Genomic DNA, 72089 nt, shown 5'->3' on the forward strand with positions numbered 1-72089 from the left:
AACTCTCCCACATTTCATCATAAAGTTCTGCCTTGTTTTGTTCTATGCATCCTTTTTCTAAGCGGTGGCCAGCCCTAAATGAGCTCTGCCACTCATATATCTTAATTTCCAATACTGATGTATGTCATGACGTGGAATATGTGTTTAGTGCTTATGCATGCACAGACTGCCTCAAACCACGTGAATGAATGACAAGTTAAAAGGTCTGATTGTCATGTTGGATTGGTGACTTTTAAGTACACCACTAAACACTCTTCACATAGAAATCGCTTTGGGCATCATTATGGGTATTGTGGTAACGGTAAAATACATGGTATTTTAAATACCACTTGTTTTTAAAATACCACTTAATCAAAGACTACTTACCATATTGATGCATCGAAAGGACTGATTGGAGTGGGCCTCATCATAAGTTTGCTCGTCCGGAAAAAAGGTGCCGTTTACCATCACTTTTCCGGACGGCAAACTACAAGTTTGCCGGTGACGTTACATGACTTACCTTCAGCCAAGAGCTGGAGGTACTCAGGCCCCCGCTGGCATTAAACAGCTGTTATTTCTGGCACCGGTAAGACCGGTGCGGAAAATACTGGCCAATCCCCATGGGGACTTAGTGGTATTTCCATATCAGGCGGCAGAAACAGATATACCGTTTAGTGGTATCCTGCTGGGATACCACCAAACTTGAAATGACCCCCCAATATCTGATATTTACCCAATAAAGTACTTCATGCAAGAAATATCCTTTTCAGCTCCAACTCATTAATTCGTCTTTTATAACGTGCTTAATAGTGGAGACCAGTCTCTAAGCGCGCAACTGGGATTCAAATCGGTTTTGCTCTGCACTGTCTTGCTAACAAGACAAACACATTGCCCCTGAGCTATCCTCCAAGTTCTAATGTGGTGGTATTTTAAAATTAGGAGGCATTTAAAATATAATGTTTTTAAAATCACAACTGCTATCATAATGAGACCCAAAGAGTATGAAAGAAGAGTTGTTGTGGACAAAGCTCTAGAGAGTAAGACTGGCCCAGAGGTTAGTATGGAATGAAACACTTTGGAAGGAAGGGGAGAACGAATCCATTGCAGAATATTGTGTTGTGAATCCATCAGTTGCAGGTGCTTTGTTCACAGGCAGAGAACTGACAGCCTGTTTGACTTCATGGGCTGAAATGAGCGATTCCAGATTGGCTCTTTCCCCCAAAGGGAGCGTGGAGTTGGGCAACTGTAGCCAAATATTCCTGTTCTGCTGCCAGGTGCAAGGACCACTTGTAAGTAAACTACAGTATGTTTCAGGGATTTTGTGTAAATGCCCCTGGACATGTTTCCTACCCTGGGATATAATTGTGTGATCTGATAGTCTGTAATTTGGCGGGCAATATTCCGTTTACGTCATTACCTTCAGCGTAGTCATTCTGCCTCGTGCACAGCAGTTGTTGAGTGGAACGAAACATCTGATGTGTTTCCAGTTTGCAGAGCTTGCCAGACTTGCTGTGAACCTGTGCGTTTATGCTCTTTCTCACATGTACTAAGCCTCTACTTCCAAAGCTGGATGGGGTCTTCGGTTCTCATATAAGAGGCAGGCTTGCTGATTATTTTTCCACTTATCACCACTTTGCGAGCATCCCACCGTAGCTTAAATCTCTTGTTTCTTTTAGTATCGGATGAATGATATTATATAGTGGTATGCCTCTGGATCAGATGAATAAATCTGAGAAGAGGGGTTGAAAACTGCAGTTGAAGTTTGACCGGTCCATGGTCTGAGAGCTACTGCAGGCCAGTTTCTATGCACATAACTCTTGGAACCAGAGACATAGGGCCTCATTACGCCCCGTGCGGAATGGGTTAACGGGTTCCGCTAATGGATGCGGACCCGTTAACACCATTCCGCACGATTACGAGGTCCCCTCGTGGGACCCGGTAAGGACGCCTGGCAAAACCAGGTGTCGTTACCGGGTCCCGCGAGGGGACCACGGAGCTAACAATGGGCCGGTCGTAATCGGCCTATTGTTAGCTCCCTCTCCCATTCCCATTGAGCCCCATGGGGGCTCAAATGGGAATGGGGAAGGTCCGGGCCCAGGTTCCCTGAGGGAGGAATTACCGGGCCCTCCGAACTCAGAATGGCCGGTAATTCCCCATTCCGGGAACCCGGTGAAGGAGCCCGGTTTGGTGGCAGCCATGGAGCTAATAGCTCCATGGCTACCGCCAAACTCGAAATGAGGCCCATAGAGATCAGAATTATGTACACCCTGGAAAAATCCTTGCAAACGTGGGACAAATGGATAGAATCCCTTTCATCTCGACGAAAGAAACTGCATGTTTCTATCATTGAGGGCTCCCTTAATATTCTTGTAACTGGATGCACTTTCCTGGATTCAGATTGGGAAGTAGGCAAAGCTGAGTTCACTTGCACTTCTGACATATGGTTAAAGTCTGCTCCCAATACCTGTTTCGCCCTCTGTGAAGACCGAAGGCAGGAAGGAGGTCTTCTCAAAATAGCCGCCACCAGCTCCCCATTTGGAGCATAAATCCCAAAGAACATAAATAATTGACCAAAATACTAATGCTTGAGCATGAAATATCTGCCATCAAAATCCTTCACCACACCTTTTCCAACAGAGTGACACCCCTTGTGAAACAGAATGCATATTCCTCACTTTTTAAGGCAATTTGAGGCAAAGAGCTGAGACACGGAACGTTTGCTAATCTACATTCATTTTAGGGCAGCAAATGTGCCCCTTGGAGCAATATCATTTTGAAGTCCATTTCACATAGGTCATGCATAGTAAATGTCCTTTTGACTGGGGAATCAAGAACCCAAACTTTCAGGGTTGAAAAATGAAAATCCACCCCCTAGGGACCTCCAATAGAGACCCCAGAGAGTCACCAAGACCATACGTGTTGCCCTGAGGCAGTCCACACCATTTTCCTGTCCATCGAAAAAAAAGGCCTTATATCCCAAAGGATTCATATAAGTTTGCATGTTCAGAAATAAACACATAATACGTTTTTGTTTTGGCAACGCACTCTCAGACCTCAGTGCAACCTGATTCATGCTCGCTGGAAAACCAACAAACCGCGTGACCACCATCACAATAACCCAAAAAGTAAATTAAGCTTAGAAGGCTACTTCTCTGCCTTAACCAAACGAATCCTCAGTAAGGACTCCAAAAATGTAACACAGGACAACACATTCTAAATGTGAAGGACCCTACAATCAGCAATAATCCTGGTGAGCTGTGAGACAGCTCTATGCTGATGGAAATTAGTCCGTCCCCCCGCTCATGTGGTATCAGAAAGTGTCAAACGGCTCTTTTTTCAACTACAATCAATGGCTCGGCTCCCCCTTCGCCCCTACCCTGCTCTCACTGTTTCCTTCATCTACCATGTTCTTCAGACAGTTGAATAATAGAAGAATTCTCCCCCTCAGGATTGAGCTACAGACATGCACTCATCACGTCTGATGCTTCTTCCTCCTTGTAATGGACAGCCATACTCCATCTCCAAAAAAGCAAAAGCTATACTTGATGTTATGGTCTTGCAGCCAGAAGGTCACCACCCTCACGCCTTTCCTTTAAGCAAGGGTTGCTTGGGGGACACACTGATACAAGATGGGAATCGCTCAAGAAGTCTTCTTTTGATTTTCTTCTAGAAAGCATCACTGGGTCCTTTTGCTGATAAACCTTTACTGGGGTTCTGGGTTAACTGTTTTCTTTGCTGGGATGTTGTGTAGACCCTGTGTTGTCAGGATCATCTCTGACTCATCCGATAAATGCTGCAGACTGAAGAAAAAAATCCTGGAACACATTTTTTACATGTTCTGGGATGCCAATCATTCTTATATTGTTGTGGTTGGAGTGGTCTTCTGCATCCTCTTGCTTTGAGAGGATTGCCTCCATCTGAGCTTGCCCTCTCTCTGCATGTTCGACTTGTTTATGAGCTTGCTTACATAGCATAATTTCAAATTCGCCTAGACGTTTCTCGGCAGCCAGAAAATGTTTCTCCATCTATGTGAAAGATTTAAAAAGCTTCTGTTCTTTTTTTTAACTTTAATTCCATATGCATTAGTTGCAATTCATTCGTGGTGGCTTGGCTGTCCAAACACATTCTGTGGTTCAGGGGTTGAGTGCACCTACACACCAATTTGATAGGGCTATTTCTATGACTGCTCCTGAAATTACATGAGAGTTTTCATTTCTGCCGTAGATGGGCCTTCAGACTTTCACATTGCCATTTGAAGTGGTAAGAGTGGCTCTATTGCCTTGGAAAGAAGAGCAGAGTCTTTGGATGTATGCAGAGGAATGGGATGGCCCTAGCAAGCCTTTAACCACTGTGCCTAACCAAAAGCCACACTAAGACTTTTATTCCTTCAACTGTTGTTCCAAAGAGACTTTGCCAGGGCTCACAAGTTGCCCAATTGAAGGGTGTACTCAACTAGCACCACTTATTGTGTATGGTGTTTTCTGGGGATCACTATAAGTTGCAATGATGGATCCAAAGATGTGAAGTAATGAGGATTGACAGTGAGGTCGCTCCATGGTGGGGAGAGTATCTCGATTGGCCAACATCACCCCCATTCTTGCGCTATGCCGCTACCAACAAAAGCCAAGTAAGATTTAGGGCAAGGGACAGAGGAGCCAGCTATCTGGTGTAATATTTTAGCTGGATGTATGTGATCCATACTGAAAACGTGGTACAGATGAAGAGCTGGAATCTAGCACTTTCGGGTTAGAGTGCCATTTATGAGTGCTTGGCACAAATGTCCAGAAAGTGCTTGTGTTGAATGCTGAGTGTGACTCACTTGCAGCCAGGTTGTTGGTGGGTGCGTGATCATAGGGTAACTCATCGGCTCACAGGACTATGGGGTGTGAGATCCAACACCCTGGGGAGGCAAGGCTGCACCCTGTAGGAAGGATGAGGGTGATGTGGACCTAGCTACGGAACTCCACCCACAACACAGCCCACCAACCAGCTCCTTGGCACTAATTTCCAACTGCTGCAGTAAGAGACAAAGAGCCAACAGAGGGAGCACAGGCTCTGCTCCTATGCATCCGCAGGATCGATCCATGGAGTCCACACAGTATTACTCAAGTTGACCGGGCTGAATTTCCCACGACCGAATTGGCCGAATTATTTTGCAGCCGTTTTGACCGAAAATATATGTGGGGGTGGGTTTGGGGTGATAAATAATATAGGGGGATTGGGCGGAGGACTGCAGGGGGATTCCACCCCGCATATACTTTCGCTCAAAACGGCCATAATAAATTCGGCCAAACTGGCCACGGGCAATTTGATACGAGCAATTCGTATACATCCGTCCACACAGTCACACTCATCGAGATGGAAGATCGCTGCAGTCTTTGCTTTCCCCAGAGAGGTTGAGAGTCCCTGTGCACCACTCAGTCCACCACAGTATTATTAGGAGCTATAGCGTGGCCGGAGGATGGGGCGGGCAACACCTGCCCTCTGTGCCATCACATTGGCAGTCAGAGCAGCATTGGCAAGAGCTTTCAAGGAGCCACAAGTAGAATATCGGAAAATCTGTGACTCCACATGGCGGCAGGTGAGGAAGCACCTTAGCGGTGGCTCTGGTGTGATTATCTGGGATAAAGGCCACCCATGTGCAGCGAGGGGAGCCTCAACGACCTTGCACTCCAGGGGTTTACAGAGACGGTGTCTCTACACAGCCACGCCCCCCAAGTGCATGTTTGTTGTCATTGAACATTTCAAACACCTCCCTTTTGAATGGGTGCTCAATCCATAATTCTTTATAAAGTATAGGAGTAATCACCAGCAGTGCCTGGGAGAAAATCAATAAACATCTAACAGTATCTTAACGAGCACCCAAAATGAGCCTACCATGGAGCTACTCTGGAGAGCCATTTTACAGTTAATCATTCCCACTCCCTATTTCATTTAAAAAGCAAAGTTACAGGCACTGCGAATCCTGTCAGCAAGCAGCAGTAGCAAACTAGGCTGCAGGAACACCTTCCTTTCCCTCCTTCCCTCCCTCCCTCCTTCCTTCCTTCCTTCCTTCCTTCCTTCCTTCCTTCCTTCCTTCCTTCCTTCCTTCCTTCCTTCCTTCCTTCCTTCCTTCCTTCCTTCCTTCCTTCCTTCCTTCCTCTACCTTTTCCTTCCTTCCTTCCTTCCTTCCTTCCTTCCTTCCTTCCTTCCTTCCCTCCTCTTTTCCCTACCTTTTCCCTCCCTCCCTCCCTTCCTCCCTACCTCCCTCCCTTCCTCCCTTTCTCCCTCCCTCCCTCCCTTCCTTCCTCCCTTCCTTCCTTCCTTCCTTCCTTCCTTCCTTCCTTCCTTCCTTCCTTCCTTCCTTCCTTCCTTCCTTCCTTCCTTCCTTCCTTCCTTCCTTCCTTCCTTCCCTCCTCTTTTCCCTACCTTTTTCCTTCCTTCCTTCCTTCCTTCCTTCCTTCCTTCCTTCCTTCCTTCCTTCCTTCCTTCCTTCCTTCCTTCCTTCCTTCCTTCCTTCCTTCCTTCCTTCCTTCCTTCCTTCCTTCCTTCCTTCCTTCCTTCCTTCCTTCCTCTTTTCCCTACCTTTTCCCTTCCTTCCTTCCTTCCTTCCTTCCTTCCTTCCTTCCTTCCTTCCTTCCTTCCTTCCTTCCTTCCTTCCTTCCTTCCTTCCTTCCTTCCTTCCTTCCTTCCTTCCTTCCTTCCTTCCTTCCTTCCTTCCTTCCTTCCTTCCTTCCTTCCTTCCTTCCTTCCTTCCTTCCTTCCTTCTTCTTTTCCCTACCTTCCCCTCCCTCCCTTCCTCCCCCTCCCTTCATTCTTTCCTTCTTTCCTTCTTTCCTCCCTTCCTTCATTCCAGCGATAGTTTTCATTTATCTTTTGAGGCGCCTTCACTAGTGATGGGCACGCAAGTCTGAATGAAGTGCTCTGGTTTTAAATGACATCATTAATCACTTAGACATGGAGGTGTAGGGAAGCAGGTGAATTGTGAGGGTTTTTTAAACACTCCGCATCACCTACCGACCTCGGGTAGCACAGAGTGCGGCTGGTGCTGTATCCTGGTTTAGCAGGGAATCTACTCCATGACAAAGCGATAGAGTGATCACGACTTAGGCTGGAAGAAAGAGCCATAATGACTAGTAAAAAAGGAATGTTTTATGTAGACTTTTTCTCAGGGGCTTAGGTTACGAAAGCGTCGTACTTGACCAGTGCGTTATTTTTGCATTTAGTATCGTATATTCATATATCCATCAAGTTTCCTCTATTTATGCACTTAAGCATCGAGCTGCAACCAGTTCGTGGTGTCTACAGCAACTGTAAACATTGCAGTTCGGCAGTTAAAATGTGCTGCTGTCAGTATTTTGCAATTAAAGTGCACTAAAATGTGAGTGCATAATGGCAGTAAAGGCAGGCGGGTCCGGGGCTTTTAGCACCTTAAAATTATGCTTTATGTACACATACGTCTATGTTGCTACACAATTGTAACATTCCATATGTAGTTGTTTCTCTATAGTATATATAACCATTTATATTTATGTACAGCTGTCTAAACAGTAGCCAAAACATGTTATGGGTGGAAGGCCACAAATGATTCTGAGCCACTGGCATTGCTCGGGGCAACTTGCCACACCATTGTTTTGCCCGACCATGCCATCACAGGAAGGGACCAGCCATGCGGAAATCACTCCTGGTACTGCCACCAATGGGAGCAGTCCAGCCTGAAGTGCTAGGCCACGCCCCCTCTGCTCAGAAACACAAAGCAACCCCAGACATGTTTTGGCCAAGTTGGATAGTGTTTGGGGGCCTTTTTCGTGGACCTGTAGGAGGATAACTGTGGGTAGGCAGGAGGCGTTTTGTGTTGTGTTGAGTTAATAATGAATGCGTCCTGCGGTTGTGGCATGGAAGGCTAGGCCTGTATGGGATTGGTAATTGGTGCTGGGTGCACTTTGGTTCAGTGCAAGTAAACAAGAGGTGTTTTGTTTCCGGCCTGCTGGTGACCATTTTACAGAATGTTTCTTAGGATCTGCCAGAATTCCAACCAGTAAACGGCAGGATTCACACGAATGCCTCCAGCAAATGTAACAGCCCATTTTGCTACCATACCCCCGGAATACGCTCTTATTAGGCTGCAGTGCACACTTGGCGAGAGTGTCTCCTTGCTTTAGCAACTCTGGAAGGTGACGTGTGTAAAAGGAGTCCAGGCGGTGGTGAGAAAGAGGATCTCACAGCTTGCCGAGAAGGTGTCAATTTCATACATCCACCTGCCATGAGAGTTGATAACCCCCTCCAGCTGAGCACAGCTTCCCACTGCTGTCATTGCACCTCACAGAGACCTTGCTAGCATTAACCCTCACCGTTCCCCAGGAGACTCAAAAGGCAAATGCACATACGTAACCCCCTCGGCCCTCTCCCCGTGGTAGCACTGCAGTGATCAAGTCCACGAAATAGAGCAACTATGTAATTTTAAAGTCAAGCTCAAGCTCACTACTTCCTGTTCTTGTGGGTTCTCGATTCTGTGCAGAATGGATGCTTCCCCCAACTGCGGTACAGGCAGAGAATCCTTTTAACATCGCGCCGCTCTCAAATATTAGGCATGGAAAATGGAAGGAGTCTAAGGACTAAAGTCCCCAAATTTGCACCAGCTCAAACTCTGCATACTTATCTCACTCAAAAAACTCACACAACCATCTCTGGCACAACAAGCTGCACGCACTGCACCACACCGCAACAACACATAAGCCGCACCAACAGCACACGCGGACTGACACTGATCCAATGCTTGCACCAAAGCTCAGCACCCGGTGTATACCGAGTTGAATCTGCCAACAGTACACCACTCCTCTCACTATCCTCCTACCCCTTCACCTTACTAACCCATCCCACCTTCTCGTTTACAGATCCGCCAGAGCGCCTGCGCACCAATGCCATTGGTGACTGTGCGCGGTACAAATACCTTTAACATAACATAACAGTAGAAGAATAGAAGGATGGCTGGTTATGTTGCAGAGTCTTCCTTTAGCAAAGCCTTTACTATTTGCGTAGCCTTTTTCCACTCCAAGTCTTGCAAATAAACGAAGGTTGGGTTGTGTGTGGGTTAGTGTGAGTAGAAAGAACAAAGCAACGATTGTTCTTTGTTTAGCTGGGAGAGTTGGAGTTAGTGTTGCCTGTGCACGGTGTAGGTGGAGGATGGGTGTGGTGAGCTGGAGTTTTCTCTGGATGGTGCTGATCAGGCCAGAGCCTGTTGCCTGTATGTTAGTGCAGTGGTTATAGTAAGCTGGTAGGGGGAGGTGACTGAAGTTGCAAAATGGAGATCTGTGATCACTCTGGGCAATGCACGTTGCTTTAGGGCACAAATGCAGGTGGAGAGTTTTAGAAATGTTGATTAGGTTTGGAGGTTGGGCGTCAGATATTGGTCACAGAGTCAGTCAGCTGCATACTTTGCAACGCTGAGTACTTTTGTCAGGGGTCGCATCTACATCAGAAATCAATGCATATTTCAGCATTGCATAGCATAGGGGATAACAGCACTGCATAGAAAATTACAAAAAAGGTAGCAGGCGCCCCTCTCTCGAAAGAACAAGGCATGATAACCTGTTCAGTGGTTATTAACCACATTGAGAGTTCGCAGCCATTGCTTTTTGCTCACTGTACCTTCACAGATGGGAAATATCCATTTGCATATCAGTCTTTGTCCCGCCCACAAGGGCAGTCCAGTACCGAAATGCTATGGCAATTCCTCTCTGAACAAGAGTACCATCAGCAACCCCATACACGTGTTTCAGCCTTGTTGGGCATCATCAGTGAGGTGAAGCTTTGCCTCTCTGAGGCACAGTGAGCAGGGAGTCCATGTCTGGTTGCCCCCAGGTAACCTAGAGCGACCAACCCCAAGTTCCTTTCAAAAATACAAAAAAGGTAGCAGGCGCCCCTCTCTCGAAAGAACAAGGCATGATAACCTGTTCAGTGGTTATTAACCACATTGAGAGTTCGCAGCCATTGCTTTTTGCTCACTGTACCTTCACAGATGGGAAATATCCATTTGCATATCAGTCTTTGTCCCGCCCACAAGGGCAGTCCAGTACCGAAATGCTATGGCAATTCCTCTCTGAACAAGAGTACCATCAGCAACCCCATACACGTGTTTCAGCCTTGTTGGGCATCATCAGTGAGGTGAAGCTTTGCCTCTCTGAGGCACAGTGAGCAGGGAGTCCATGTCTGGTTGCCCCCAGGTAACCTAGAGCGACCAACCCCAAGTTCCTTTCAAAAATACAAAAAAGGTAGCAGGCGCCCCTCTCTCGAAAGAACAAGGCATGATAACCTGTTCAGTGGTTATTAACCACATTGAGAGTTCGCAGCCATTGCTTTTTGCTCACTGTACCTTCACAGATGGGAAATATCCATTTGCATATCAGTCTTTGTCCCGCCCACAAGGGCAGTCCAGCACTGAAATGCTATGGCAATTCCTCTCTGAACAAGAGTACTATCAGCAATCCCATCTGTGAAGGTACAGTGAGCAAAAAGCAATGGCTGCGAACTCTCAATGTGGTTAATAACCACTGAACAGGTTATCATGCCTTGTTCTTTCGAGAGAGGGGTGCCTGCTACCCTTTTCTGCATAGAAAATTGCATTAAGGCATGACACCAGTCAAAGTGTGGCCTAGGCAGCATTGGTTAACCTAATTTAAGGAAAGGCCATTTGCTTTGGATAACTAGTACCCAAGATCATTCATCCTGTTGTGTTGGGGTATATAACAAAGTTATGTAATCCTCCTGCAGGCACACGCCTTGTCTCTCTTCTTTAACAATCATGCTCTATTTGTCTTTTAATCTAAGAGTTTGCAACCCTGAACGATTCCCTAGACCTCTGGGCCATCATGAGCATGGCTGTCAAGTAGCCCTGTGTTTTGCGTGAAAACATCAGGTCTTTTTGGTAGGTAGCCCAAAGTCCCTTAGGTGGTTTAGTCTCTGGTATCACCGCCATAACCGGCAGACTTGGACGGGCCACCTCTGCCTTGCCCACCCTCCCCCACACATTGCCTTCCTTCCCTTATGCTATAGTAGTGGCCAGCCGGGCGAGCTGCCTTTTCTGCTCATTGGGAGATCCCTTGACTTCCTCCTCCGATGCCCTGGAGGTTATTACTGCTCGACAACCCACCTCCCCCGCCACTTAACAGTCAATACATTTCGGACCCCTTTTTCAGGGAGGAGAAAGAAGACAGGATTTGGGCAAACCCTCCTACCCTCCCGTTTCCTGTTCCTGTACTTTATGCTGTGAGAATTGAAAAATGTAAAGAGCTGCCGAGCAGCTATCAACTAAGGGTGATGTATTTCACTGAGGGGTTGCAAGTGATATCTCATACACAACGTGAGTGCAGCAGGAGTTGTTCAGCATGTCATTCAGAAGTCTAAGGGCCTGATTCATAGAACTGTTTTATAATGCGCAATTCCATGGAAAATTGTTCTGTGAATCAGGCCCTACGGTTGAATAGGGCTCCCGGTGACTGCAATGATCCCATTCAAGACCCTTTGCATAATCCACAAGGCTGCCTGGGACCTTGTTACATCCAGCTTTCCCTCCCTAAATACCTCCCGGCCAGAGTCCTTCAGTTCTCTAGCTCCAACTATATGCAGGTCAAACGGTTCTCCAAGCAGAGAGTGGGAGGTAGATCCCTTTCCTTGGCTGGCTCCTCCCTCTGGAACGGCCTCCCTCCCCCCTCAGACTTGAGCCAGATCTTCTAAAGTTCCGGAAACCTCTCAAGAAATAAATGTTCTCATCTTCCGTCCCTCTCGCCCTCCCGTGTTAACTCTCCCTCTGCTGCCGCGCCTGGCCCCTTCAGAGTCATACAGGGGCCAAATCAACATCTACCAGTCTACCCTGCATCGTTCGCCAGCACTTGCTCTCAGGATCAATTTTCCCAGACTAGCCCAACTTGTCCTCCCTGTCCCCATTTCCCCCTGGCACAAGCAACCTGGGCCATCCCAGCACTAATCCCACCCCCTTCCCTGGGGGCACCCCACTCCTGCACTTCTCCCTGTACCCCCTTACCACCTTCTCAATCACTTGCACAGTAGGATTGTCACATGGTCAATATAACACCATGTCCCACCACCCCCATCTTGTCTTGTGGCATCTGGGAACACTTGTGTATAGGCACCATTGAAATGTCCAATAAATTAAATAACGACATAAACTCTAACAATCTTTAATTTCATGTTGTGCTTCACCTGCGTCCCTCTTACACCCCTAGTGCTGTCGCTTAGTTGCGGTTATATAAGGGGTGTACAGTGGGCGGCAGGAGGGGGCTATACACAACATACAACGTACCGAGTTCCCTGTCACCTCACCACAAATGAAAAAACAATGAAATGGCAGAGGAAGTGCTGTATCCCTCTGCTGTGACGTAATAGCTGCCGATTATGAATTCCACAATCCTCTGACATGACGTCACAGTAGGCGGACACAGCATTCAGGAAGGTATTCCTCTTGGAGTCATACCCAGCACCGTGATAGCGCATGCAGGGACTCAGACCTTTACCTGGGCAAGGGCAGTCTGGGTCACAGATCTAGGAAAGACCACAATCGGCTGTCAGTCCTGTTTGCTCATTTCTGTGGGAGTTCCCGGATGAGGTTGTCCGTCCTACTCTCGCAGCAGTGCACTTTGCTTTTGTGCTGGACACTTTGAAGCTTTCAGCCTAACACTTCATCCTGGCCGAAATCTCAGGTGCACTTTTTTGTATGTAGGAAGAGTCCTAACGAAAGCGCAGACTCCGCACTCACCAAAGCAGAATAGCATGCGCGGAAAATCGGATATTGTTTGACATGTGACTGACTCTTCTTCAGCAAAACTCTTCACTAGACACCTCCGCATTTTTAAAATATGTTGGCCTCACAAATAGAAAGTACTCTTCAAAGCAATGAGACACCAAGGTTATGCTTCTGTTGCTATCAAATTTGTGTATTCACACCAGACATATTTTCTCATGCAATTGTATCAGCTTTCTGCTTCGGGTTCGGTCAAAATGACCGAATCCAAATGACCTACACCACCAAATGACCGAAAATGCAGGTGTCGACGAGGAAACCCAAAATGGAGGAGGCACCCCGATAACCCGAGCGGTGTCCTCCTCCAAAAGCGCCCTTCCCCTCTCCACAGAAGGGGGGGAGGCGAGCGCGGCAAAAAACAAAAGAAGCCCGCGAAAAAAGGAGCGCGGCAAAGGAACGGAAAAGCCCGCGAAGCGGGACAATGAAAAGGGGAGGAGTTAACCCCTTTTAAAGCAGGCGGGTCCCCACTGCAGAACTCATTCACCCCTGGCAGTGGGACCCGCTTGCCATCGTCGACGTCGCAGGACGACAGGCGGTGTGGCGGTGTTTGGGCAACCAAACACAAGAGACAGACTCCGGAAGAGCCAGGTGCAAGCGGGAAGGGTCTTCGCCCTTTCCAGTCCCAGCGCCCCTTGGGAGCCTAACACGGCGGGGGCGTCTGGGGGGGAACAACACGGGCTCAGCTTCCCCCAAAGAAACGGCGCTCTCCCCGCCCAAGATGACCTGCAGGGGCAGGCGAGGCTCAGGCAAAAGGGCTGGGAGAGTTGGGCCTATGAGGACTTTTGGAAAGCAAGGGGGAAGCAGGTTTTCGGACACGGAGCAGTCGCCGCATCTTACAAAGTATCTCCACTAATGTGTGCAGTGTGTTTTATGACCTGTGGAGAATAAAATCTATGCCAAAAAACCAAGCAAGGCTCATGCAACACCTTTTTGGGGGGAAAAGGGGGGGTGTGAGTATTGCCGAATAATGGGTCCAGAATGGACAGATGCACGGGTTATACATATTACTAAATGTCCTACTGACTAAATGTTCGTAGTATTATCTATTTGGTGGTGTAGGGCTTTTTTTTTTGTTGGGTCGGAACAGCTGACCCGACCCAAAAAAAAGAAAAAAACAACACCCAGCTCACCATATTATACAGTATAGCAAGCGGGGGTTGCGGGGGACAGCTCTGCAGCTGACCCGACCCAAACAAAAAAAGGCTGGGGGGGCTGTGGAGGTGTCCCCCGCAACACCCCGCTCACTATACTGTACAGAATAGTGAGCAGGGATTGCGGGGGACAACCCTGCAGCTGACCCAACAAAAAAAAAGGACCCTGCGGCGCCGGTTCCCAATCATGGCAGTGAAAGGGAACTGGCGTTGCTGGGAGCAGCAAGACTGAACGAAAGGTAAGTAGGGCTGTGGGGGTGTGGGCGAGGGTGCAGGGGTGGGAGGGGATTTAGGGTTTCTTTAGATTTGGGGTTGTAGTTTTACCTTGAATGACCGAATGGGAAATGTATGAACAATTTTGCATTAGGTACATTTCTCATTCGATCATTTCCATCGCGTTATTTCTGCCGCGGCCAAACAACCCCAATTATCTGCTTCTGCTGAGTTTATGAGGCTGTCCATGCACAGGAGGTCAAATGATTGTAACACAAGCACTATTGCGCCTTTACGGACTGACCGTATCCAGGTTAGGTCGAATTACCATTTTGCAAAGCTTCTTCGACTAGCAGCAGTTAAGCTTCCGGCTGAGCTTCTGCGAACTCCAGCATCTGCCGAGCGGCACAGTCTGAGGCCTTGGAGCTCTTGTTCTTCTTCCAGCCCCACTCAGATGGATGCTAACTCCTCAGCACACCTGTGTACACGCGCTCACTAGCGTCTCCCACAGGAAGTTCAGCAGTGGAGTTACTTCCCTTTAGGGTGTTTAGTCTAGAAGAAAGAACCATCAAGGTACTTTGTGAAAGTTTGTTTAACTGCTTTGCTTTAGTCAAAACCTTTTTTGTTGATGAATTCCTCCGTTTATTTGGCAAAAGATAAACACTGTGTCTGCGACGGAGAGACAGGGTGGAGTCATTTTGCTTTATGAGCAAAGGCACATAGGAGGTCGAAGTAGAGTGTAGTGTTACAGCGTTTAGAGAAATGGGTTTGTGCACGGGCACTCCTGCTACAGGACAAGAACCACAGGCAGTATCATAAGCCTTGAAGTTCATGAATTAAAACCAACTGGTATAATTAACAATACACACCTGTCTTGATCAAACTTAAATGTTCCATACATGTGGTGTATAGTTCTTGTCAATTAACCATAAAGCTTAAGGTGCAGGGGGGAACAAACGGTCCTGTCACATATATAAGTAAAATATCAAACAAAAGTTTCCAAGATGTGGAAACTCCCGTTCCACAGTGTGCAGGGGACAGGAGTTCCCGCGTCATGGGAACTTTTGTTTAATATCCTGAATTAAAACCAGCCATAAGAGTGGATGTAGCCAACAACAACTGCAAAGACATTAGCCATGTGTATTCCATTTACACACACAGACACGACATGAATAGTCTTTGCTTATGGTTAATACACTCAAGACAAGACAAGGAACATCACTAACTATTATATTGGTGTAAATGAACGGAATTCAAATAGAACAGCCATGCCCACCACATCCACGGAACACCCGCAAGAGAGGATTGTGAATTTTCTTTTTTTCTAGCAACTATGTCCATGAACACATGCCCAGTTCAGTATTGACTTAGACCACAGTGATAACTACAATAGCACATGCAAGGTTTAATAGCAAGCCCTGAAGAAGCTCAAAGAGTGAAACACGTGCAGGCTGTGCATGAATGTATATGCAATGTACAGGTCCCGGGAGGATAGCTCAGCGGCAACATGCACTCCTTGGAAGCAAGACGACACGAAGCAACACAGGTTCAATCCCCGGGTCCGTGCTTTGAAACCTCTACGTGTTTAAGCGCATTATAAAAACGCAACTAAGAAAATAAAAACTATTATGCAACTAAAAAAAAAACAATTCCTGTAACAGCGCTTTGATGCCCACGGGCTGTGTGAGCACTTTAAAAATGCTAATAAATACAAAATAAAAAAAATATGCCTGTCTAAATTGTTGAACAAGGGCAATGATTGACATGTGTTATATATTCAGGAGAATAAACCTTTTTGGAATCAAGAATTGTTTAATGAATGTATTCATAATGCAAGCGTATAGGGAAGCAAGGCATCTTGACAGTTTTAATTTCTTGGCAAATTAGTCTATACATGCCAGCTTTGTGACCCATGCAGCAGTATTAATCTCTACTTACTGAAAATGTTTGAATGTAACTCATGTTTGAATGTAACTCAGTTAAGATACTAGCATATAGGATGGCGCTAGAGTCCTTCCAGACAGGTACATCCATAGTTCTTCTCTCGTCACAAGGTAGGTGTGCACGCACTCATTGCATGGTGATATCACGCCTAGGTGAGTGACGCGTGGTGTGATGTCTCTGGGGCTGGAATAGGGGGAGGTCTGTTGGGAGCAGTAATGGGCAGAGGACGGATGAGGCTGTTTTCTGTAATCCTTTTCTTTTGTTAACATTGAGCTATACATATGCTGTGGCTGGCCTCATCGCTATTACAGGAAGACTCATCAGCTAGGTTGCACTTTGCTACCTTTATCTGCCTTTGCCATCAGTTTCTGTGTATTTGTGTACTTCTGAATAATTTAAGGCACAATCACATAAACCCGCAGGAAATTTTGCCTAGAAAATTGTGTATGTTCACTCTGTGTTGAGCACTCAGGCATGGCCTATAGCAGGGAACTGCAGTCTGCAGTCCTCGGTCTGCAACTCCCATGATCCCCCTCTATTGACTTTGCTGGGTAGGGCTGATGGTAGGTGTTGTCCAAAACCTCTGCAAAGCCAAAGGATGCAGGAGATGCTCATCAGTTTTAGTTTTTGCTTTGCAATCTGGGACTACAAGTTCCACAAGGCAAAGAAAAACAGGACTTGATGAGCATCTCTCGAATTACAGCGTGCATATTTATTTATTTATTTTATTTATTGGATATTTGTAAGGCGCCTATACAACATATGGTGCCTCGAGGTGCCACAAGACCAAAAAAGCAGGGGGGATGGGGTGGAGAGGGAGAAAGATACAATAACGGTCCTACTAGGTCTTGTGACATTCGGATCGTGCAAGTGCAGAACAAGAAGAGCGAGGGAGTGTGGGCGATGGGGGGATGGAGAGCCGGTCTGCAAAAACAAGTGCTATGGTGGGGAGGGAAAACGGCGAAGAGGGGAGGTGCAAGTGCTAAGTTGAGGCCAGAGGCCAAGTGCCAGGGAATGCAGGGAAGTGCAAGGAAGGGGGGACTGGGCAGGGGGCGCTGGATTACTGTAGTACTCAGAGGGAACCAGGCAGCTAGTCAATGAGGAAGAGGAAATTGTTAGCAGGGAAGGGGGAGAGTGAAGGAGGAGGAGAAAAGGAGATTCTTGCGGAGCTTCCGGAACTTAAGGAGAGACGGGCATGGAGACCATTCCCGAGGGAGGCTCCTGTGGAGGAGAGCCATGTACCCCCACTCTTTGCTTAGAGAAGCGTCTGACTCACAGAAAGTTGGAGCTTGCAGACCGAAAGGCTCTAGCGGGGAGGTATTTAGGGGGAGAGAGTTGGATGTAGCGGGGTAGTTGGATCCCAGACCCCAGAAAGCCTTGTGGATGATGCAGAGAGTCTTGAATTTGATCCTAGCAGCAACCGGGGACCAGTGGAAAGAAATAAGGGCTGGAGAGACACAGGCCCTGTGCTTGAGGCCAAGAATATGTCTGACATCTTATTCTGAATTAGTTGAAGGGTGGCGGAGGGAGAAAGAAAGACGAATGAGGAAGAGGCAGTTACAGTAGTCAAGCCTAGAGAGGACCAGAGCTCTAGAGACATTGGGCCTCATTACAGGGTAGGCAGTAAGGGTTTACCGGTACCGGTATTTTACCGGTACCGGTAAATCCTTACCGCCTTACTACGAGGTCCCTTTGCGGGCTGGGGAATTTAACGCCTGCTTTTTGCAGGCGTTGAAAACCAACCCGCAAAGGGACCCAGGGAGCTAATTACGGTACCGCAATTTGCGGTGCCGTAATTAGCGCCTTCCCCATTCCCATTATGCCCTATAGGGCAAAAATGGGAATGGGGAAGGGCAATGGTGGAAGGGGGAATTACCGCCCCGCCAACCTTGGAATGGGGCGGTAATTCCCCTTTCCACCAAGGCGGTGCCGGTATTTTACCGGCATGAACCATGGCTCTAATAGCGCCATGGTTCTCCGCCTACCGTGTAATGAGGCCCATTGAGTTTCTGGGGGAAGGTGAGGAAAGTGAAAATACCTCTGAGGAGGTGCAGCTGAGAGTGGGCCTTCTTGGCAAGGTCTGCGATGTGAGGAGAGAAGGAGAGAGAGGAGTCAAAGATGAAACTAAGATTTTTTGCCTCACAACAGGGGAGGGGAGCCATAGACGGCGGTCAGAGGGAGTGAAGGTGGGAGCAAGGATCCCAATGAAAAGGATCTCAGTCTTAGTGGCATTAAGGTAGAGATCATCGGCAGCAGACCATGACTGAATAGCAGGCAGACAGTCAGGGATGAGCGAGGAGGAGGAGGAAGACGAGGGAAGATTGAAGGAGCGCTGCGTGTCGTCTGCATAACACTGGAAGTTAGGAGAGAAGGAAGAGGTCAAATGGGCCAAAGGGACAAAGTAGATGTTGAAACTCCATGGCGAGAGGATAGAGCCTTGGGGGGCCAGAGGTGAAGAGTTTAATAGGGGAGAGAAAGGGCTAAGATGAACCTGGGAAGGTTGGTTGGAGAGGAAGGAGGTCAACCAGTCCAGTGCCAGGCCTGTGATGCCCAGGATGTCATGGAGCTGATTAGCCAGGATGGCATGATTGACTGTGTCTAAGGCAGAGGAAAGATCCAGGAGGATAAGAACAGATGGAGAGTTAGAGTCAAGATTAGAGAGCAAGTCATCACATGTGTTCAGTAGAGCAGTTTATGTGCCTCTGCCAGCTCTGAAGCCAGAATGGTAGTCGTGGAGACAGCCAACAGATTCCGTGTGTTGGGTCAGTTGGGAGATTGCCAGCTTCTCCAGGAGTTTGCCCAGGAAGGGGTGCTCGAGATAGGTTGATAGTGGGGTACGAGGGGCAGAAGAATTTTTCAGGAAGGGATGCACAAGGGAGTCCATGAGGGGAAGAGGGAAAGAGCCGGTGGCAAAGAAGTGGTTACAGAAATCAGCCAGGGAAGGCGTAAGGGAGGCAATGTTGTCCTTGCTAGTTCTGGACGAGCAGGGCAGCTCCTGTGTGGAGGAGACTTTCATAGAGAGGCCTATTCTAGAGACTTCATCCGGTGCTATGGAAGAGGAGGAGGAGAGAAGTAGGGAAGGGGGGTGGGGGGTCAAGGGAGGAATGACAGCTGGGGGGTCAGGAGAGGGGCAAGAGGAGAGTGAGGATAGAATGTGCTGCATTTTGGAAAGGAAGTGGGAGGGCAGAGAGGTACAGAGGGTCAGGGAACACAGGGGAGATGTGGAGATTGCAGAAGGATTGGCAAGTTTCTTGCAGATTTTAAACAGTTTTCCAGAGTTGCTAGTGGCCCCAGAGATGTGGGCTTTGATGTGAGCCCTCTTCTTTGAACAAATGGAAGTCTTTATTGCTTTTGGAGCAGGTGACAGGCCAGTGTGTTAGAGGATGTGCCTGATGACTGCCACTTACGCTCAGCCACTCTGCACTTGCTTTTCAGTGAGGCTAAGCGGGAGTCATACCAGGTGTTGTGCTTGGAGGCAGGCTTCATTGAGATCTTCATGACATGGGCAAGGATATCCAGGGTGTCAGTGATAGAATGGAGAAGATTAGCAAGGGCAGAGTCAGTGGCAGGAGTGGGGGGGGGGGATTGATAGTGGCGGCAACTACACTCGCTTCATCGGTCGAATGAAGGAGAAGGACACAGGCAGTGCCGGCCGAGGCTTCGCAGGGGGATCAAAGAGAACCAGATGAGAAGATAGGAGGAAATGGTCAAACCAGGAGAGAGGCATAGTGAGAGGGTTGGAGATAGGAATGTGTGAGGAGATGAGAGCATCCAAGGTATGTCCAGCACAGTGCGTTGGACCAGAGGGATGAATGGTGAGGGAGACAGTGTTGCAGAGGCTGCAGAAAGGTGCAGTCATCTCCTCAGGAGAGTCAAGGTGCATATTGGAGCTAGAGGCGAGAAGGGAAGTGGTGAGGTCAGACCACTCAGAGAGGAAGAGGGGGACCGGACCAGGGGTCCTGTAGGTGGTGGCGAGAGTCAGTGAAAAGTTTGGAGAGATGCCAAGCCAGCAGATGAGACATTCAAAGGAGGAGTGCGACTGAATGGGAATGATAGTTGCAGGGATCCAATCAGGGAAGATCAGGCCCACTGCGCCTTAGACCGGTTAGGCCTAGGCTTGGAGAGGATCTTGTAACCCTCACAGAGGAGAGGGTTAAAAGCAGTGACAGAGCTGGCAGTGAACCATGTCTCAGTGAGGGCGAGAACGTCGAGGTCAAAGTTTTCGAGAAGGAGAAAGATATCAGAAGCGTATTTGACAGCAGAGCGAGAGTTGAGGGTAGCTAGGTGGACCTGGTTACCACCTTTGAAGGTCTTCTGAGGAGGGCTATAATGACGTGACATGCCAATTACACGTGGCGAAGGGGCAGGTGTGGACACTGGAGGATTCGCAGGAGAAGGGAGGAAGTTAATGAGAGACAGAAGACGCCTATCAAAAAGGAGAAGGTTGGGCTGAGGGCCTGGTCCATGACAGTCCGATTATGATAGACATTAATGATGCACCTAGAGGATGAGAAGCCCACCAAGATTACTTCCCATCTTGTGCCTCCATTAATGGGAGACAAGGAGAAAAGAGAGAGGACAGAGACCATATGCCAAGTCCAGGGAGCAACAAAGAGGATGTCAGCGACAGTCTGCCTGGAAGCAGCGTTAAAGTAAGTGTTTGCAATAGGCATGCCTGACTTGGAGACCAGGAGACCCTTTTTTGAATGTTTTCTTTCCAGGCATCGAGAGGGAAGTATGATAGGTGATAGAGTAGCAATTAGAGTAAATAGGTGAGATGGAGAGTACTATGGAAGAAAGGAGAGAGCAAAGAGAGGAACGAAAGAGGGGGGAGAGACGGTGAGCTGCACAAAGCACGACAAACTCACCAAGCGGCCTAGCAGCAGGCAGATGTGGATGAGATCAGTGCAGGCAAAATCCTTCTGGACTCTTTGGCCGCCTCTGGGCAGGTTAAGGCCTTACAGTCAGAGATAGCGTGCTTCGATAGAGATTACCACAGCAATAGTACATGAAAGAGCAAGATTTTAACTGGTTGATCCACATAAATTCATTAGGGAACTCCCCAAACAGCATTAGCATCACGACAACAGTTGCACATCGCTTCTTTGTCTCAGGGTGTACATTATGAGGTGGCAATACCAACACGCTTGTAAGAGATGACCCATGGCATGTGGAGGGCCCGTTAGTCACACATGGACTCTGTGATGGTAGTGGTGGATCATAATTTCAGGAGTGCTGCAGCCACAACCTGCAATCTCTTATTGTCACGCACTCCACACACTCACCCCTCAGTGTTCCTAGTGTTCCACTTGCCCGTCCTCGCACCTCCACCCCATCCCATCCTCTTGCCCGGTTCTGGGACTCATTTGTGCTTTCCCAGAGTTCCCATGTGCCACCGCGCATGGTTCGACATGCTGCCTACTCGCGGAGACGCCCGTTCCATTGGCGTGTCCCTTGGCGATTGCGAGACCGGCTTCTTCCACGTTACATGACCAGCATCTCCCGCTCACGTGTTTCTAAGTTAAGCTCATGTGATGCGGTTGTGGCTCATGTGACCGGAAGGTAATAGGCAGCGCCGGTATTTAAACAGCCGCATCGCAACACTTCGGTGCTTCACAGCTATTTATTTGGACACCTGTTCAGCGCTACACTTATTCCTTCGGATTACTTGGACATTGACCTCGGATTATTACTATGGACTGCTATCGGATTTCCCCTGGCTTCTGGCTTTTGTTTCATTGTATTCCTTGTTACGATTCACGGACTGCCTTCTGGACATTCTACTTACTTAATCCTTTGGTACTACGTTTCGCTCAGCTTCCTTGTCCGGATTGTGGCATCAGGTGGGCCCGGCACACGCATCTCAGTGTCATCTACTGCCCTGCAAAGGGAAACAGCCTTGCTGGGTCCCGGAACCTCCTCTATAGGTGCAGCAGATACTCCACGGCCACTTATTGTTAAGACCGTTCCACTTCCTTGTTGTCTGGTTTGTTATTGCTGTCTTAGGCTTGTTACTTAACCGGTGCTTTCTTTACAGTGGTTCGGGGTTCCCAGAGGTACACGGTTCCGGAAGATCATCTCCCACCTGTGACCTCAAAGGTTGTATAGAGAGTGATTTAGATTCTCTCTGTGCGGCACTTGTGGACAGAGGACTCTTCTGACTACACGACAGTCAAGAAACAACACTTATCTCTCTCCACATGTGCATGACTTGACCCACACTTTAAGGCTGCTGTGACCAACAGCTCATAGTGTCTGCAGGCAGGGCAGCAGAGTCATAGCGTTTGCCGCATAGCAGATCTGCCACCACACCACCACAACTACTGGCTGCACTGATCTGAGAATAGTTTGGTTATAACTTGCCCTAAAACTCGAGATGAACTAATCCACTGGCCAATCGCACAGTCCTGGTGGCATAATCATCCTGTGGTCAAAAACTCCCCTTGATCCTGGCCACGGGGTATCCTGGTCCTTCAGAGTGGCCTCACAGTGACCTGCAGCTCTATACAAAACCTGTAAATGGATAAACATGACTTCCCCGAAGTACAATACTTTTAGCTATAAGTGCTGGTTGCTTCCCTATGGCTAATTGGTAAAACACCCTCAAGACAGTCTATATGGGGCTATGCAGAGCAAAAGAGAATGGGATCGGAGTATGGACTTATTATAGCTTCATCCTGACTCATTGCAGCTCATGACAAGACCCAAAGCATGATCGTTGTCTGCAAATCAAGCCCAAAGGCCCCTTTGAGAGAAGCACCCATGACATGTACCATAGCATGCTTTCTGTCTAGTGTGTTGCATTGTAGGGTAAACTGAATGCATTAGAATCTGGTCTGTAAACATACAGGCAGTACAGATCAAGGGTTTTTGGAAATGTTATTGTGTGGAAGGAAACAAAGCACCCAGAAAGGGGTCTATCAGACTGGCTATTCAAAAAGGTGCCTTAGAAGAGATAACATTGTTTTGTGACAAAACTGGGGAAGCACCGACTTTCATGGGCTGGCCAGTACTTAAGTGCCCTTTTCTGTTATGCTGAATGTGGTCATTGCTCAGAGTTGGTTTCCACTTATTTGGATCTGTTTATTAAAGCTGCTGGCATGTTTTGTCATTAGAAAGAACTGATATTTATAGTATTTGACAAATTACTTGGTTGACATAAAAAACATGGTTAGGCAGAGATCTGGGAAAAGGGGACACTCAGAAAAGTGGACAAGAGTATGCATTAGTCATGCAGGAATATATACGGTTCTGGACCTGTATTAAGGCCTTTGGTAAAGGGTCACCTTTTGAACATCCATGTGGCTTCTTTTTGCAAAGCAGCAGTGTTCTGCTTCCACCCCCTGGATTGGGTGGGTATATGCCCCAGGTGTCTTCCAACTTGCTGTTTCTGTGCTGTTATGCCATTGTGTTGATAAAGGGTATATTCCATGTTCTCGCTTTTAATTGCCCTATTGCGTTTCTTTAATCTTTCTTTGAATTGGCATATAGCACCCACATGATAGCATTGGAAACATATACATTTGATTGAAAATATAAGAAATGTATGTGAGCGATTGATGAAATAGATCATATTGTAAATGTTGCTATTTGGGTTTGAAAAGTTCCTTTTACCATTTTCCATGATTTGGCATATGGTGTAATTGACACATTTGGAATGCCCATCTGGAAGTGCCAGGAGCCAAGTTGATAAACAGGTTAGGATTTTGCAACTACGGCCCTCGAGGGCTAGAAACGATTCATATTTTCAGATACCTCAAATTAATATTTGTGAGTTAAATTTGCATACAATGATTATAAATGTATGAATATTTCTTCTCCTGAATATTAATGAGGGATATGCTGAAAGCCCGTCAGGATTCCAGCCCTAGAGGACTGGATTCTGACAACCCTGCTCTTGTTGGTATCCTGTTTACAAGGCTAATGATACATTTTAACACTTTGGCTTTTCTGTATGTAATTGTGGGGTGCATTTAAAGGCCCCAAACAGAAGTCCCCTTTGCATGAATGGCAGGCATTGAAACACTGAAACAAAAACGGCCTGGCTTTTGCTTTTGTTTTTCAAGTAAAATTAAAGACCCATTTGGAAAGTGGCCTACCTGTCATTACCAATGGACAAACAGCATTTTAATTTACAAAAGAAGGAGGAATCAAAGATCCATGTGACAGGAAAAACAGGATTTTTAAACATTGAAAGCAAAAATGGCCTGCACATGTGTGTGCAAAGAAAAACGGCTTTAAAAAGCCAAAGTGGAAAAAAAGATTACTGCTCTCAGAAAAATGTCAGGAAAACAAACATGATGTATGGGTTGACAAAAGCAATGTATACTATGTTTCACATACAAAACTCCAGTGATATTTGAAAAGCCAATTTGTCTTCGTAGAAAACCTGTTTCTGGCTGAGGGCATGCCATCACAATGAAATTCCCACTTCCAGCCTTGATGTCACATCTTCCATTTAATGACCCTCGCAAAACAAAATGTACTGCTAAAGGTGTCAAAATTAAGTGTCCTGCAGACTGCTGGCTCTGAAAGCTGGGGCTTCAAGGGAAGTCATCCTTGGATGGAGCAGGACTAAAAGGTGTGGAGATTGGGGGCTGTAACTTCAAAGAGCAAGCTTCCAGCACAAAGGAGACTGATAAAAAAACAACTCTGGGCAGAGGCTGACCCAGTGAAAACAAATGGCCTGAAAGTAGGAACTTCCATTTGTCCTACATGAACATTGACAATTAATTTAAAAGGACTATTATCATTAAGCCCTTTTTCACAGCAACCCTAATGTTGATTGGATTCATTTTTGTGCCATTTTTAATGTAATTTCTAGGTGATTTGGGGAATATAAAATGCATCTACCTGTGAATCTGGGAACTGTAATGGCCAGTTTAACAAGGTTGTGGGCTAATCTGAACATGTTCTAAATGTGAGAGTTGGTGAGTGGGTTGAAAAGGAAATTAGGGATATGCTTAATAACTTACATATTCACAACTGTTGTATTATTTATGGAAACGGCAGAAATCTGCCACATGGCCATGCTACATTATACAAATTTGGCGGTCGACTTATCTAATTACCAATGATCATCTAAAATAGAAAGTATGTTTAGTCTGGCAGTTGCAAGTAAAATTATGAAGTTTTGATACATAACTAGTTTTTGCCAAAAAGTTGAAAGGAGAACGAAAGGGCAATGACAAAGGGGAATAGACATATGTTGCAGCTGTCCATTTCTAGGAAGGCCTCAAAGCTGACTGGGTCCTGTGGTGGAGAGTGGGAGGCCATCTTTGAGAGTAAGTGACCAGACCCCTGTCCTATCTTTCCAGAGTGTCCAGAGATACAGCTGTCTTTCCTGAAACCCTAAACAGAGGCTTGCTATGTAATTAGAACTGATCTCTGGAAAACCAAAAGGTGGGGGGTTCTGCTTGCCTTGAATCCTTTCCCTTTATAGTGGGTGGGTGGGGAAAAACTGTGTAGATCCTTAGCATATTTAACCAAAAACATTAATTTAATTAATTCCCCATTTTGTTAACATTCAAAATTAACCAAACTCACATCCAAGTGTGCGCTGAAAACTATAGCCTAACATTTTATTGGGTAATCCTTGTTGTCCAGCTGACCCTGACTTCTATAAGTAAGAGGGGTGTCTTTTTTCTTAAATAAGTCCAACCTTTCTATCCAGCTTCCCCAACACAGGCCTTTCAGTAAGTGGGGTATGAAATCCACAATATCCCAAAGCATTCAAATTGTTCTGTCCGACTTCCCAACATAGACAAAAATAAAGGGGGCCCGGAGGTCTGAAAAACAAAGCGATAAATCACCCCATGTTTATTTTAGACCAAATATTTGGGGTGAAACTATATTATTGATCAGTGTAATTATTTTATGAAGTGAGATTTACAAAAAGGGAAGAATTGCGTCTGTGTTTTTTTTAACTCGCTTTTGTGATTTATTTATGCTTAGAGAATTTGATTATGTTGTGCCACGGATAAAGTGGTGTTTTTGATATTTTGTGCCAATTTCTATTACTGTTAATTTGAATAAATACCAATATATTTCCTGTACACTGGCCTGGTTCTTGGCTCATTGTTAGCTATGGGGAGAGGGATCCAAGGGGCATGATATGTGTCTGAGATAGGGCTAAAAAAAGAACCTGTTAAACGGTTTGTTAAATAACCACTTCAGTGGGGAGGGAAGGTACTCCCTGTGTTGAGGGTGGCTTCTCAATAAACTGTTACACAGTGGGGCTTATGGCCGGGGTTTAGCTCCTATTCCTGACCCATGACAAGTACATTGTGAAAGTCTATTCATTTTGATGCAATTGCATTAAGCTGGAGGGAAAGTCATCTTTGTTTTGTTAAAGTGCTGCTAGGACTTGACTCCTGAGTTCCAGGGAGGTGTATAGGTAGAAAATGAAGAGTGTGTAAATATTTATTTGAGTGAGGAAATCAAGCAGAAACAGGGTGAGTTTGCCCCTGCATAAAGAAAGTTTTATCAAAGTGCAAAAAGCCAATTGTGTAAATGACTACTGCACAAATTGGGGAAGCCTGGGAGCATCTCTTAACTAAATTATTTCTCACAGGAGAATGGGTTGAGGACGATGCAGGAAACTGGCAAACCAGAATTGTGCGGGAGGTTAACTCAGTAAGCAATGATATCTGGCTTGATGCCGGAATATTGCACAAAGCACTTGAGGCATTTTATATGACCACAACGCTCATGATGTACGAATACAAATGGCTCAGCTAACTGCTCAGTTATATTTTCATTTGCTTTTAGTAGCAGAGCATTGGCAAAATATTGAGGCTAGTAGGATGAATCAGGCTGGAGACCCGTCACAGGCCCAGGATCTTGTTCAACACCTCAAAGCTGAGTTAATAACACTGCAGTAAGAGAGTGCAGAGCGTGAAACCAAGTTTGTTGCACTGACAAATGCACATAAAGAGTGTGTAGAAAATCTGAGCGCACTGCAACACAAGCTTAATGACCAGTCTGCTCATAATAGAGTCGTTTTGGATGACATTTTCGCATTCCAATCAAAAATAAAACAATTGAAAAATGAAAATAGTCAATTAATTATCAAAGGGGTTACTACCCAAAATGTCTTTCATCAGATATATCAGCAGGTAAACAGAGGACACAGCTGATTCAGGAAAAACACTTCTTGAATCAGGATAACAGCGTCCAATCAGAGAGGATAAATCAGTTGGAAATGGAGGTAGAAAAGGGACAGTCAGGTTCTCAGGAACTGACCAGAATTAGAGAAGAAAGGAATGACATTGTAGAGTGAGTGAGGCAAATAGAAGCTGAACTATTGGAGGCAGCAACATGTAGAGATTAACAAGAGAAAGAGATTAGTCTCCTGGAGGAAAAGCACCTTGAATATGCACACAGCTTACAAGGCTCACAGAGGAAGCATGAATCACTTCAGCAGGAGGTGCAGCAAACAAAGGATCGGTTGGTAGCTCATAGCAGGGTAAATGAGATTATTCAGGCTTTAGTGTCAGAATTAAAAAGCCAGCTCTCTGACTGCCAATAGCAAATATATAAAGAGAAGCACCAGTGTCAGAGGCTCACTAACTAAATCGAAAATTATAAACAGGACCTGAGGCACCCTGACCAATCAGGGTGTAGGACAAGGCCCACTGATCAAGGTGAGGCGCCCTTCCCAACAGGGGCTTCATGCCAGTCATTTACAACCTCTCGTGCACTAATGGGAACCACCCTCATTCATGCCACCTATCAACAACAGGGTGACATGAGGCAGTTAGGTTTACCCAGGCCTAGCCCAACTGATCAGGAAGGCCAGTCCCTGTCTGATATTGATGGGTATTCATCTCTACCACACCAAAGGTAAAGCAGCCGGACCAGTGTCCCGGGAAGTAAGGAATAATTCGATAAGTACTTCAGACCATGAAAACTCATATGAGGAGAGAGTTAGGGAGTTAGATTGGCGGAAGATGCGACTACAAAGAGACCACCTTGCCCACTTCGCTGAAGGAGAAAAGCCAGACCCTCAGCCTAGGAAGGGCATTCTAAAAACCTCTGTATATTCAGGGGAAGGAGAGAAATTCCCCAGACTCCCTGGTCGGAGGGATGAGGAAACTGGGTTGTATTCTGGGCCTGAAATGAACTCCCAGGAGAGTGACCCTGAGAGTTCACTTTGGTCCAGGCGAGAGGAGTCCAGACCCTGTGGTTCTGGGAGATATTCCCAGTCTCATAAAGATAAGGAGTGCCTAAAAGACAGGGAAGCGAGTACCGGTAGCAGTTCAGTCAGAAGGTGAATGGACTCAGGTGCATGAGATGAAGAAGTGAAGCAGAGTAAGGGTTTTGTGAAAGACCCAATAAAACAAATCAAGGCCATAACAAGCTTCCTGACCCCATACCACAAGAATGCCTAGTATTCGGTATGGGACCACCTAGAACTTTATGAGCAGATGATGGCATCATTCCAGATCAGGAATGTTGTGAATTGTATAGCATTTGCTAAATGGACATTCTCACCTGAGCACTCCAGTTTCTTTGCAGGACTGGAAGACCAGGATCACCATAAATTGTCCACTTGTAAGGCGGCCATACTGAAACATTTTCCCACCCACAAGAGGCCAGCAAGGCTGCATTTAACTTGCAGTGTGGGGAAGATCAGGTCCTGAGGGAGTTTGCTCAGGAGCTAAAGTGCGCATTTGCTCAGACTTCCCGGCGGCTGAACACCAATAGTAGGGAGTTCATAACTACATATTTCCATGCTCTCCCCAAGTAAATAATGACTGAGTTGGTGCGTGACTTTCACAAGCATAGGACCCTGGATTGGGTGATCGAACAAGCCACCAGGATTTATGAGGTCCAAAAGCCTGCTGAGAGTAAAAATACCACAGAAACCCCCAAACCATCTAACACTCCTGCTGCTGCAAAGGTGGCGGAGGTAAAAACTACACCTCCATTGGATCTGGAGACAGGGTGGGGCCTAAAAGTAACCCTCCTGCCAACAAGAAAAATGGAAAGCAGAAGGGACCCTGCAACCCGGCCCAATCGAATGGTAGTCAGGTGGGAGCCCAGAACAATGATCCCTCTGACCCTGCCACCTACATAAGTCCTAGGCACAAGTTTGTTTGTTTGTTTATTTATTTCTAATGCGCAGCAAACCCAGGGGTAACAGGGTGCAGTAATAAGAAGATCCAAAGCTTACCTGGTTACAAGTATGGTACAGTGAGACAAATATAGTTACAGGTAAGGTTACAGAAGAGAAATATATACAAATGTACACGTTGTGAACAGTTATAATGCTACAATACAATGGCGGAGTGGGCTAGGGCAACCTAGATTGAGACATACCAATGGTACGAACTAGTGGGTATCGAGTTGAGCAGGTTAATATAGTTATTTCTGAAATCAGAGTATGGTTGACCTACTCTAAGCTCGTATGGCAGGGAGTTCCAGAGTTTGGAAGCCCTCACGGGAAAGCTATTACCAGCAATCTTTTTAAACTTGAATCTCGGTATCACAAGGCAGTTTGAATTGCCGGCTCTTGTAGGTCTGATCGACGTACTTCTATTTAGTCAGTCTATGAGGTAGCTAGGGGCAGCATTTTTTAGTGCTTTATGTGTCAGGGAGACCATTTTTAGGAGGATTTTATTGTGGGTGGAAAGCCACTTGTATTGGCATCTGATAGTAGAGATGTGTTCTCTTTTTTTCACACCTAATGCAGCTCTTAATGCGTTATTTTGAAGTGTTTGTAGCCTCTGGATAATGGCTTTATTAGCGCCGCTATATAGAGCATTGCAGTAGTCTAGCCTAGAGAGTATTAATGCTCTGGCCAGGATCATACAGCTGTCGTTTGAAAGAATGGAAGGCCTGCCCTAATAAGCTTACAGGTGTAAGCGGTGGTGGAGGCCAAAGATTTCACTTGTTTGTCAAGGGACAAGGTCGAATCAAGGTAGAAGCCAAGGGTTTTTACCTCCTTAGCAACCCTAACGATATTTCCATCGATGGTGAATGAGGAATATTCATGTCCTAGTTTGTTAAGGTTGGAGAGGGTACCCAGGATTATCAGCTCTGTCTTATCATCATTCAGGCATAAACCGTAAGTGGCCATCCATGCCTGAATGATGAAATACACTCTATTCACCAATGCCAAGTCCTTGCCATAATCCCCAGAAAGTGGGAGGAGAATCTGAGTATCATCTGCATAGTTAGTGTAGGTGATTCCCAGACAGTCCAGATCATCGAACAAGGGCTTGGTGAATATTTTGTACAGAGTGGGGGAGACACAGGAGCCCTGGGGTACACTGCATGTGATAGGGACAGGGTCTGCCGCTGCCGATGGGGAGAAGACCCTCATAGTTCTATTGCTCAAGAATGATTCTATCCATCTGATGGCCTCTGTAGAAAAGTGAGCAGCTGAGTCCAAGTGACTGCAGAGGACTTTATGATCGACTAAATCGAATGCGGATGAGAGATCTAGCAGTAGTAGGAGGGCTGTTTTACCTTTATCTCTCAGCTCATCAACCTGCATTTTTGGGTCGATGAGGGCAGTTTCCGTCCTATGTAAAGGGCGAAAGCCAGATTGCCTTTCTCCCAGGAGCTTATGCTGTTCACGATATTTTTGAATTTGGGAATATGCGACCTTATCAAGTATTTTGAGTAAGAATGGTACCGTCGTGATAGGGCGGTAGTTAGTAGGGATTAGTGGGTCTAAGGTTTGCTTCTTTAGAAGTGGGAGTACCGATGATTGTTTTAGTTTGGAGGGAATAGTACCAGAGGAGAAAGAGGCATTGATCAGTTTGGATACTAAGGGTACTAAACCAATCCTGGTGTATGTATACTCTCCCCTGGCCCCAGGGGGGGTGAACTAACCAGGTAAGTACTGCCCTGGGAAATTTCCCTTCCAAACTTCCCTCGGGAGAGAAGTATCACTCCACCTCCCAATCTGAACATTTTCCCTCAATATCCCCCAAACCAGTGCTTCCAAAACAATCCTCCTCTCTCTCCCCGGTTCCAGGACAAAAGATCCCTGAACCCAGGAGAAGGGAGATTCAGGATGGAAAATTATGGGAGGAATTTCTAGTATCTGAGCCACTCCGGGACAAGGGACAGTTACCCCTTCCATGAGCAGTAGATGTATGACTTGAGACCTCCTTACCACCCAGACAAGGTCTCGTAACTGGAGTGACAGGTCCAGCAACTGACCCATGATCTGGGGTGCATGCTGAGGGCTAAATCCAACTCTCAACCTAGCCCTGATTCCCATAATTCCCCAACACCAAGGTCTGATGCCCTAGGGGGGAAATGATGGGAGGAAACCTGCAACAAACCACAGGTCCTGGAGGAGGGGGCCGGGTGGAGGGGAGTTACCAAGCCCTTGAGGAAGCTTCCTTTCTCACCCAAACAGAACCCCTAAAAACCTCTCAGCCCGAAAGAGTCTCTTCTACCCCAAACATGTTAGAACCCAAAAGCAAAGGGTAAGTAGGAGAGGCCAAAGAAGAACCCACTTTGTGGAGGAAATCTGCATTATCCTCCTTGAAAGAGAAGAATCCCAGGAAGATTCAGGTAAGCAGACCTTCTCTTTCAAAAATGGGGGGGAGACCTCCCAAAGAAAAATGGGTCCTAAAGGACCCTGAGTGGGACAGGGTAAGTATGGAGACTGACCCAGATCTAGAAACAATTCAACCCCAAACATGTGAGCCAAACTGAAGTGAAACAGAGGGGGTGTCCTTTCTCCAAACAGGTTCCGAGAACTATTGCCAGGTAACGGGGGACAGCCAAGGAATTGGAGAAAAAGAGGATTCCCCAACAACACCCATTGTGACTTGCAAAGATTTTTTGACCGATTCCCAAACTCTGACACAGAAAACTGCCCAAGATCACATTGTGTCAGAATTCAATATCAAGAAAATGACCACCGGACAGTCAAATAACTCACACTTTCTTTGCACCTTGGAGGAGAAAGAAGGCCAATTGTATGCACCGGTTAAGGTGCAAGGTCAGTGTGAATTATCAGCTCTAGTGGATACTGGATCCCAAGCCACCCTCCTGTCAAAAAGGAACTTTCACCAACTAAACTCGCCACCAAATTACATTCACACCACTTCCCAGACATCTCCAAAATTTTGACGGAAATTATATTTCCGTCGAAGGTACTGCAGATATGGACATAAAAATTGGACGCCACCAGCTGAAACATCCGGTGATCGTTGTGACTCCAGAGGGCACACCTTGGTTACTCGGGAACGATCTCCTGAGGAGGTTATCTCCTCTGATCGACTGTGTAAACAAGGTCCTCTGGACTCCGACTAACCACCCTATCAAATTAAAAATGAGTAAAAATTATGTAAGCCTGAATGGTACCTATCACGTAATTGATCAAAGCTCTCAGAATGTAGAGTTACATTAAAAAAATAACCACGTCCCAGACATCACAGTCGTCTCTTTAGGAGAACCAACTGGTGATGGGAACCTTCTCAATTCTTGAAAATCCACCTTCCTCCCAGTTTTAAGTGGCAATCCACACTGGAAGGGAACACCCTAAAATGTTACACCAGTCCAAAATCAGAAGATTGGACATTCAGAAAAAGGACGAGGAGTTGTCTTGCCCCATTCAGTTAAATGAGGGGGAGGAACCAGTGCTCGCCAGAGTATGCCTGAATATTGGAAGGATCTTCATAGGCATAGAATTATTCAAGAAACTCCCAAAAGATCAAACCATTCCCACATTTAAATTGATTGACAAATGGGAAGTAGGTGTGGAAAACCCAAATGTCAAAAATTTGCTGCTTAGGAGGTGTATGCTAAAGGTTTCCATTGGCAACAAAAGTATAGACCATACTTGTTGAGTCGTGAGAGATGTCCCTTCCGCCTTTTATCTGGGAAGTGACATTCTCAACCGATTCGCAATCAATTTTGACCTAATTAATAATAAAGCCTGGTCCCGACTGGGGAGTAACCCTGTGGGCTTTGACAATATTGAACAAGCATTCCGGTCAGCTCAATTGCTGCCTTGTGCGGTTGAAGTTCTAGTGCGAGAAGAGGTTACCATCCCAAGACAGGTGTGACAATTTACTCTTCCCATCAAAATTAAGCAAGGACAGATCCTCAAACCTCAGGACGCATATATAAATATAACTTCCCATCTCCAACAACAAGGTATATATTTAAATTCGATACCTCTAGTAGACCTAGAACACAACACCATTCCAATATTGGTGGATAACAGCGACCCTCGAAGTATCACTTTGGACGCAGACACCTTTATTGGAATGACGGTTGATGCCCAACTTTATTCTATTGATTTAGGTAATGAAATCATTGGACCAATCCCAAACAACTGTTTTGACATCAGCAATGGTATTCCTCCATAAAAGTTTTCACAAGGCATGGTGAGAATTTCCTGATGTACTCTTCCTGCCCCTACGGTGTGGAAGAGGTGGCCTGTGACATTCGAACAGAGGAGATAGGGTTCAGAGTCAAGGACCACTTTACTCTGAACACTATGTTGTTGGTGTTGGCCTTGAATCCCTTGTCCAGGTCAACACCATCAAAAGAGATCTCTCCACCCAACTGAAGGATACCACTGAAATTGCCTTGCCCGAGGTCTTCCCAGGTTTCAAGCAGGTGATCGAGGAAAGCCTCAATCTTGCTGATGCCTATGAGACTGAGGAGCAAAGGCCAAAACTTCCTGGAATTCCAAGATATCTTTTCAGTGGACTCATATGACTGTGGACACACATTCATTCATTCAACCACCGTTCCCACGGACCCCGAGATGGCTGACGTATTTGTGAAACAATACTGGTTACCTCTCGCATCCATGGAGTCACTCACTAGATTATTAAGAATTTAGAATCCTGTGAGATTATTTGTCCGATCCACAGTACCTTCAACAACCCGGTACTGGTGATCCTCAAACCAAATGGCCAATGGAGACTATGGGAAGACTTGAGGAAGTTGAACAAACGGGTCGACATGTGAAGATGGCCACTTCCCTACATCGATCGGGACTGGGTGTTAGACTAAACACCATGCAGACAGGCCAGGGTGTTGGCTCAGGACCAGACGAGAGCTGTTCAATGAGTCCAGAATCTTCAGTCACTGCTGGAGTAATTCCCAGAGGGGAAAATATCCAGACCGGACTCCCTCTCACCGAGGGAACTCTTTTTGGTGATGGACCCTCCCGCTGTTTTAGATAACAGCCAAGATGATAAATTACCCAAAAGAGCAGGGATACCCACACCGCTTTCAGCAGGCTGTAAAGAAAGGAAAAATTATTAGAACCAAAATGGAAGAAGGAAATTGTAACACAGATCTGCTGCTAGGGTCAGTACCTGAAATACAGGTAATAGGAGGTTGCTAGTATCTATGAGAAAAGAATGGAGGTTTACATTAGCCAGGGACAAAGAAAAAAAGCTTGCAGAGAAATGATAGAGGTATTGCCAATTCTTACCCGCTGTAGCCTAAAGAAATGCTTAGATAGTGGTAAAAACAGCAGGATAAAATAAGAAAAAGGAAGGTTAGTATAGGGAACTCCCCGGGTGGGACAGGTTGGTGCAATGTTTACAGCAGAGCGTTCAGAGTATTGCACTGATCTTCAGGTAGGTTTCCAAAGAGGAGATAATGAGTACAGTATGTATTGTCCAGGTATGCTGATGGTGAATAATCGCTGATTATGGTATTGTAGGTAGGGGGATACAGAGGACACATGGTGTGGAAGACAATTCCCAGATGAAAAAAAAGGTAAAGTTCCAGTCTTGTCTCGAGGCATGTTTTGTGCCAACAACAAACGCCTAAAGCATGCCACACTGATCCAATCAATCAACAACCTGGTGACCTCCAATGGGATGCCCATCTATTGGAATAAGATGAGAGGTTATCCCAAGATAGAGGGGCCAGATAAGGCTGGCAATGACCTGGCTGACCAGCTGGCTAAAACCAGAGCCCTGCAGGGGGATTTCGTAGAAATGGAATCCCTGATGGCTGAAATCCAAATGACAGCTGTCACCAGGTCACAAACTTGGGCTAACAGCAAACTCTCAACAGCCCAGTGGAGTAAAGATACCCCAGATGCAGATTTGAACACTGCACAGAAAGAGGACCCCATCATTGGGAAATGTTATCGACATATTCAAAACCCTGCAAATTTTCCAAAAACAGAGTCAGTTTATGCCGGTAAAAAGCATCTTCGGGTGTTGATGAAGTTTTTCAAGATGTTCCGAATCCAAGACGGTTTGGTGGTAAGTAGAGCCCTACCTGGCTGTGACCAGTGGGTGGTGCTTACCTCATTCCACAGCCTGGTGTTCAACCACACACATGACGCGGCCACTGCCGGTCATAGGGGGTTTCATACAACATTGGAAATCTTGCACGAGGTTGCCTACTGGCCACATATGGACCAAGACCTCGACATTTACTGAAAGGGGTGTCTTGTGTGTGGTCAATTCCAACCTAGTTAACTCGCACACAGAGCTCCCCTACAAAAAAAGGGGAATGACACTGCCTTGGTCAGATTTGCAAGTCGATTTCATCGGGCCAGTGATTTGTACATGTTGACTGTAACATGCTTGTTCACAAAGTGGGTAGAATGTCTACCAGCCCTGAATTGTTAGGCCGATACAGCTGCTGTCCTAATGATCAACCACATCTTCTTTTGTTTTGACATCCCACAAAGGATTGAGTCAGACTGAGTAAGCCATTTTATCAGTGTGGTGATGGCGAAGATGTGGGAGATTCTAGAGGTAAAAAGAAAACTCCACATTGCCTACCATTGGCATCAAACGGGGGAGTGGAGAGATACAACAAATAAAATTGTGAGTAATTTGTGACAGACTCTGGACCCAGTTGGGACATCCGATTGCCACTTGTTCTGATGGCTATTAGGCTTACACCATCTTCTGCCAACAAAGATGTCTCCATTTGAGATAATGACCGGACGGAAAATGGTGTTACCACAGCATCTGCTCTATAGGACTCAAGAGCAGACCCTGATAAATGCATCCCTTACTCATGAGTACATTGAAAATTTAAGGAAGCTCCTGCAGCATGATTTTGCTTGTGCTAAGCGCAACTTAGAAAAGTCAGCTGAATGAATGAAGACCTACTATGATCTAAAGACCACCAAGAAAGAGTATGAAATAGGTGACAAGGTTTACCTGTACAATTTTCAAAGGAATCAGGCCAAGGAGAGGAAATTCCTCCCATCTTTGCGTGGTGCCTTTGAAATTGTAGATAAAATATTGCCTGTTGCTTACAAGATCCGCATCCCAAAAGGAGAACTGACAGAAGAAAAATGGAAAAATGGGTCCACATCAACACTGAAAAGCTGTCATCCCAGACACGCTTTGCAACTGATTGATGGGCCAAATGAAAGTCGAGCAGAGAAACCATCTGAAGAATGAAAAGGAAGGATGAAAAATCGGAAGGAAATATATATATATATATATATATATATATATATATATATATATATATATATATATATATATATATATATATCAGGGAATAATTTTCTTGGTGTTATTATACAAGTAAAGAAAATAAAAATGTGTTATGTGAAATGGAAATGTCATGGTATAATTGTTGTTTTTCTGAATTCTATGTAAATCTTTCCAGGGAAAAATGCATGTAAAAAGTACTAAAACTCTTTTTCTAACTTTTATTAGAGAACTAACCTCCTCAACTTCCAGTCTAGAGGTGATTGCGGAGTCCCCAGGGACCTGGAAAGGAAGGAAGAACGGGGGTGCCATGCCAAGCGCTCCAACCCAAAGATGGAAGGCTAGGCTGGAGTGCCCACTCCCAAAAGAAGGAAGAAAAGGGGGTGCCATGCCATACCCTCCAACCCAGAGATGGAAGGGGACACTGGAGTGCCCACTCCCTGATGAAGGAAAATGCCCCTAAGGAAACCCCACTCTGCCCTTCTCTTCCCCAACAAAGAGCCATGGAAGAACAGGGGAGAGGGGCATTTGGGGTGCATTTAAAGGCCCCAAACAGAAGTCCTTTTCATATGAATGGCAGGCATTTAAACACTGAAACAAAAACGGCCCGTCTTTTGCTTTTGTTTTTCAAGTAAAGTTAAAGAGCCATGTGGAAAGGGGCCTACCTGTCATTACCAATGGAAAAGCAGCAGTTTAATTGATAAAAGAAGGAGGAATCAAATATCCCTGTGACAGGGAAAACAGGATTTTTAAACATTGAAAGCAAAAACAGCCAGCACATGTGTGTGCAAAGGAAAATGGCTTTAAAAAGCAAAAGTGGAAAAGAATATCACTGCTGTCAGGAAAACAAACATGATGTGTGGGTTGACAAAAGAAATCTATATTATGTTTCACCTACAAAACTCCAGTGACATTTGAAGAGCCACTTTGTCTTCATGGAAAACCTGTTTCTGGCTGGTTTCACACTTCCCAGTGTGTGCTGAAAACTATAACCTATAATTCAATTGGGTAATCATCGTTATCCAGCTGACCCTGACTTCAACAAGGAAGAGGCGTGTCTTTGTTCTTAAATCAGTCCAACCTTTTTATCCAGCTTCCCCAACACAGGCTTTTCAGTCAGGGGGGTCTGAAATCCAAAATTCCCCAAAGCATACCAATTGTTCTGTCTGACTTCCCAACATAGACCAAAGTAACGGGGGTCTAAAAAACAAAGCGATAGATCACCCCATGTTTATTTTAGACCAAATGTTTGGGTTGAAATTATATTATTGGTCAGTGTAATTATTTTGTGAAGTGAGATTTACAGAAAGGGAAGCATTGTGTCTGTGTTCTTTTGAACTCACTTTTGTGAGCTCTTTCTGCTGAGAGAATTTGATTATGTTGTGCCACAGATAAAGTGGTGTTTTTGATATTTTAGTGCTAATTTCTATAACTGTTAATTTAAATAAATACCAATGTATGCCCTGTACACTAGCCTGGTTCTTGGCTCATTGTTAGCTCATTGGAGAGAGATCCAAGGGGCATGATATGTGTCTGAGATAGGGCTAAAAAAAAGAATCTGTTAAACCTTTTGATGAATAACCATTTGAATGGGGAGGGAAGGGACTCCCTGTGTTGAGGGTGGCTTCTCAATAAACCATTACATAATGGAACGTTTATCATCCATATATTCCTTCAGTGTCTCGTCCACTATTAGTACATGCCTCGATCTGAATAGCAGACCTCAGATTGTATTGCTGTATTGCGTGAATAACCCCACGCTTTCTACTTTGCTTTGTGTTTCCTTGGAGAATTTCTATTCTGGGAGTCATCTTTCCTTCTCGTTGTAGAGCTAAATTGACAATGCTATCGGCATTCCAACAGGCTCAAAATCCGGTACTGGTGTTGGCTTGTGTGCAGAATTCAAAACCTTTGCTACATTTCCTCCCCATTCCCACATTTCTTTTAGGGAAATCTTTTGAGTGAAATGTTGTGAGCGGCTGTTTGCAGCATGTAATAAGGAGTTTATTGTTGCAACGTTTCTGAATATGGTTGAAAACAGGGATTTTCTAGCATGGATTGTAAGATCCAAATAGTCAATTTCAATTGTGCTTTCAGTCATAAGTCATTTTATGTTGCATCTCTTGAATGACAAGGAAACACTTGTAGAATTGCATTGGAAACCCACTGACTCCGGTGCTATACCCGTTTTCTTTTGTAGTATACCCATTCTCATATCATTAACCTACCAGCAGTCTCTCTCTCCCATTCTGAATCTGATAGATAAAGAGAGTAGTGGCATCCCTTTGAAATAACGAGGAGCTTAGAGGAAGGATTTTGTCTGCAAAATGGCCACGGAAAGGGCTAAACCTGTTTCAGGCAAAAATAAAAACACACTCAAGATGATGCCCATAGAAATGGAAAGCAGGGCTCTGAGCGCACATCTACATTGCATGGCAGGATCCTCCGTCAGCTTCAGTGACAAAGAGTGAGGTGGCAAATTCATGGTAGAATGGGGCTTGGGGTGTTTGCAGGCCTGGGGTAGCACTGAGGTCAGCAGGAGAGTGCCGGCCTTTCAGATGGTAGAGACGGGTCTGCACAGCATGTGGCTTGCACTGAAACTAGGCTTGAATCATTAGATTCAGCTGATATTTAGAGCAACCTGATAGCTGGTGCACCTACCCGTGGTACTAATAACTAGACAGACATAAGGATGTTGATGGAACTCATTGCGCTGAATAACAAGAGTTTGATGTCGACTCCCACATTATGTGTGGGTTTAGAAGTGATCGAGTGTGGTCTATTGGATCCCTTTGGATATGGTGCTTTCTAAGTTCTGGACTTCTATTATAGTGCTAAGGCGAAAGATCATGTCAATGGTACCATTTCAGAGAATTTTCCTTTCCAGAAAAGTATTAGGCAGAGATGTCCCTTATCCACCTATCATTTAATTTGGCGCTGGAATCATTAGTGGCCCAGAATAGGGAAAGACTTAGAGTAAAAGGTATTAAAAGCCAGGGGAAGGAGTGTATAGTGGATATGACCTGCTGAGAAGATCTTCGACCAAGACACCATTGAGGATCCTTTCATGGAGCTTTTTGGTCAGTATGAAAACAAGCCTGGTTACAAGATTGATTAGGATAAATCAGAGGGATTCCTGACATCACAGGACAGTTTTTTTTTCATTTCTGAGGATGAACTATTAAATGGGGTAAGATCGGCTTTATTTATCTGGGCATCAGTGTAACCCAAGAAGTTGCTGAAGTCAATGTAAAGATACCCTGAAGACGATCATAGGATCGTTATTACTAAGGGTGTTTGAACTGCAACCTCAGGGGAACAGGAACACAGTTAAGACATGTTTGTTACCGAAGAGGTTACATTTATTCCAGTCTCTACCTTTGCCTCTATCAGGGAAAATGTGAAGTAGGCTATAAAGTTTTATATTGCTTTCTTTTGGTGCGGGGGGGGGGGGGCAAGGGATTCCTTTGTTAATCCAGAGGGATTGGCTTACAGATTTCAATAAGCATCACCGGGCATTCACCTTTTGAGACCCCCTATGCTGAATGAAAGGTAGTGGGGAAAATGTCCTGGAATGCTTTGATTCAGTGGGCTTGGCGGCGGCACGGTTTTCTTTGCAAATGTTGTTTGCATAGGATGGCAAGATCTCAGATGACTGTTGCTGGTGACTAATACCGCACCCACGTGGATTAAATACTCGTGCGGTTTGGAAGTGCTCTATTTTTTGCCCATGGAAGCAATGTTGTTCCACAATGTTTATGGAAAATTTGGATTAAGCATGGCTTAGTGAAGATCAGAGAAGTGCGGGCAGTGGCCATTATCATTCCATTTCACCAGTTGGCAGTGGTCGAAGTGTACAAAAAAAAAGTAGTGAAATGACGTTCCATCTGCCCCACCCCCATGCCTCGCCCCTGTGACTCCCAAATTTCCACTGTTGCTCCCCCAGTCCCTACCCCAAATTCAAACCCTCAACATGGCTCCTTCCTTAACCAGTTCTCGCAAGACTGAAGAAAGCATAGTGAAAGAAAATGAATTTAAATGACCATTATTAGTATCTCATTGTCCTCCCTCAGCACGCAGCTTTATGCAGGCTCCCCTTCCAATCACCCACCACTGGCACCTCTCAAATGACATGCCCAGGATTATGGCCACTGACACACCCCTCCCATCACTTGCAAGCCCCTCTGTGCCTACACAAGCACAGCAGTGCCTACAGCAATTCCCACATTGCTGCCTGACTAACTGGGAAAGGGATTCATGTGCAAGTAGTCCTTTGAAATAAACAAAGCTTAAACAGCATCTATGAGGTAGTGCAGTGACGTTTGACACAGGATTGTTACCGGCAGAGTGTAGGTTCAAATCCTCTAGGAACATTATATAAAAATAAAAAAATATGAAAGTGGCCTTTCCTACCTGTAACGGTCACATAAAGTAAGGGAACTATGACAGATTTCTCTTCGAAGTAAGGGAGCGTCGTACCCTTTAGTTCCCTCCAACTGTGACCTCTGCCAGTTGGGAGGTATTGTTTACTGCATGTGAGATCTGAATGGTCAAAGCACTCGGGAGCTGGTATCAACGATGAGCAATAGGAAACTTAGATCTCCACTTTTCTCAGAAATAAGTTATTTCAAGCTGTAGTGGTGGCCAAGAGAACCGATCCTGCGACTGTGAAAAATCAAGAATAAGTCCACCTTACAAAGAATGGGTCAATGATGTGAGTTCTGGACCAGGATACGAGAGGATACAGTATAAATGTTCTCACGATAATGAACTATTTGAGTATATCTGGTCAGATTTAAATCATTATCATCAGGGTATTTATGGAGGGCGTACCTAGCTTCAGGAAGCAATGGAGTGCTTTACAATCATTAAGAACATGTTGATGTTACTAATCCACACATGACATTAAATATATTTTAGCCAAAAGTTCCATAATTCCATTCCACCACTAGGTCTTTTACCATGCACTTGATTAATTACTAAATACGGTTGGGAATACGATGCTGTGCATTATGGTAGGAGGATGGACAGTGAGGTGATCGTTGAAGAGCAGGGTTTTCAGTTCTTTCCAGATGTTCGTAGAGGGCCGGCAGCGTAACCGGCCACTTTCTGAGCCCTCTGGAGCCCTTATGCTCTTCTATTCAAACGTGCTCCTTAAATGGGCACTTTAAGCAACACTATCGTCACAGATTACAATATCTTGCAGCTGAACAAATGCTTTATTTCACTAAAAACTACATGTCACAGAATTCCAAGCAGAAACAGGATTAGGTGGCCTTCGCACGCAAATACCCCAAACTCATATCTCTCAACTTGGACCGGAGCAGATGAGAAGAGCCTATCTAAGTATTGTTTCCTTTGCATTTTGGCACTTAGATTTAAGAGTTTCTAATGGGAAATGCAAAACCACAAGTCCCAGTATTCAGTGTAACCAACCAGAAATACATGGACCAACTTGTGAGCGATGCCAAGACACAGTTGCCAACATGACCTATTCCAATCTGTATGTGCTTATCCAGCTAGTTTTTTATTTGCATCCAGGGACTTGTAGTTCTGATTTCCCCATTATAAAACTCAGACTCCAAGTCCCAGGATATAAAGAAAAAAATAGACATTGCAATGGTCATGTTGTCAACCATGCCAACATGTCAGCTATGTGCCACAGATCAGACATTTCTACGCACTAATTTGTCCAACAAATCTGTTCTCAGGCCCTATACCTGAAGCACTTTAGCCACAAATACATCTCATTTTCACTTCCTAAACTTCCTCTGTGTTTGGGGTTGAGTGCCTCTATCAGGGCCTAAGTTCCAATCCCTGCAGAGTGAACCCAGCTGTTCATTCTTCCTCGAACCATACATTGAGTGTGAGTTCTAGTGAGTTGGGTAAACATGCCCCAGACAACATTCATGTAGCTGTCTGCACCCTATAAATGGTCAATATTATATATGAATGGTCAATATTATGACCATTAATTACACGAAAGAAAGCCTCTGAATTATGTTTCAAATTGTGTCGGAGAGAGGGTGTATCTTCCCCACTAAACCCAAGCAGCCGCAAGTGCTCACCGCCTACCCCACTCCTCCCCCACTGCGCGGCTGCTCGCGCAATAAGGGATTCGCAGGCACTTTTTAATTATAATCCAGAGGCATTTCCAGGGCGAACAATAGACAGTGTCAAATTTGGAGACAGTCTAAATTGGAACAATAATGTTTCTCTTGGTCTGTGTTTTTCTTGTTATTTTTATGCACTGATTTTTCCAACCCCCTTGTAAGTTTTTCTAAAGGGGCTTCTGCAGCTTGAAGCAATTTGCGGTAATTGATACAGGGCGCTTTGTGGTGAGCGCGCGCCTGTGACTAGTAGCAATACGCCCACATATTAGGCTGCTCGTTTAATGGAGCGGCGAATGTGGGCAGCTGAATTCTGACTCTTATTCCTTGCTTGGGACTGAAAGGTTTAGTTCCCCCACCCATCCTTTCTTACATAGTCATGCACAGTGAGGCCAACATTATTGGCAGAAAGGCCTATATATGACCACTTACCTCACCTTGGGCGAGCCATTTCACAGAGGTGGCTTGGCACTTAGGGAAATCACAAGATTGCCGGACAGGCCTATGTCTTGGAAGGGGCATAGGGTTGGAATAGAATCGGTGACATCATTTTACTGCTTCAGAATGAGTACCTGTGGCAATTCAGTCAGGAGCCTGAATTGCAAGGGCCTCTGCACTAGTCCCAATAGCCTCTCTGACGCGCTGCCCTGTTGGGAATTCTTTGGCTTTCACTGTAGGTAAGCATACATGACAACATTCCATTCGGGAAACAATAGTCCAGTCCTTGTTTAAATTTGTCTTCTGGGACATGTAGTTCTTCACTTCTGCATTATAAACCCAGGTCTACAGAATGCAAAAGTAAAAACCAGGGCTTGTCTAGTGTCTCCCAAATGGAATGGATAATGTTGACATGCAAGGGTAAGGCTCCCAGATTGGTCCATGGCCCAAGGGGCACCCTATTCCAGTTATGGGATTTGCTTTTACTGTAGTTTAGTTTGGTACACTTTTAGTGTTGGCCTATAGCTTACGCAGTAATTGCTGCCTATAAACCAAAACAGTTATCATGGGAACGGGAGATAGGAGAGAGATGAGATGTGAGGAGGGACACAGGGCATCTGATTGTTGTTGTTTGGTTCTTTACCCACCCATTGACCGCCCATAGCCATGCGAGTCCCTCTGACCATTCCGCCCTACTACCTACCCCCCCTCACCCCAAGCACTGGGTATCACTTTGAGCGAGCTCCTTGCTGTTAAGGGGATGTATTGCTATTTCTTAGAAGTATTCTGAAAGGTAATGGTCTAATTGCAGCTGTAAATAAGCTGCCTCTGCAGGAAAATCGTTTGGGACCACTTTGAGAGGGCTCTGTGCTTTTAAGGAGATGTATTTTTATTTCTCTGCAGTTTTCTGAAAGGTAATGGTGTGATTTCAGCTGTGAATAATCTCCTGGTCTGAGACAATCTCTTAACCAAATGCTCCTTCAGCCCCTTGATTTATATGCAATATGCGTGTCCTTGTATCTTTTCCTTGCATGACATTCCTTTTACCTGCAAGTGTTGGCAAAGCCTACCGTTTTAGGCATTAGAAAGACATTTGCCAGGCACTGTCATAACATGCCCAGTTACTGATACCATTTTCCAGCTTTTCCCATTTTATGGTCATGTAGTACCATTATGGCAGTGCCTAGAAAATTCATATGCCACGCCGGCACAAAGCCAAAATGGTTGACTTTTCTAAAGCCTGTAGTCAAATGAAGTAACCCAAGACTGCACATTCCAGAATGCAATGATACAGAAATGAAATGTCCGCAATGGGACAATATGTAATGGATGGCATGGAGACATCTATTAACCTTACTTTTAGGCCAGTTTTGCCTGGTGCCATATGGCCTTTCATTGTAAAGGATACTTCTCTGGCCTCCATGCTGTCACAGTGGTGCTGCTCTAGTCACCTGGTACTCAAGCAGTTTGTCCTGACTTTCTACATAAGCCGATAAAAACTGAATTTGTGGATGTATTTAATAACAAAACAACAATGGTATATTCGACAAGAAGCTGTGTACATGTGCACATAGTTAAGGCAGGTTGGATTATAATAGCACAAGAGTAGCAGTGGCAGATACATTATTCAAGTGTATTGAGTCGGCAATAGAACAACAAGAGGGGAAAACAGACAAAATAAGAGGAAGACCTCGGCACAGCTGAGGGATTAATTGAAGATTCAAGGCCATAATAAAAGTTCACTGAAATGTTTATTGTAGTCACATAAAGTTCAGGGTATGAGAGCTTCACTTTCCAGGCCTCCTGGCAACCCTTGCACTTGGATCTGTATCTGTAACCCTACAGTCCGCCTACCTGCACTTACTGGACACCCGGTGTCTGCACTTACCCTTGCACTTGCCACCTGCTGGCTGCACCTCTTGTTATTGTTTTGATCCCATGTACAGTGCTGCCCCTCTCTCCCTCCCTTGGCACTTTTCCCCTCTCCCCTGAACTTGTGCATCTCAATGTCACTTGGCCTAGTAAGATCGTATAATAATAATAATAATTTGGCACTTATATAGCGCTACGAACCCTCAGGTATCTGAGCGCTGCTTATTATTACCCACGGTGTGTGGTGCTCAGAAGGATGAAAGGCTGAGTTTGGCCCCGCCGGGATTCGAACCTGTGTTAGCAGACTCTGCACCGATGTCAAAGCGAGCGCTCTACTCGCTGTGCCACTTGACCGGCTAGTAGTCAAGTAGTCTCTGTCCTCCCTCTGTTCCCCCTCCCTTGCCTCGCCCTGCCTCAAAACACTTGTGTATAGGCGCGTTATAAATGCCATATCATATCATAATCCTCCTTATGCCTCTTTATTTCAACTCCTCCCTCCTCCATCCCTCAAGGTTCAAGGTCGTCTACTTGGAAAGCAAGCCACTCACAGTTTTTGCACCTTTAATGCCCCACGCTTCTTTCTTGTTTTCAGTTGAATCTTCTAAGATGTTGGCTGTTGACTGAGTTGTTAGGATCATGTGTTGGTCCACCTGGGCACTAGAAGCAAGTACCCTGGAATTCTAAGGTGTGCCAGCTAGGGTCATGAAAATAGGCTGCTTTCTGCACCCCAGGAAATTGTAGTTTCAGATCGGATTGAAGAGGTCATCTGCCTCCCAGCTTCTAATATATCATCCCTCCTTCTTCGTTCACTTTCTTTTCTCGAGACACCCCATTCCTATTTTCCAGGGCCCACAATATTGACACCCCAGGGGTTGTGGCCCAGAGGGAATAGGATGAGGGTGTCTGGGGAATGAAAGTGGAGAAGGAAGGAGTGATGAGGCGCTGGAAGCTGAGGGTAAAGTACCTCCATTTTAAAGGAATTGAGCATCAGACATGGAAGAGATTAGCTTGCCAAGGAATGAAGTGTGGGGAGTAAATAAGCAGGGACTAAGGACAAAATCATGGGGGACCCCATGCACTCCAAAAGATGGAAAAGGTGTGACATATAAGAATAGTTAAGAAGCAATTACAGCATGTACAGTGCCCTATAATCTGAGGTGCGAGAGAGTAAGCAGGAGGGATGAGCCGTCAACACTACTGAAGGCATCAGTGAGATCAAGCAGGATGAGGAGAGGAAGGAGCGACTGGAAGGGTATTGGCGATGTGGGTGAGCACTGATTCTGTGATCTGACAGCTGCAGAACACATACTGGTGGGGATTGGGTTCATTGAGTCCACATGTCTGCAGCCAAGCAGTGATTTGGTTAATCACACACACTTTAGGATGTTAGTACAGTTAGGGTGAAGCCAGATAGGTTGGTGGATGACAAGCTCATTGGTTCCAGGGATAGGTTTTAATAGGAGTATGCAATACCTATTTCTGCGGTTGCTAGGACTACCTCCAATAAATAAACAGGGGCAGGTTGTGGGCTTAATGCCCCCTGGGGTCTTGCACATAAATAGACCCTGTACAGCGTCAAGGCCCTTACAAATGCACAGTTCCTCCATGTACTTGGTTTATGGTTCCTTTCAAGCACTATAATGTCTCTTCCTGTTCCATTTAGAGTAGAGAGGGCCTCATCATGAATTTGTAGAACAGCATGTGGATGTTTTCACACTAGTCCCCCCTTACCGCTGTCATATTGTAACAGCAGAAGAAGAGCAGTAAATGGAGTCCTGTGTATTGTTCAAATACTGCATTGATTCTATGAGAGAGACTATGCACTCAGACAACCATACAGAATATACGCTTGCACTGAAAGCTGGGAAGGATGCTGCATGGACGGATGTCAGCATGAACCTATGGACATCATGGAACGTTAAATTGATTCTGACAAAGGCAAAGTGATGTTATAAAGAGAATTATGAATCTACATTGAAACAATCTGAAAATACTTAAGAGCACAATGTAACTGAAGTACCAAGAGAACCATGTACCTAAACCTGAAGTAATCATGAATAAAAAGAAGATGAAGTAACTCACTGGTCAATTGCTGTAAATACGCAGTAACACAAGGTAGAAAGGAGACATATATAGAGGCTTGCTAAAGAAGTATATATAACGTGGCAAGGACGGCCATGATAGGAAAAATGGACGTTGGCTCATGTCGAATCCAACCAAGCTACCTCAGAAACGGATCGAGGGTGTAAAATCCAGAAAGGCAGAACAGCTCTGTGTGCACAATAATGGCAAGGCTACATTGGCCGAGTATCAAGGAGGCTATTTTAAGGAATAATTGCAAGGCATGAGGGGAGTTAACTAAGGAAAAGCAATGAACGAAGGGCACGTTGCTCTTTCATTAACAAAGACGAAAACATCTGCAAGAGCCAAGTAATGGACACATAAAAGTGTATAAAGCTCAAATGAGATGGAGTGTGCAAGTCTCTAAAGGCCAAGAGGAGCAACAGCACCCTGCATGCTTAAATCAAATTACAGTAAATAAGAGGCTGAAATTGACATATTCGTGGTCTCTTCACACGTGACTCAGAAGTCATGATAAGGGCTATTCATTAAAACCTCAGACAGAGATAATGGTGAGCTTGCACTCCCTTGAATGTTTGAAGGACAGTGGGCAAGCTACACGGTCAACTACAGATGGAAGCCTTTGGCTTATATCCGACCAATGAGAGATGATGGCCTAATTGGGAACAGAGGTAGCAGTCTGACAGGGCTCAAACATCAGTTTTGTTTCACAGACAATGCTGCTAGAGGGCCAAAAGTCCAAGGTTGGGATAGCATGCCAACCAATCGGTGGGTCTTAGGGGCAACCTAACATACAATGTTGCAGAGACGAATCTGCTGCTATTAGATCTGCTATAAGTCAGTACTATACATGTATAGAGGTAGTCCAAGGCTTGTCCTACAGATAGGGGGCAGCCAATAAAGCATTAATCCATATATGTTCCATATGTAGACATGTTCCCTTAAGCCAATCCCGTCTCCTGGTAGGTTTTATGATTTGCCATGTAGAATGACATCATATATGATGCACATTGGGGTACAAGACCCCTAAATATAACTATGTTTGTTTGTGAGTGAGCATGCATCAGTGCAATGTCTGCCAGTTTGCCCTGCTTTATTGAATAAGAATAAAGTAGTATTTTGCCACACTCTTTGAGGCTGTCCGATTATTTGATCTAAGATCATTATTGTAATTCCATCTAGCACAAGAGACGCTTTGAGGTGCTAAAGTACACATCTATATATATATGTCTTGCATATATGGTCAATGTATACATATTTACTCTTTTGCTCATAGACGACTCTAACTCCCAACTATATCAGAGAAAGCTTTATTGTCATTGCAAACAGTTCTTCACATACAACACTGGTTCTCTGTGTAGGATGAATTCCATCACCTTCCTTTTCGTCTCCCTCCGTATGAGCAATACTGTCTTGGATCCATGAGAGAGACCAATACGAACTGCGTCACACACCACTAGTCATCTGGCCTTGGCTCTCAGTGGAGATGTAGCATGTGGCCAGGGCAGGGACATCAGCTGCAAGCAAATCTCTCTGGAGGGTCCAAGCAAACTAACACCTATTCACTTGGAAGGGAGAGCAGGCTAAGCCGCAGTCAAATCAATGAGCATGAGATGTAACTAACTGGCCTGCGGTGAACATATAAGGGGTTGCATCGATTTACCATATTTCAATCTTCTTGGCTTTCCTTCTTACTCCATTTTCAATGATGTCCTTTCCCGGCTCGCCTGCATCAGTAAGCTGGGGACCTCGAGGCTTCCAATTCATCATCATCTGATATTCAGTCCAGTCATTTGTCATCTTCCCATCCCAGCTGGCAGTCCCCTCCAAAGGCTCATGCCAGGGCCCAACACTTCCTTGGGTTGCTCGCTAGAACAGGAAGCCATAAGCCCCCCATAGCTGGAAGAGAAAACATAGTGCCGGGTCCCCTCTTCGAATAGTAGAGAGGTGGCCCTGGGCATTCCCAAATGTAGAGACCCCTTCTACCAGAGGTTGTGCATGGTCCCCTTCTTGACCATCTTTGACCCCATCATATCTTTCTCTAATATCCCCCTACTCCTAAATACTCTCCCTCATGTACAAGGACCGCAGCAGACTGAGGAATCCTGACAAGTTTCTCAAACGCTTTGGCCCTCACCCCATCCCGGCTGGTACCAAAGGAATGATGCCAGACGTCTTGCACAGGGCAGAAAGCATGAGGTTCACAGTTTACATGAGACTGCATGCAGTTTAGACCCTCAGGAGAATCAAAGACTCTTACAATCGTATACACACAATAAACAAATACCTTTTCAAACCCAATGTATTTTTCTACCTCACAATGGGGGTTACACTTAGAATGTTGGCCTCCTCATTACAGGGTGAGAAGACCCTAGAGGACAGGGAGAGGTTGAAGACATGGAAGAGATCACTGCAGTTAAGGGGTGCCAGTTTATTGATTTTCTTGGTTACTTGTGGATCTGCAGGGGCACAGAGGGTTGGGGGAGGGGGGATTGGCAGCCCAAAAAGATAAGGGATTGGCAGCCCAAAAAGATAAGTTCCAGTCCAGCTACAGGGTTGAACAAAAAGTCAACAAGAGAGTCAGTGGTGGTGGAGCAATACACAGAGTGTGAGGGAGGGAAAGAAGGTCAACGTGATTGCCACTAATTTGAGATATTTTAGTAAAGGAGTGGCAGGCAAAGTCACCAAGTGAGAGAGAGCAAGGGATTTAGCGTGGAGGGGAGGAAGCATGGACTGAGGATCATGCGTTGCTTACAATGGTGAGAGTGTAGAGAAGAAATGAGATTTGTGTAATAGTGTGACTTGACAGAGGATAGCTTGTGAACAAGCTCCATGCGTTTGGGAAGAACTGGGGAATGCCTGTGCTGCCGGTGGCGAAGGAGCACGGCTATTCTCAATTGTTGGGAAATTGGAGAAAACTCCGCTTTAGTGGGCAGCAAGGACCGCAGTGGAGTTTCCAGCCTCTGTTACACCTTTTGAAACCAGTTTCCATAGCAATCGTGGTTGTTAACGCTTGGGCCTTGCGGTGGAATGATTAATAGATGGAAACCCAGGTATGCGATGTGGAATCTGCTGAGCAGAGTTGTATGGGATGGACGGGTGGAAAAAGGTGGAATAAGCAATCTACCCCTTTGCTTTTCAGAGTAATGCAGAGGTCATTGGAGATGGACAACGTCTCGGTGACTATGGTTCGGTATGGCTCAGCTTTGTGGTGGTACACAGTGACTGTGACATGGTGGTCTTTTCCCTTTCAATCTCCTAGAGTGGAACCAGCAGTGTGTTTGGCCGGAGGCTGTAGACAGCCTGAGACAGGGAGATGAATTGCAGGTGACGGTGATGGGGGGACTGATATAATTTGGGAACTCAAAGGACCCCAGGAGCCAGTAGATGCTTATTGAAGATGATCCAATGTACGGCATGCCTTCCAGAGAGGAAATATTACTGAGTCTGCAAGAAAGAAATAGCGGGTATTGGACGTTCTATCATTCTACTGGAGGGTGATCATTTTGTGAATTCGGATTGTGCACACCTATGTCTCTATGGGGAGTTGTGAATTTGCACATGAGACTCCTCAGCATGTGCAACATTATTAAAGGGGTCTGCTTGGACACACACACACACATAGTGCCTGTATTTTTGCATTGGATTCTGCATTGGTGAATGAAGCCGCACACAGCTTGGTTAGTTAAGGCATTGGTTCTTATGGTGGACCTTGACATACTGCGATGCATAGTCACGCATCTGACTTTGTTGCATCATCGAAAGCTGTAGAAGCAGATTTAGAGCTTCAAGGTATTGGAAACATGCCAGGGTAAAGTGAAACTGGTAAATGCATGCAGTGCATTAAAGGTTGGGCATGCTCGGTCTACAGGAAGATGAGCTTGGTCGCAGCACAGGCAGTCTAGTCTGATTAATGATGTGCTTGTAGTGTGTTAAGCATGTCTCAACATTAGCTGTGCTGACATGCTTTTTGTATATACTGATTGTGTTCAATTCTATGGCAGGAGGTCTGGACTGCCATGTTGGCCTTTGGACATCATTGCCTAGGCAGTGTTCCTGGATGCTAGGCAGTATTCCCTCTCACAGCTCCCTACATAGCAATAGGCTATAACATGTACATGGAGGGTTCTCCTTCGGTCCCTTCTGCTGCTCATGGAGAGACACTAATCAAATGGGGGCTGAGGAAGTGAATGTTGAAAACCTCCATCAAAACGCTGGATAGCAGGTTTTTTGTTGTTCAGGTATTCAAAATGTGGCATAGCTTGGAAGCTGGAGACATATGTGTGTTTTGCTGTCATAATTGGAGGAATGATTCAACAGAAATATGAATGAATTGTTAGAAACAAACTGTCTTTAAGATACCATATTCTGAAGGAAACACTGATGTGCGTGCATCAACAAGCTAAGAACGTGCTGCCACCTTTGATTTTCAGCATATTCACTATGGTGGTGATGTGTGCAGAATAAATGCGGTTTAACATACCGCAACATATTAAGTAGGAATATTTTTTGCATGATCAAATACTGATGAACATTGAAAAGAAGACAGTAGAAGACAGAATTAATGGATTGGATAGAATCCCAGTGTCAGGTTGCTATAGAAATAGAGAGCAGCACAGAACCATTCATTTGTTAGAGTTTTGATTGAGAAGAGCGATGGCGAGGTTAGTGCTCTGGCCAAAAGACGAATAAAAAAGATCATGACCAAGAAGCCAGAAAAGAGAAAGAAGAAGGGAAGGCAAAGGAAACAACACGTGTTTCAAATGTGATTATTGGTTGTTGTGGGTATTTTACCAAGTGTGCCTGGCTTGGGACATGATATGTAGAATATCACCCCCTCCCCCTACCTCCCTCTCACCCTATCCCCCCCTGCATTTCCTGTTGCTGCACTTGCACGTTCCGAATATCACAAGGCCTAGTAGGACCGTTTAATTGATGTTTATCCTCATCTGTTCCCCCCTCCCCTTTGCCTTGTGGCGCCTGGAAACACTTTCTGATGTATAGGCGCATTACAAATGTTTAAATAATAAAGAATATGCATCGGGATGGGCCACTTTTGTAAAGTATGTAGAAACAATGTAAGGTTTAATGTAAATGAAATAAGGGAGGATGTAGCAATGTGTGATGATGTCAGCAAAGGTTTGCTGTTAATTGTTCAGGAAAGAAAATGTTGGGAAGCAGGTCTATGCTTAAATGAGCTGTTTTTAAATTGTAATCCTACAAAGAAGTCCTTAAATTCAGGCTAAGAATGTAGTATAATTTCAGAAGATGTCAACACTTTGGTGGTGAATTACCAAATTTCAATTTTGAAGACAATCCACACACTTATTGAGGATAGGTTTAGTGTGATGTTCAAAGGCGTAAACATTAACATCAGTCTATATGTGGAAGGTAAAGGTATTCCTATGATAGTTTCATTAGATGAAGATTCTTTTGAGATGCTCCCAAATCAATGTTTAAATCATCTGGTGACACATGTAAGGAATCAGTAACTGAAATAATTTAAATGTAAAAAAGTATGTTTTGAGTAGGGTGGAGTCACTTAAGGATTTCAGCCACAGTATGTTGCTGTGATTGCAGACATGGTCCATTTTAATGTACACATATGAATTACGTAGAACATAAAAGGGAATGTGTCTCAATGGAATGACACACCATTTGAATCTTCTGATGACTTTCTTATATTTAAGCAGCTACAGATCACAAAGGGTCTCTTTGAGGTTTTGTATTGAGCAAAAACGTCCAAATGATAGCATATCAGTAATTAGTACACAGCGAGGGTCAATGCGCTTATTTCAAGTAAGCTCATTGTCCCTCGCCAGGGCCTTACCTCGCCGAGAAGGCTTTGAGGCCTCTGCTTCCCTGCCGCAGTTCCGGGGTTCCTTCTGTGACTGGCCGCCATGGAAAGGGGGAAGGGACAACAGTCCCTTCTCCTTTTCCATGGCGGCCATTTTTTTGTTTACTTTCTTTTCTCCATTCGTCTGAATGGCCGCTAATGAAAGGGAGAAGGGACTACGTGTAGTTCCTTCTCCCGGTGGGCGGTTTTTTTTTCTCGAGTTGAGAAACGGTTGCAGTGCCGTTTCTCAACTCGATAAAAATTGCAATTAGTACCCCAGTATGACGTGCCGGGGTACTAACGGCAACATGACCCTCGTAGGGGGGCAATTACTGGTAGGGTAATGCCCCTGGGCCCCAGTTAAAGGCCTCACTTTGCTTGGGATTCTAACTATGGCCCCAGGAGCTATATCCGACAAGTAATGGCCCCCCTCCGAGGGTCATATTGCCTAATTAGTGATCCTCAACTCCTGTACAACTTACAAATGATGGTGATAACGTTCAACGAGACAACAATGTTTACACTATTGGATCTGGGGCGTTCTCAGTATCCTTTTTTCTTTAGATGAAAAGTCAAAAACCTTAACTGCATTTGTCAAACATGATGGCACTACACTACACTGCTGGGTTACCATTTTCCATGGACTGCTTGCCATTTGTTTAACAACATATCTTGTTTAACTTGATCATCTCCCAAAAAGAAGTAGTGGTCATGTCAATGTATGGTCATGTATGACAGCATTCCGAATACAAGCATTGAACAGGATCTCTGAATAAATGAGCGCATATAGTCAACAATTTGAAAGTTCTATCTGGAATCTCTCCATTTCAACACCACCATTAGAGAAAAAAGGTATGTGTGTTTAAGCTGTGATGATGGGCATAAAAAGTGGAAAAAAGGGGGGCGAAGGATGCTCAAGATGTGATGGGGTGATGTGGGAGCAAAATCCCCCATTATAAAAAAAGGCAAAAATGAATTTTAAAAAACCTAGAAAATAACCAAATGAAGGGCAAATGTAGCGCATTCTCGTTAAGGATGCAATTCAAACAGATGGCATTTAACAAAATTGAGTCATGCTTACCAAAAATACAACACAATCATCACATTGGGGGGGTTGATTGTGGGCGTGAACTGCATCAATTATAAAGAAGGGTTCAGGTGAAGAAACTGTCTGAATGTTTTCATGGTGTCAATTAAAAATATTGAGTGGTAAAGAGAGTGGCCAAGTGCAATATATTGACTATAGAAATCATAAAGACGTAACTTGCTGAAGGTGGTATGTGATGGGGATAGGGAAGGGGGTACAGAGCTTTCACCTGGTGTTTTGAGGGGGTATCTATATTGCATAACACATATCTGGGCAATTTGCAAAGGTTTGCATTCTCATTTTTTCAATGTAGGAAGTCACTATTCTTGATGCATATGCAATACATTTAAATGAGAGAAGGATGATTGTGTACTGTTTTTGGAAAAATGTTGGTATTTGGTAAGAGATATTTTGACACTAAACCAATTTTGTTATTATGTGATGTCTCATCAGGCAATATCTTTGTAGAAATGTGGCATCTGTTATTTGTTATGTGTCAGGCACTTGTACAGTTGCATGGCTGTTTTCACATTTCTGCCATTTTTTTGGGAACATAATTTGTATGATCCTTTTTGTTTAATTTTACATTTTGTTTTGCTGAAGTGATAAATATGTTGTGTTTTGGATGAAGTGCAACGGTGCTTCGGTTGAACCTTAGGTATGTCATGCAGAAGGTGAAGTGGGTGCCTGAGTCGAGATGTTGGTGGGGGATGGTTGGAACAGAGCAGGAAGAAGGGAAGAGATGAGTGCACCTGCAGAGTAAACAATGTCATTTCATTCCAGTCTTTGGTTTTGTGTGTCAGGATCCCTTTTCCAATTTACACACAATTAATGTGTTCAATCATTTTATTATTTAAAACACAAGCAATATATACATTATTTGCATCAACATCATTGGGAACCTTCCGCAAAATAGACTTACCCTGGAACCAGAAATCAGCGCTCTAGTAAATACATGTCTACTCTCTACCATTTTTGCTCAATCAGACGGCTAATGATATCTCTCACCTTCCACAGATGACTCTCACCATCATGTAACTGTTTTTTTTAAATCAAGAATTGACTATTCTAACAGCAATTATCTCAACATTCCAGATTACCCCACTAAGATACTACAGTCCATCCAGGACACAGCAGCAAGTTTATCTTTCATACTCGGCAGGTTGGAACGCCTCTCTGTTAGCCCAACCCTCCCCCTGCACTTTGAGCAGGATCTTCTCAAATTCTGGAAGCTCCTTAAGACTTTCTTCTTTTCCTCCTCCTTCCCTCCTTCTCTCCTCTGCTAATCCCACAGTTGCTGAATCAGTGTTGTTGGCCCTTATGCATCTTTGGGGGCTTGACCTCCTACCCCAATTCTTCCCAGCTCCTGACTTGCCACAGCACTTTGCATCTGCACACCCACCGCTCTGGAGGCTCGCACTTACACCTCACACGGCCCAGGCCGTAAAGCACTCATGATTCCTAGCACTTCGTCCATAGCTCACCTACGAGCTCAGACTCCCCAGCACTTACCCCCTCTTCCCGCTTCCTTATTTGCACTTGCATGTTCTGAATACTCACAAGGCTTAGTAGGTTCGTCCCCCTTTCTCCCCCTCTGCTCTTAATGTTGTGTTATAATGTTTTTGCCACCCTCCCTCCTTCCCTGCCCTGTGGGCGCTTTGAAACAGTATATTCTTATTGTCGAAGCGCATAACAAGCAAACAATAAATAAATAAATAAATAAAATAAATCAACAGACCTAGGAGCTCTCGAATGGCTACTGGTAAAATAAAATCCACTTTAAAGCACTATGCATCAACCACAGAGCCTCTCAGTGGTGTGGAGCCTAATTCACCCACAAAAAGATAACCCAATGTCAAGGATACTGATGCTCAGCTTGTATGTGCTATAAGAGATGAAGCGTTGCAGCAGAGACAGGCAAAATCCAGGATCACCTTAGTTGCAAGAAAACACTACTTGAATAAGAAAGCCCCTCAGCATTTTGTGCCAACCAGTAAATGTAAACTGAGCCAACAATATTTAATCACCTTTTGAGCCTCTGTCAAACAATTAGGGAATGTCATTTGAATTCCCATCTACTACATTGCACTTTGCATCACATTGTGGGATTTACTTTTGGTTGTCCTACAAAATACCAGACTTGCAGGTGCAGTGCAGAGTGGACCACCCTATCTCTACATCGTTCACATGCCGGCCTTGCCCCAAGTGCCACCCCTTACATGGCACCAAGTCGTGACTTTGCCCATTGCTCATGCTTATAAGGTGATCTGTAACACACCTCCATTGCCCATACCTGTAAGGTGAACTATAACACACCTCCTCCCCTGCTTTGCGGGGTCTGTGTACTATCTCTGTAACAATTTTCCTAAGTAAAAGCGCCCAGATACCATTGGGTGTGGTGCGCTATACAAGTAAATAAACTAAACTAAAGTAAACTTTCACCCAGTGAAATATACAAAATGAGCAATTAAATGATATTTGCTCTCTACTATGTTACAGCAGCCACTGCTAAGCTTACCCACTAACTACTCATGTTCCATGCTCTAACACACAGACTAAGCTGCTCACACACAACTTTTTGATACTCATCCTCTCTAGATGACAACAAACTGAACACAACATGTTTCTGTCCCTTAGATGAATGAGGGACTTTCTTCATGGGGAACACCTGACTGGAAGTCTATGGAAAAGCAATAAAAGTGAAATAATAGTGTTTGTAAAAGGAACATGCCAGCTGAATTGCTGTATGGCACACCAAATGATTTAGAAAAAAATAGATGATGGTGTGGAACACCTCTTGCCTCATAACTGAAGGAGTAATACATATAGTTAGTAATATGTTTATCACTCTGTGGACCACAAACATGGCACGTGGGGATTAGGACTAGGAAGAGACAATGTGCTTTCAATTGTTACAATCGTAAACCAAAGTGGACACTAATGTTAGGAAATCAACAAAGTAACACAAATCACATACCCTCTTGGATGTAGAGTAGGAAGAACAAATGGCATAGTCAAATGAAAACAATCTCCATCTCAGGGGCCAAAACAAGTCTGCAGACGTGGGCACCTCATTTGGAGAATAGTGCTGTACCATATAAAATAAACCAAGTGGCTTGGTGATTGATCAAACATCATTACAATTGAAATATGATCATGATAACACTACTTATCCAAACTGTTCATGATGTTTCATAACTAAAACAGCTCTCTATGTGATATGGGATTTCTTCATAGTTTTTATGGCTTCATTTTATTGTTAATTATAGCTTTATAATAAAGGCTTTGCTTTGATGATTTGGATAGCCATTGGTAGACATATGTATATGCTGCTTGTGGAAGACTTTTTAAAAACAAATCCAGGTATATATAGTTTTTTGTGTTTCATCCTGCCCGGGTTTTCCCTGTTTTCCATTTAGTTGCTCTGCAGTCCCTTAAATAAGTCTTCATAGTAATCAACTGAACACTACACCTCTACAACCCAATTACATTTCCGGCCAATGCACCCTGGCACAATGGGTGCACAAGGTCTCCTTCATGGACACAAACTCCTTAATGCTCTGGACATAGAACGCCTAGAAATTCCCCCACACAAAAGCTTCGAGTACTTCTGGTCCACATGCATCAATGCAATAGCAAAGCTATCTCGCATTTCCCCAGCATCCCCACCAGCCAATCACAGGCCCCTCTCTCTTCTGAGATTCGCAAGCGGTTCTGCAACAACATGCAAATGTGAGTGCTATGCTGTATTAACAGTAATAAAATAACATTACTAAACATAGCGCTAAACATGGCTAAACGTTACCAGGCATAACATACCATCAGTCTATTAAACCAATGAGGAATGATACTTTAAAAGTGTGATTCATAGAAGTTCAACATTTGCATAATTAATTAGCTGGGTTATAAAAAAAACAACTTCATCCAAACGGGTCAGACATACTCCTGGGAAATTCGATGCAGAGCCCAAAAACACAGGCCATAGTGACTTCACAGTGGTAAATCAAATAGATGGCGTTTGTCTCAGAGGGGGGTTCCCAAATGCCAACTGAAGGACCCAAATCTCAACATGACACACATTTTTTTGCATGTGTCAAATCAAGCTGGGCACAATGAGACATGTTTTAAGTTTTTTCGATCTTCCTAGAAATAATCAGGATTTAAGCCATGTTGGCATTATTTGAAAATCACCAGGCAAGCAAAGAAAGTCAACTAAGCCAAAACATCCTGGGAGGATAGCTCAGGGGCAACGTGCTTGCCTTGTAAGGAAGACGACACGGAGCACCACAGGTTCGATCCTCGGGTCCGTGCTTAAAAACCTGTGGGTATTAAGCACGTTATACATAACCTATCATATAATGTACTTTTGTAGCCTTTGGTACTAGTTTCAAAACATATAAACACATATCTGACACTCATTATAAATCGCAAAACACATTGTGTAAAGGTTTACATACTTGGATAAAGATTTTAGCGAGGATACCACCTCATTCCATAAAGGCACCTCTAAATAGCTATTTATTGGCGAGGTTGTTTCTTCCTGACCCAAGGACATTGCCTGTGGGGGCAGTTAGCAGCTTGTTCAGGGGATAACGTTTGGCAGCCCCTTCCTACCTCTAGAAGGACAGACCCCTAAAACACCAGCTTGAAAATGCACATCTCCATAGAGAGCTGTTGTACCCTAGGCAGATGGACTCCACTCCCAGGGGCACGCGTTGACGACCCTCCTGCAACAGCACCAGCCAGAATCTGACACCTAATGTGGGCGGCCTTCACATTTCTTTCACCCGGGCTAAGACAGCTCGCCCTCATTTGCAATGGAACCCTCCTTCTAGGTACCTTTGCTATGGCCCATTATTTAACTATTGCGCAGAACTTTCCATTGATGCCTGCTAGATATCTGCCCCCGATTCTGCAAAAAGTGAATTTCAGACATTCTGCCTGCTCCTACTCAACACATAATCCTTTTCTTTCACTACCAGCATGCTTCTCTTCACCTCCCTACAGCTGCAGTATCCCCTTTACGCCAAGGGATGGGGCACCCAGATTCAAGGGGCATGTTGATAAATCCACACTCCAACTTTTATCTTATCAGAGCATCAGCTCATCGACCTCTCTGTGAAGAACCCCCACAGAATTTCAGGATCATTCTGAAACTGAAGTTATGGAACTGCCTCAGCACTAGAGGATGGGATTATGGGCTGTGCTTGCTGTGGGGGAAGGGTTTTAGGCCTGTCAGAGACACTAGGATAGATTTTTGGTAGAAACAACAAATGGTTCCGGCCCCTGGAATAATCACCTAATGAACTTTGCATTGCCCTGAGAGGCAAAAGTCCCAGCAGGGCCCACTGAGTGTAGCACCACAGCAAGTGGGGTGGAGGTGAAGGGAGGGCCTGGGGTTTCTCTGCTACAGGCAGCCCTTTCTCCGAACCTAATATTCATGACTCCCATAACCCTTGGCACTTGACTTATGATAATGAGTGACATCTGCATATTTCCTCCAAATCCTCATCGGCAATACCTCAGCTCCTTGTTGCCCTGCGGTGCACACTGAGGCCATGTTATGCCTGGCTATATGTGGCTTGATTGTTTGAGCCTCTCACTAACCTGCTCAGTATTCCACTATTTAGCTTATACTAAATAACTCCCAGGTGAACCACTGTAATTCTGATTGCTGTGATTTGCTCCCATGTGTCCCCTATAATTCCTCACTCTTATGTCGCACTATAAGGTTGGCTCCTGAGGTTTTGCTCGCCGGTGTTCTACTCAGATTTCATCACCTGGTGCCCAATACAATTGTTGCCCTACATTGTGTTTTGCTCTTTGATGCCCAGTGTAAGTGGCGTGACTGGCTCCTAGATATCATACCTTGGCACTGTAGTATGCAGAATTGTACTGATACATCGCCTATCTTGCCATGACCATAATGGATAGACGATCCAAGTTGGCCTCTGGGCCCTCCACCATCATCCATGCACTAACATTCTCAACCTCTATGTTATATCCATACCGACCAAGCCACTCATTGCTAGTGAATAACACTTCCAACAGACATTGAATAGCAGAAGACTACACATCTGCAATCACTGGGAACCCCTCTGGCCAGAAATGCCTCTTTGTGCTCAATACAGAACACTTAGAAACGGATCTGCATGCAAAGCTCACGGCACCTCTGGTATCATGCATAAACACAAGAGCACAGGTACTTCATGTTTTCTTTCTCTTCCCACTATCCAAACCCAACCCCTTCTTTCAGATCTGCCAAAGCGCCCAGAGGCCATGCAAATGGCAGTGTTGCACTGTCTAAATCTCAGTAAGATAACACAAGATCTTTACTTTTGGTTGATTGCATGACAGTCATTTAATAGCAAATATCAACATCACCATCCATGACATCGGAGCAATCCGAATGCGCTACTCTCCTTCCATTGCTTGCTGCCTTGCCTCTTAGTTGGTTAACTATTTCTGACTTCCACACCCAGAGTTCTGGACATATTTACTCAGCGAGAGAGATGAGAGTGATGGAAGGGGCTTCCCTCATTGAGGTGTGAGAGTGTGGCAACCCCTTTTGAAAGAGATTTATCTGTAACCAGGGGGTGTGGTACAACCACAAGCCAAAGGAGCGCTGGGGTCACTGTTGCCACCCAAGAAGCTACGGGACCCTCCCACCTCGCCCTTTGGAGAGGGAGCTTGGCAGTGCCACATCTGAGCCACCGATGCAGATGCCTACTCAGCCCCCCTAAAATGTTGAGTCTGGCTCCGGCCCCTGGATACAACTCAACACATCATGCATGCCAATTATGTCGGCAAAACTGGTACACTCCTCAGTGGGTATGGTTTACAGGGAGGGCCTGCCAGAGGAGGATCTCCTCTTGCATGTAGCCGGGTTACCTGATCGTCTATACACAGCTTGTGACTGGCCTTTCCTTGTTTCACTTAACCATCAAAAATCTTAAGCAGTTACTTTTTATTGAACACCACCGTGCTAGTTATGACTTTTTAGTAAACCACCCTCATAAAGGGAACCCAGAATGCAAAGTGCTGTTGGTTTAAAATCCAGGGCTGGATGAGCGCGGCCACTTGGCAGTACGTCTTGTCGCAAACACTTGCGGCAGATGTGAGCTAATCATTCAGCGACCTGAGGCCCCTTTTGCGGCATGATGGTACGCTGCAAATCATGCCAATAAATCACTCAATCAATCAATAAATCACTCAATCAGTTATTGGCAGGTGCCAGCTCTCTAAACAGCCAGCTGCCAACAGGAAAACAGTCTACACAGCTGTCTGCTATCTCTGGCTTTCCTCGTGTTTCTGTTAGAACTCCCATGATTCCTCAGCATTGGCTATGCTGGCTAGGAATGATGGGAGTTATAGTACAAAACATTTGGAGAATCAAAGGTTGCAGACCGCTGGGTTTGGTAATATCCTAAATGCATGCACACTTGGGTCCATATTGCAGAAACATTCTCCAAGAGTTTCCAATTTACGCAAATATAAGTATGTGCCAGTGCAAATCATTCATTGTTTCAATGTATCTAAGTGTGTAGGTGTAGTAACCACTTTGTAAGAGTTTATTATACAGACTCCTTACAAATGCGCACATGCCCTGTTGGACTTTGTCCATCTGATCTTCTATCATTTTTCTCAATATAAAACTATGTAAAATATCTTTTTGAGTTATCCTATAACAAACATAACAAAGTTATCGATACACACCGAGTGTGCTGTCCTTGTGTGGTAATTCAGTTATTAGGCTCACCAACTAACATTAAGTATTTTTACACAACTTGAGTTAAAACATGGGAAAGATTACAAAAACTGTGCTTTTTTCCTTAGACAAAGTTTTATCTGCAATAACAGAACAAGAAGAAACTACTCCCAGAATACTTCAGAGCCACATTAATTCGTCCTCACTTTTCAAAACCAGTAATGATAAATATGAACTTTCATCCCTAAGAATACAGATTTTCCTTTCTAGCCTTAAGGAAAGTCAATTATATTAAAGACATGGAGGCAAAGTGTAATGCTTCACTCTCTTTACTTATTACTTGAGCAGCAAACATGAAACAACAACCAAATGGAACACTACATGTCCCAATTACTCTGATAAAAAAAATGGTAGTGCACTTCCATGCCCAATGGGGCTGAACCATGCCGGGCTCCTCTAATCACAATATAGTCCATCTCCAAAAGCTCCTCTCTCCACACCACATTTCCTCTTTCTTTTCTGTGGAAGATAAAGAACTGAAACCAATTGGAACTTAAACGGATAGTGCCATCAAAAGTTGTATTGGCTCAAAAGCTGGGCCATCATCAAAAATATATATAAAAATATTCATTAAGAAAGTTGCTATGTAAACTTTTGAGCAAACAAGGCTCAAAGTCACAGATTATTTAAAGCACCAGGAGGCATCCATTTTGTGAAATGGATGAGCCTCCTGTGCTTGTGTTAATTTCTGCCCTTGCGGCACTAATGAAGCAAAAGCCAGCCAGCTGTAATACACAAAAGCTACCAGCAGGTGGCTTTTGCTTCATTATTGCCGGAGAGCTGAGATTAACACAACCTGCTGCTGGTAAGTGCTTTAAATTGCATTCTTTTAAAAAAGCACTGTAAAATAAATGCTACGGTTTTCTTTCTAACTTAGAAAGAGAACCGCAGCATTTATAACATTGTATTTATGTTTGCTGTGGCTTCAGCTTTGAGTCTCCTGGGCTCCCCTGACCTGGGTAAACAGCATATACAATGTTGTTGTATTTAAATATGCTGTGGTTTTCTTTCTACGTTTCCCGGAGCCCGAGAAACGTAGAAAGAAAACTGCTGCATATTTAAATACAACAATATTGTATTTCTGACTACGTAATGCTGTGGTATTCGTAGAAAGAAAACCACAGCATTTACAAATACAATAACATTGTATTTCTGACTGCGGCGGCTTTCGCTTTGAGTCTCCTCGACTCCTCCTTTCGCTTTGAGTCTCCTGGACTCCCCCGACCCGGGGGAGCCCCGGACACTCAAAGCGAAAGACGCTGCATTCAGAAATACAACGTTGTTGTATTTGTGATTGCCGTGGTTTTCCAACCACGGCAATCAGAAATACAACAAAGTTATATTTATAATTGCTGCGCCTTTGCTTTTTGCCTTTCATTTTATGTTTTCTGTGCTTCCATGGGCCTGGGGAGCAGCGAAAACGTAAAATGAAAGTGAAGACAACATCCTCAGCTCATGCACAACTCTGCTCTGGCTGCAGTAAGCAAAAGCTAGCAATAGGGGGCTTTTGCTGCTTGCTTAGTGCGGCCAGGGCAGAGCTTAACATGAGCTGAGGAGGCTGCCTGAAATGGCAAAATCGATGCTCCTATGTAAACGCTTTTAGCCTTGTTTGCTCAAAAGTTTACATAGGAATTTTCATTCAAATTATGTTTAATGCATGTTTTGGATTATTGCCCATCTTTTGGGACAATAATATTTTTGAGCGCACTATTCCTTTAAGAACAAAGAACGTTGCTGCTTCTGCAATGGCTTCCTAAGAACCATGAGCTTTGCGTCTGGTCCTGCAGAATGAGAGGAAGACAACAATAAAACAACAAAATTCCTTGTTAACTCTGTGCTGTCTCCCCGTGAAACTCATGCTAAAAGTCTACCAATTTGATTGTGAAGTAGCGCTTGCTTGGCCTTTTGCTTGCACGCACAAGCTGATTCTTAATTCACCACTCTTAATGCCCGATTTCGTGGGTGGAATAATACTTTGGCTCCGTATCTTTAATAGGATCATGGCTTTCCTTAATGTTAGTATGGAAAAGCTGTATTCTATGTCAAAACCGGAGGCTCATGATATGGTGATTTAAATCCTACTCAGCACTATCGAGGTAATCTGGTCAATAGCTTGAAAATAAAAACATTTAAATGTGGGATCATTTGATCAATTTGGAGCTTTTAGTGTGTCCATCAAGTGTGCCCCATTCCAGAAGACCTTCAAACCCAAGACACCTCTCAATTAGTGGGCTCCCAAGATGTCTGTATCAGTCCCCACCTTTTGCATACACCATCGTACCCATCCGGCTAGCGTTGTGTCCTGGTAATCAGCACAAATGAGGGAAAGGCAAAATATGGTACCCGGGTCTGCAGGGCGGCACCTGTCAATGGTGCTTCTGGATGCTGTCTCCAGCTGTAAATCCAGGAGAGCTGCTTGATCAGTCTAAAGACGATAAGGTCAATTTGATAAGGACCCCTAAAGTTGGTCTGACTCTGGAGTAATCCTCTATCCAGCTCTCAGTCACTGGTGTTGGACAGGTACCCGAAGTTCCAGTCCGCTTCCTTATTAGAGAAACCCTGTAGGTACTCTGCCTTCACCAAGATCTCTCTCTGCAAACAAAAATGCCAAAAAACCTTGTCTAACACTGCTAGTATCCTTGACTTTGTATCACTGAGGCAATTGCTCCTGCCTGCACCACTTCCCACTGGTTGCTTAAACTCCACATCGAAAAAACCAAGCCCTTCCGAATGGCATCTGACTCCATCTCTACATACGGGAAAGTGTCGAAAATCACACGCCAATTTCTTGCATCCGCATGCATCCATATGCTGGAGCCATCAGGAGTGTTCCGAAATGGGGATATGCTGGTCGTATGAAAGACTCGATCGAAGGTGCTGAATTTTCAGATGTTGCAGGGCTCTGTAGTGGAGTGGTCCAAAAAGGATCGCATGAATCAAGGATGCCAACTTTACCACAATCCTGGACAAGTCCCTGAGGGATATCTGGTCCTTCAATAGGATCGAGTTGATCTCCTTCTTGATGGCATTCACGTTGGAAAAAGGGAGACTGAGTAGGCCCACCTTCAAATATAATAGGAACCCGAGAAATGCCAACCTATGTGGGGAGTTGGTCTCTAATTTCTCCCAGTTCACCAAAAACCCTCATTTCTGTAGCAAGACTGTTGCTTGTGAGACTTGGGCACATAAAGACATGGGAAATGAAGCCTGGGGAAAAAAAGATTATGTTGTCCAGTTAAACTATCATTCAGATCCCCTGCTCATGAAATTTGCTCACCACTAGCTTGAGGAGTTTTGTAAAGCACCCGGGAGTGGGTGAAAGCCCGGAGCGAAGGATCGTGTGCTCCCAGAGTCATCCCATCCATTTGAATGGCAGGTGATGATCATGAGCTTCAAAGATGGGAACATTGAGATACGTGTCTTGCAGATATAGGTGTGCTAACCACTCTCCTGTATGAATCATATCTCGGAGTGGATGGAAACCTTCCAACTTGAAATGCCCATAAATTAGGAACATGTTGAGCACCCTGAGGTTGATCACTGCTCTTAATTTCTGCTTCCATTTCACTAGGAATAGATTCTTACAAAACTGTCCGTACTTCAGCATGCTGGCCCCATGGTGTTCTTTTGGGACATTTCTTGGACTTTTCTTGACATAGGACCCCGCTCGTCCTCTGAAAAGAAAATCATAGGAGTCAACCGTTCTTGGAAGGGGGTTTGAATAAATTAGAATCAGAACCCCAGTTCTGTCTCTAGAGTCCAGGCGTCAGCTGGGATCTAATGCCAGCTCTGGAATTAACTCGCCACACTCCCCCAAATACTGTGTGCGTGGCTGCCCTTGCTCTGAGTTGGGGGTTTACCGTCTGTTTCTGCCCTTCCAGCATCTAGCTCTACCTCTTCCCCGGGAAGGGAAGATGGGGTTTGGATCCTATCCTCCTAGGCTCTGAAGTTGGCTCTTTGGAACTTTGGGCAGCATATCGGTTGGATGAATCACTGCCAGGAACCTTTGGGACAAACACTTTTCCGAGGGAAGATTGAGCTTCATCCAAAGCTGCATAAGTATTCATGAACCTCAACATATCCTTGATGAATGAGTTGCTGAAGAGAAGACATTTTGCTGTTGCCACCTGTTAAGATCCAGATTACAGAATTTGTTGTGGTTACCGAATATAATTAGAACGACACCAAAAAAGGATACTCTGATATAAAGGATACAAGTTGAGTTCCTGTAGAGCTTCTCCTGATTGACTATTCTGAGTGTCTTCTAAGGAGAAGAATTTGATGATTGAAACCTTCCAACCAATGCCACTCTCAGACTATAATTAACAAACACAGCCTGAAAGAGTAATTAGTGGAAAGGTCCAGATATTGGATGGATTCACGAGTGTGTAGGATAAGAATAATAAGTTTTAATCACTATTCAATTTAAACCTAATTAAATGTATGTGTCAGATTCAGGATATGCACTAACCTGTAGTTGTGTGGACTGGAGGATGAAATTGAGTTCCAGGAAGAATATCCAAAATAAAAACCAACGAAGGAAAAGGGGAGGTTAGTAAGGAGACTAACCCGAACGGAACGAGGGCCGCACTAGGGACGGGTCGGTGCACACCGGATAGCGTCCATAAAGTTCAGTGCACAGTTCTTGAAAGTAGAAATAATTTGAGGATTTGGATGAGGAGGTAATCCTAGAACATGAATGTCCACAATTGACTGAGACTGGCTGGACCTTTGGAATGAAACAGGAGACCAGAAGAACAACAGCACGGATCCAGCTAGCAGAAAGGAAAGGCAGTTCAGGAACCACCAGAAATAGCAGCGCGGGTCCGGCTAGCAAAGGGTAAGCAGATTGGAAGCTGCTTAGAAGCAAAGTAGAACCAGGCTCCGGAACGAAGATCCAAGAAACAACGATCAGAAGCGCCGAATAGCGGGAGACTTCCGTTTAAATAAGAGTCAGCTGACGTAAAATGCGTGAGTAGCGCGTTGACGTCCAGTCATGTGATACTCACGCATACTTATCGAGTGGACTGATAATGTGTGCAGCGTGTTTGACAAAGAAGTTCGCCATGTTTAGCGGAAATGAAGGCGTTTACCAGGAATCTTTCCCCAGAGTCGCCACCGAGTATAAAATGGTCTGGCTGATCTCTGGGCTGTAGATGTAGGGTGCTGAACTCGGACGTGAGAGGGCCTAGCAGGCATGACACCACCGCCTCATTTATGTCTAGCTTCCCCAACTTTGGATCTCTTTTCACTAAGATGGACCTCCACTCTACTGCGATTTGCACTGCTGCAGCTACCCAGTAGGCATATAGCTCTTTGATATTATCCCATAAGAAGATTCGGTTCCACTGGGTTATTTCCTCTTCAGCATTAGAAGAATTTTGGCTAACCGACGACCATATCAAGGAGCTTGTCCTGAGAAGCCTTCCAGTACTGGTCTATGCTCTTCTTTATGTCACAGCCGTACCTGCCCATAAACGTAAGCATGCAGAGGTTCACTTCTGGCGTCTCCGCCACACTGCCCTCTATCCGAGGTCTGAGGCAGTTGGCTTTGAGTTTGCTCCTAGCACCTTCATCGAGGGGTGTGCACAGCCTTTTGTTAGTAAACTCTGCTACTTTCTGCAGAGGCTGAAAGGAACATAACGCATATAGCTACCACCCGATATGTCTCCTGCACACTAGAATACATACATACATACATATATTTAAGCCATGTTTTCCACTGAAATGTAAATCTTGCTTACTATCCTAAACCATATTGGGCCATATTAAGCGATCCACCACAGAAACTGGATTCTCATGATACTCCCAAACAGTCATCAGTTAACAATAACCATTTGGATCTAACCAAGACCAAAGGTGAAATGCAATGCTGGCTAATATTACAATGGGATCTACACCTCTGGCCAATGGCAGACAGTGGTACCCAACTGGGTTGGTCTATCCAACAAACTTCAAACAGGACTTTTTAGGAGCCTCCCTTACTATCCGACCTTGCCCTTTCTAAATTTCTCAACTCTCAATCTACTACCATATCACACTACATTTGAGTATACCCATGCACCCTACATCTTTACACTGACTAGCACCAAAACAACCACATGAGCTAATTTGGAGCAACTCAGAGTTTACTGCACGGCCCACAGCATTTTAGCCCTATCACAGACCAGTGGCTCTCCCAGTGTCCCAGCAGCGGAAAACATACACCCAGGTGTCAAAGCTACAAAGCATGGAGAATCAGTCTGTTACACAGCATTCAGGTTCTTCGGCGTGCGCCCATCAGCACCTCAGGTTTTGTAACTGGTTCTCCCTCTACCCACACTATCTTTCCCTCCAGCCCCCGCACCCCCAGAACCACGGATCAAGAGGTTGGCAAAATGGCAGAAGTACGCTATTCAAGACCATTTTACATGCTCATGTATGAGCAGAGCTTGGAGATTTAGTGCCGCAGACGTCGACAGGATGAAGCCATCAGGAGTTGGCAGCGAGTGGCATTATACACTAACATTATCATCCATTCAAGTGGAGAGACTGTGCCTCTAAAACCCAGTGCCATCTTCACACACAGTGATCCCATACAGAGCTTGTAAAGTGTCACAAAGAAAACACGCTACTTCACAGTCTGCCATACATGTAGATATGGCACCTGCATTCTTAACATGTACGCTCGCTCTAGTCATTGACCTGTGGACTAAACACACCCTGTCCCAGGATAGACCTATAGGTCAACACCTGTTTGTATCCCTCCTGCCAGGTAAATGCACAGGTCACTTTATATTATCTGGTCAAAACCCGCAGCTATTCTTTTTTTTTAAGTTGAGCACATAGGCTTTCAGGCTCAGTCGCTACACACGTGCAGGAAGCGATGCCGCCTTCACGCAGCTCTCACTCGCTGAAGAACGTAGATTGTAAGGAAGGTGCAGAGGCTAATGCTATTTGGGTGGTCCCTTAGTTGACTTGCAAGCACCAATCAATGCAGGATTCTGAGCACCCCTCTGCATTTGCTACCCCTTCCTCTGATGTGTTCCAATTTACTTTTTTTGTTTTAGAATGTGCCAATAGGACACTCTAGTCAAAGACCCTTTAATATTTATTTGCATTTTCCAATATGAGCTGATCTGAAAATTATCTCTTGAATTAGTATTCACAGGCATTTCAGTAATGGGGAAACCTGGACTGGGAACCAAAGGTGCCCCTGGAAAGGTTTCTTAACGTGGCCCCCCTATTACACCATACAGGCACGCCCAATCCCCCTTAGTAGAGTTTGGGAGCTTCTCCCACGAGAACATCTGAAAAAAGGATTCCTAAAAAATGGCATTTTAAGCACACTTGTCACTCTATAGGGATTAAGTAGGAGTTAAACATAACAAAAAAAGTAAACATATCACATGTGTTAAGAGTGAGGAGTGACCTACTGGGAGCTTTACAACACATTGGGCCTCACTACGACCATGCTGATCCGGTAGCAACGGGGCCGGTAAGCCTACCGGCACCGTTGTTACCGGACTGGCATAGTACGACTCTGCGGGCCCCGCAGAGTTTCACGGAAGCACCGGCACCGTTATTAACGTGCCACTGCTTCCGTGGTCCCCATTCCCATTGATGGGAATGGAGATTAATATTTACCGGCGCCTGACTTCCCGGAACGCCGGGGTCGTAATCCCCTGGTGTTTCCAGCAAGCCAGGCGCTGGTAAATATTGCACGTCTGGCGGAAACCCGCCGGTAGCACCGGCAGGGTTACCGCCGGACTTCTAATGAGGCCCGATACTTCAGAGGGATGCAGGGAATGGCAGGAAGAGGTGGGCTGCATTGGAGAAAAGGTAAAAGGAGCAGAAAAAAGCAGGGAAACACACAAAAGAGGCCCATCGTGCAGAGGCCCTGCAGGAGAGTTCCCTTTAAGCCAGTCCCCCCACGTAATGCATACATGAACCCCATGGCTTTGGTTCCAGGCAGACGAGGCGGTTTAGACGTATAGATCAGCAAACCTGCCCCCCGCTGGCTGCTTTGCATGGCTCCTGGCTAGCCGGGGAGCCTCGGCATCCTCCTGGGAAGCCAGGCCACCTCTGAGCCGCTGGCTCGGCTGCGAATGACGCTGAGCGCTGGTGATAGATTGTATGCTTTGCTCGCGTGCCCTGCAGCACAGAGGCGGCGCAGGCGGGGATGCTGTCGCTCAAGGTGGGCAAAATGATTATTGGAGACAAGTGGAGTAATGCAGAGCTGCCTGGAGGGGATGGCTGGGCCGTAAAAAGATTTCATGCATCTGTGCCCACAAATGTGTCTCTCAGTGCAGGCGACGGCAGCTTTGGGGAGTCATTGGGGGGGGGGGGGGGTTATCACTTCTCTCAAGCAACACAACTGGGGTTTTCGATTGTATTACTGCTATTCTGTTCACAGTTCCGGGCTCTGCAAGCAGACAACTGGGAAACTGGTATTCCGCTTTCAGTGGGAAATAAAAACGTGTCTTTGTCGACCAATAGGAGACTCAGGATGCCAGGTGATACGTTGTGGGGATCACGTGCAGTGGAGTAACTCTGCTGACATGCCATCGAAATGAAAGGGGCCCCTGCAAATGAGTGGGACTGGGACAAAATGGTGCACCTCAAAAAATGGGGAGGACAAACACCCTTGCACCCACCCCTCTAAAATTACGCCCATGGTCAAGTGGGTCCCTTCCAACCTGCTTTCTCTTTCCCAAAGTGAAAAACAATTCGGTTGTCCAAATTATTTTTGAGCAAAGTACCATAGCTTTGACATCGCTATCAGTTAATCGGCACAAGCCATGCCACAGCCGAGTGTTATGCAATCTGAGGTACTGTGTAGGTGCACAATGGGCATGTGTAGGTGCACAATGGGCAGTGCCAGTGTGTTCTGCACAGGACAGAGCCCCCCATGCTCCCAGCCAATGATGGTTCTCGGTGGGCGGGAGAGTGGAAGATATGGTGCCTGGCTCCTTCAGTCCTTGCTTCCTCTAACAACCAGTCCTTAGCACTCCAAATAATCTGTTCTTTTTGTGCATGCTCGCTTGCCAAAATGCAGTCCTCTTTCTATGTCAAGACTATACGATCGTATTATGCTTCACTAACTTTACTTATCACTCGGGCAGTAAACAAGAAGCAACCAACAATTGGAACACTACATTTGCCAATAACCCTTGGAGAAATTGTAATACCACTTCCTTCCTCTGGTCTTCGGGTGATGCAGGCCCATGGTCATTTTTTGTGGGTCGTGGTCCCGGGAACCGCTAGGCTTTTTAGAGATTTTCCGAAGAGCATTTGGTCTTCCCCTGTGTAGGGTGGCCCAGTCATAGTGTTCTATGGATTGCTTAGCAGGAATGAGAATAAGCATCCGGCTTAACGTTTCCGGTTGACGTTTGGGACAACTACTAGAGCAGCAGTGCTGGGGTGACGTCTTGCTACCGGCGTGTAGTGGATGAATTGGTTCCAAGAGGTTTCTAGTCTGCTTCAAAGTAAGACATGGTGGGAGATACAAAGGGCTTTTCATTTAACTCTGATTTGGGTGACGAACCAGTGGCGCGTTCCCATCTTTTCAGTCTTAGTAGGTTGCCCAGCTGCTGCAGTAAGCAACTTAGGGGATCATTACAAGTATGCAGATCTATGTGATTATGGCGACTGACGAAAAGACTGACTTTTCTTTTAAACCCCTTTACACCACATACATATGCGGGGGGAGACCCCCTGCACCGCCCCCATATTAATATTCTATTCTATACCCCCCACATATATGTGTTGTGTAAGAGGGGGGTCAAAAAATAAAAGGCGGCATTTTCGGCCGTCGTAATTATGAGGGTGACATTTTGGTACGATTCCCAAGTATGCTGGTCCAGAAACAACGGTGCGGGTAGGCCTACCAGCACCATTGTTTCCGGACCGGCATACTACAGGTCTGCCTGCCGGAGCCGCCGTGCATGACCAGTCCGACACTGCCGGGCACATCAGCCACGGTAGGCAGACCGTCACGGAAGCACAGGCACCCTGTAGGAACGGTGCCGGTGCTTCCGTGGTCCCCACTCCCATAGAGTCCTATTGGAATGGGGACTTACAATTTACTGGCGCCTGACTTTCCGGGCCACCAGGGTTGTAATCCCCCAGTGGCAGTGGAAACGTAATGAGCCCCTTAGTAAATATTCTGTGAGGCCTAAGCAGAGGCTATTGGTGCAATTGAGCCTCAAGAATACTAAGGCAATAACTGCTGTGTTTCTATGTAGGAGTGCCATGCATGTCAAAATGCAGTGGGTGATTGGCCTTGAAAGAAGCAGGACCTTATTATGGCTGTAGCTCAGGGTTTGAGTGTGAGGGACCTGTCGATGAGAAATCCAAGGCTATTGTATTTTGCTGTATGTTTGGGGCAGGTTCCCATTTCTTCAGGTCAGCTAATGGTTGT

This window comes from Ambystoma mexicanum, chromosome 8 (assembly GCF_040938575.1).
Source record: "Ambystoma mexicanum isolate Mex_15411 chromosome 8, UKY_AmexF1_1, whole genome shotgun sequence".
Taxonomy (NCBI): Eukaryota; Metazoa; Chordata; class Amphibia; order Caudata; family Ambystomatidae; genus Ambystoma; species Ambystoma mexicanum.